This window comes from Semicossyphus pulcher, unplaced genomic scaffold (genome assembly GCF_022749685.1).
Source record: "Semicossyphus pulcher isolate SPU_LCO1_2020_fin unplaced genomic scaffold, fSemPul1.0.p SCAF_1, whole genome shotgun sequence".
In the NCBI taxonomy this organism is placed as follows: Eukaryota; Metazoa; Chordata; class Actinopteri; order Labriformes; family Labridae; genus Semicossyphus; species Semicossyphus pulcher.
In genome coordinates this window covers 2,356,502-2,428,163 of record NW_027211603.1, presented here as the reverse complement: position 1 = coordinate 2,428,163, position 71,662 = coordinate 2,356,502, and the positions used below count along the sequence as shown (strand labels likewise).

Here is a 71,662-nt window from a genome sequence, read left to right as displayed (position 1 = left end):
GTTCGCATGAGCCGGCGTCAGCGAGAAACTTTCATGAAACTGTGCCTGAAAGCGTCAACATTCCTCTGATGCATGGACGATACATCTGAAAGGGTTGATCCAAAACAAACATTTTTAGTTTGTTGTTTGCTTGACTTCAAGAAGCGGTAATTCCAGAACCAAAAGGCTGGTCATTGGTGTCCATCAGAGAAATCCTGGTAGTGATCCGAGCTAACAGCTCATCACACTGGGCAGTGGTCAGCCTCAAGTAGCTGCAAGCAGCAGGAGAGTTCAGCCAGACACAGTCCTTTAGATGTTGTAAGATCCCAGGCAAGATGTTTGCTTTTCAGACGTATCTGAAGGGCGAATATTTGCGGGTTGTGTTTAACAAACAACAACACATAAAAATGATCCTGCAGTCACACTAAACAATCCCTCCAGGATTTCACAGCTTTTTCTGCGATTGTTGGGGCCTAAAATGCCTGATTTCTCAGCAGCTTTTATAACAAGTTGCTGTGTTTGAAAGTTTTTTCTCCATGTAACATATCACACATCCACTGATCCACGTGACCGTGACAAACACTACAATAAAACCATCTATTGGCTGAGCAAGCTGTTTGTCTTCTGACATCACTTCTAGTCGATATCTGTACAAAGACACCAAATAAATTCTGTAAAAATTGAATGATTTTGTTTTTGGCTGTGCGGGTATAAAAGCTTTGATAAAAGAAACTCTTTGAGATCAGCACCGACTCTTTTGTAACATGGAAGCCTCTGGTTGGTGGACAGTTAGGAACACAGCCTCTGATTGGTCAATAGACTCAACACAAATGGGAAATAGACTGTACTTATATAGTATTATATATAGTTTTATATAGTATTATATAGTACTTTCCTAGTGACCACTCAAAGCTGCTTTTACACTACATGTCACATTCACCCATTCACACACTTCTTAAAGACTGTGTAGTTCATGGACGGGTTAGGAAGCTCGTGAGAGAGACGCTCAGACCAAAATGGCACCAAATACAGAGAGACATGAGGATAATCCCAACCCCAGATAAAAGCAACACATCCTCTCTCAGAAATGTTGTTTCTTCTTTTCCAAAGTTTCACAAACACAAACTCATGACTCATCAGAGCACAACATAAAACTTCAGCTTTGCTAACAGTGAACGTCTAAAAGTTTGATCTGTAGTTTCACTTTACATCTAGAACTGAACCACAGAGTCACAGCGGCACAACACTGTGTACCACACACACACACACACACACACACACACACACACACACACACACACACACACACACACACACACACAGTGAAGAAGACAGTTCCCACTTCCTGTTTCCACCAGGAAGACACTCTGCGCAGCGCGCTCTGACGAACAGGAAACACAGAGAGAGAAAGACAGACCATGTATGTGTGTCTTTGTGTGTCTAGCTGGCGGATCTCCAGGTTAAAAGCTTGTGTGTGTGTGTGTGTGTGTGTGTGTGTGTGTATGTGTGTAATTGTGTGTGTGTTTAATCTGAGGCCTGTGGTATTTCAGTATAGACAGCAGAAGCTTGTATACGTACAACAATTGAGGATTAATAGTTTCCATGTTCACAAACACTCGTTCCACACATGCTCACTAGCAAACAAGATGGCGACCTCCTGACAGCCAGAACAAGAGGAGCTCTTTTGTTTGTGTCATTGTTTGGAACAAAATAAAAAAGTCAATGAACAGGAATGTCAGACAGACAGCACATGTTCACTTGCTGTCTTCGGCCTGCAGCCTTGTGCCTATGACCGAATCACAGCCGTGCTGATATTCAGTATAACAGCCCTCCCACTTTTATTACTTAATTAAAGTTACTTCTGACCAAGTTATAAATCTCAGCTGTTCTTAATACTCATAACTAACATTACAGCAAACTTTCAGCATAGATTGATAAATGAGAAATAACACCAATAATCAGACATCATTTCACTGGTTGGGTAACAAACGGAAACATACAGATACATGTACATTATACAGAGGCGGTCTGTGGGAGTTTAAAGCCATGTGGAAACAATCGAGTGTTATGTGTTATTTGTTATGCACTGCTTGGCAACAGTTCAGCTCCAATCAATTTGTGGAACTAGTTGTCTTGGTGGAGCCAAATGATGAAACAAAACTATGACTATATAAGCCTCTCGTAGAGCTGTTGCGTAAAGCAAATATCACAGTCGAGGTTGTGCTGTTGTACTGAATATCAGTATGACTGATCTTCAGCCCAAAGCTGCAGCTGTGCTGTTATTCAGTACAACAGCACAACCTTTAATGTAATTCTGCTTAAATATCATTGTCTAAAGAATTTATATTATATTGTTTCATGATGAAACGTCTGCTGTACATAACAACTAGTAGAATAATATATATTTGAGTTGTTATTTTGTATTACTCTTATTTTGAACTGTTTGGTGCAGTATGGCACCAGAGTTTCTTTGGGATTAATAAAGTTCTGTCTTATCTTATTGTTTTGTACTTTTACTGCAGAACTTACATTTTAAATTCTGGAGTACTGCTTCTCTTTTACGAGAGTAACAGAGGTGAGTACTTCTTCTACCTCTGTTGAGTCTCCATGATCAGTAAACGGAACTTAACTACTAATCCACAGGGCCACTGATGAGATAATCAATATAACTGATCACTGGTTTGCCTCATCATCCTGATCAATGGGGTCAAAGGTCAGCTGGCTCTGCGCTGAAGCTAACATCTGGACTGTCACACCCCCCCTCCTCCTCCCCCCTGACAGCTTTCACTTTCTGCAGCCGTTAGCTCCGTAACGTTAGCTAACATCAGGACCGTCAACAGCTAACAGGCTCGAGACGGTCGTGAAGCGGGTCATCCCGCCGGTAGACCGGGCGGAGCGGACTTACCGATGGTGGAGATGAAGGTGGTGTTGAAGGCGTCTTCGCTGAACCGGAACAGCAGGCAGGTTTTACCGACGCCGCTGTCACCGATCAGCAGCAGTTTGAACAGATAGTCGTACGTCTTCGCCATTTTCCCGCCGTTTGTCCCGGTGCTCCCGGTACTGTAACGGTACCTCCGACCTCCTCTCACTGTCTAAGCCCCACTGACACTCTGCTGGGAACACTGGGTTCACTGGGAACACTGGTTCTGTACAGAGTTCTACTGAAACAGGACGGAGAGGGAGCAGGAAACGCTCCAGCTCAAAGCTACCCAGGATACACTGTACCTAACATCCGGTGTAAGCTTTTCACAATAAGACCAAAACAATATGACTGTTTTGACTCTCCTTTCTAAACCTCTGCAATGATGAACTCGAGCTGAAATTTTACTGAAGTTGGATATTATTTTCAGCCCTAATAACAACTAATAATCAAAGTAACATGTAATTAATTTTTGTAAATGTTACTTGTACTTTCTCCCTTTTTTGTATTTATCAATTGTAGTCATTATTTGAGCAGTTTTTAAAATGTTTGGCTTTTTTTATTATTATGTGAGATTGTTCATTGAGAATTTTAGACGTGTATTAATTATCTGACAGTTGTTTTTTGTTTGCCTTAAGTTTTCATCATCTGATGATTCTAGCCCTGGAAATCATTGAAGTTTTTTCCTGTCTTTACACATACTATAATTTCTTACTATAATACTACTATAAAGTCTTCTTTTATTACTTCACTTGTATCCTTAGATGTAATTATAAATAGCTGTGACTTGTAAAGAGTAGATTTATATACTTAACAGAAATGTAATATTTTATTCATGCGTGTTTTATGTCTGTAAGCGTATATAAGTCAACTTCTAAAAAATAAAATAAAATGCCTATATTTTAAGTTTGATAATAATGCATGTTTGACACTCAACTAGAGGGAGATATAAAAGTAACATAACTTTTTAAAGTAGAGGATAACTTGGTTCATGTTGGCCACAATTAACAACTACTGTTTCTACAACAATTCATTGATGTAATAGTCGTTAATGTAAATTTATGTTAAAAAAAAAAAATGGCTTGCATAAGAAGAAATGTCCTGCTAAAATAGCACAAAGCAAAAAGGTCTTTAAAAAGCTCTGGTTAGATGGTTAAGTGGTTCCTTTTTACCTTATTTCATAACGATGTAATCTTAATTATCTTTTATTTATTTTCATAGTTTTCACTTTGACACCGTGTCACGCCGGACGGAAAACGTATAAACTCTTATTTTAAAGACGAAGCCGCTGTTACTTCCGGTATGTATCTGGGAAATTGTCGCAGCCAGGAAGCAGGGGGCGTGTGCACGTGACATCATGTTCAGGGAGGGGAGGCCGGGCGCGCCCTCTGTAGTGGGCTGCCAGTTTGAGAGGAACTTAACTGAAACTTTAGTTTTAAAAATATTTAATATTTAATATTAATACTTTTAACAGACTCAACAAGTGTTAAATTATGAAAGAAAACTACTTTATTTTTAAATTAAATTAAAAAAAAAAAAAAAAGTTTCAAACAAGAGATAGAAATGCTGTGTACGGCCCCAAAGCTTTGTACCTTTTATTTTAAATAATGTCTTTACATTAAATAATATCCTCACTGCTGCACAGTCAGAGGTCTGAGTTTACAGAGACATTAGGAAGGACATCAAGCTGACCCTGGAGCAGTGAGGAGGACACTTCCCTACATCCTCTGTTGAAGTTACACCCTGCTCAGTGCTCATAAACACAGAGGCCAATGGAAGGGGAGTCCCCTAGCTGTGTCACTTCCTTTATTGGGCTTCTCTATTCTTAAAATGTGTCAAGATTTTTTTTTACACTCAACTTTCTGTCACTTATGTTCATTTATGTGCAAATAAGATATATAGACATATATTAACACAGCTTAAAAACAGCTGTCTTAAATTTGACCGTATTGTAGCGTCTTTCTTGGACAAAATTATCTGTAGATAGTATTCGGTAGTAGTTTTTCAGCTCTGAGTATTGTCTAAGGCATTTCTTTCTGGCTGCATACACCTCATCCCGTCATGTGATAGGGTATACTTTTCTTTTTACTACAGTACGTACAGCAGCTCTCCTTATCAAGTACTTCACATGCAGGTTTCTTACAATGAGCTGTGACATACCATTCCCTGCAGAGGACTGTGTGTCAGGGTTGCCAAGAAAGCATGGTGGCTTGCAAACTAAAAAAGAAAGTGAAAGAAGTCTCATATTTTTTGTGGCATACTGCATTTTAAATATCATGTATTAGGACGTTTTATATCTTTAAATGGCACACAGTAAAGAGCAAAGAAGTTAAAGTTTTGACACTCAACCCATCAGTAAGGTAGCAGTCAGCATGTAGTCCTGAGAGACAAAAACCTTGGCAAATAAACCCTTACACAAAGAAGGCTAACAACAGGTGACAGCTTGATTTTAAAATGATGTAAAACCTCCAATTGGATGGCTTGTATGCGGTTAAGTTATTATTGTCATGATTGATTTAAGGAAACAACATGTATCAGACAACGAGCCTTCGAACTCTTTCAAAAAGCTGTTATTTTATTGTTTTTACGAGTTATTAATGTATAAAAGCACTTGCAAAGAAGCTGCATGTGTATGTTTTTGAACGTGTAGAGAAAAAAAGATAGACAGGAGCAGTGTTCTCTTTCTTTATATACGTTTACATAATCTGGATCTGTGGTAACGAAGAGAGCAGCATGAGAGTAACAGGAAATAATAAATAAGAGGACATTTCAGGTACGGCTACACTGCATTACCGTTACAAAATAGCAAATATCCGAAGCGGAGTGCTGATATCATATTAAGATGATTCTTTGATAAGACACTCCTGAACTTATTTCATTCAAACTTGGTCATGTGAAATTTGTGCGTATGTTTGCTGTGAATGTTTCATCATGTTAATTAGCTGCTGCAGAAACCCCGCCCCCTCAACATCCACCATGTTATTACAGAAAGAACAGATTTTTTTTTCTTTGTGTAAATACAGAAGACTTAAAAACAGACGCTGAAGCTCGGAGCCTCCCAGCTGACCGCGTCCCTGCAGCTCCAGAGATGTTAAAATCAGTCAGCAGGAGGAGGCGTGGCTCTGTTGGAGGGGCAGAGTCTCCCACAGCAGGTCGGTCACTGCAGCTTCACTCCATGTCCTGGATGCGACGGCAGATATCGGCTGTAAACTCGGAACACTTGGAGTTTCCACCCAGGTCCTTCGTCAGCACCTGAGACACAAAAACGCACCTCATCAAACATCAGAGGTCTGCAACATTTCAGTCACAGTACAACAAAAGAAACATGATGCTCAGAGTGAAAACAGAGAGCAGATAAATAATGGATACCAGAGCTGTGAGAGAGCAAGAACAGCATCATCAGAATCCATCAGTAATAATGTGTACAGTAGACAAGACAGATTGTATTACATATAATCTTTATTCACAGATTCTGCATAAAAGTACGGTATATGATCTTAGGTGTTGGAAGTGTTTTGGGTTTGTTTCATCGGGCTTTGGTTGTATGCAGGAAAAGCAGTCAGTGTGGAGACAAAGAAGCGAACACATCGACCAATAATGAAAATCATCTGAGGACTTTTTTATCAAACAATTTAAAAATATATCTGCATGCAAGTGCAGCTAAACATCTGCTCTAAGACATCTTCTCTCAACTCCAACTCCCTTTTCACTCCTGAAGTTGCGAGTCAGACTGTAAATCAGTCTCTCCAGGATTCTGTGTCCAAAAACATGCCTGATTTTTAAAACGTTGCAATGAAAGCTGTAATGTTCTGAGGCTTTTTTTCCTGTTTAACACATCACACATCCACTGAGAGGGACTGTTGACTGTCCACTATTTACGTGTCAAGACAGTCCTTTACTGGCTGCACCAGGAGCCACAAAAATTGGCCGTCGCTCCCACAGCCTATATCATTATCAATAGCTGATGTGTTAGATTGTGTTGCATACAGCGTACAAGAAGCTGTCCCATCAGTGTTGATGGTAAATGTAGTTAATTGATCGATAAGTTCCTCAGTGTGTGCTGCACCTACAGAAAAAGCTGATGTCTCTTTCTGGCAGAGCCGTGCAGGCAGTGCACACGAACAGCCACAGCACAGACCTGTCAGCAGCATTTCTTCAGGCTGTACACTGTGTCTGCAATGAATACAGCTAAGTATCCAGTCAGCCAAAGTACTGTGGATGCATCCTCAACCATAACATCGTTTGCACTCATGTTTTAGGATGCTATTTTCTCTGTTGTTAAAACAAATTAAGAAGATTAGAAATGAAGCTGCAGTTCTTCAGGGACACTAACTATATCAAATAACTGCGCTGGTGCAGAAAATACATATTTATATATATTTGTCTGATTAAATGATAACTGGGCTGTTGGTACGTATGCCAACTGTTGGAGAGGCTGCTGACTGAGGTCTAAGCGCCCCCGTGTGGTGCTCTTGCAGAACTGCATGGAGCCGTGTCGTCAGTGAGAGAGCAGCAGGAGTCTGCAGAACACGGTACCGCGGACTACACTGTGGCCAAGCAGTACGAGTTGTGTGTGTGTCACTGAGTAACTGTGAGGAGAGTTGGGACATTATTGTGACATATTGAACTGCATCCTTGTTGTAGTAGTTAAATTGTTAACTAATTAACTGAGCATCTGGCTGCTCCTGCTTAATATGTTTTGAATGTTTGTCTTGCAACTGAAGTGGACAGTGTTTTATTCCCATCTGGTGGATGTTTAACTAGTTTATTATTTACTGGAAACACAACATGTCTTTTTCATCACCTGAAAAAGAACCATCAGTGTTTCAATATTCTTTTAAAGTTTCAGCCTGTAATTAAAACATTTCCAGCAGAAAATGATCGGTGTCATTTTTCACTTTAACAGGATCAAACATTGAAGTCATCAGACGTCTGGAAGCTAAAGTTAGAAGCAGCTCGGCTGCAGCCCCTCCTGATGTCACGAGCGTCTGAGAGATTTATATTTATCACAGTTTATTTCCTGTTTTAATTATACTTGTAAAATAAAGAATTTAGCCATAGAAAAGCGTGATAGACAACTTGAGCCCCTGTTTAGAAACTATACAGAAGAACTTAAGACAACTATGGTGATCATCTCTTTTTGCCGTCTATCTCAGCCCTCATTTCACCTGCACAAGCTCTTAGTTTGTGACTGAGAGGCCTGATTCCTCAGAGCATCAGAGTCTCACCTTCTTTTCTCTGATGGTGTCGAAACACGCCGTCTGGATCTTGTTGCCGTAATCATGGAGACCCATGTGACGCAGCATCATGACAGCACTGAGCAGCAGGGCGGTGGGGTTTGCCATGTCCAAGCCGGCGATGTCGGGGGCCGTGCCGTGAACCTACGAGAGGAAAAACCACTCGGTCAGGAGGAGTCTGTTGTTCAGTCACAGCTTCAACTCTTTCAGGGTGTTACTAAACAAATGAGGAAACACGTCAGCTGTAAAATAAAAGAGAAACAAACCGATTCAAAGATGGCGACTCCGTTTGCTCCGATGTTTCCGCTGGGAGTGACTCCAAGTCCTCCGATCAGACCGGCACACAGATCGCTGAAATACAAAACACAACACATCAATACTTCCCCTCTCTTCTCCCTACAGACACATTTGAATCTGATATTTTGTTTCCAAACTGACCTGAGAATATCTCCGTACAGGTTGGGCATGACCAGGACATCAAACTGGGTGGGATCCTGAACCATCTGAAAGTCCAGAGCATCAGGACACGTCAGAAAACAGCTGCAGTGAGAACATGGTCCACCAATGGTGTGTTCAGACAGAAAGAGAAGCGATTCTTTTGTTTGACGGCCGGATCATCTGTGATTATTTCCCAAAACGTGGGAAAACCAACAGCTGTCTTGTCTGGGATCCCATTCCCATCATTATAAAGCGCACACTGCTCCTTTAATGTCTCCTCCTCCTCCAGGTCTCTGGATGAACTCTCCTGCTGCTTCCAGCTACTTGAGACTGACCAGCGCCCAGTTTGACGAGCTGTTAGCTCAGATCAGTACCAGGATTTCTCTGATGGACACCAACTACTGTTGTTCTGTTTCAGCCTGTCCATCTGTCTCCGCTGAGTGGCAGTTTCACAATATCGAGCAAGTCACACGTGGGCTGAAATCTGCCCTACTACAGCGCCAAAAATAAACCCATTTAATTGCAATAAACTGAGCACAAAGATGCCGAATTACCAACATCGTGATGCAGATCTGTAAAAGTTTGATTTCATGCTTCGTCAGGTTTGTCTGCAAGACGCAAGCGACATAAAATTAAAATGATTGTTTTTTGAATGGAGTTTGGATCGACCCTTTTTTATGCAATCTCAGGATGTCAGGAGAATCTCAACACTGATGAGCTTTCATGACTCGGATTACTTTGTGTTTAATCTCATCATACAAAAAATGTGCTTTGCTTTTGTTGAGAACAAACTTTGAAGATGATTTTAACACATCATCTAGTTCTGAGAGTTGGTTGGATCGGGTGTCTCTGTACAGCGTCTCTGTTATGGATGTCTGACTGGGCGCTGGAGGACGGGGAGCAGCTCGTTCTTCCTCTCGGCCTTCACACACTCATCATGCTGCTTTTTTTCAGCTGCTTGAACAAGTTAGTCGTGTTGCTTTGCGGCACAGATGCAGGTTTCATGACCTCTTGGCTGACAATTTTTTCTTGATAAACATCACTCTAAACCTGAAACACCTCCGAACAAGCGATGAGGAGTCATTAGGGGACCGGTGTTTCAGAGAGACTTTCTCTCTTCATGTTTTAGCGTAACAACAAGCAGCGTTCAAAACACGACTGAGCATTAGTCTCATTGCACACAGACGTAACAGATAAGTCTATTTGAGATGAAAAACAACAAAGACGCATTCAGGAGGACAGCTGCGTATTATCTTCCTGTTTCCAACAGCTGCTGTAACCATGACAACCACAGACACATTTGGCTGAAAGTCTCCTGTGAACATGGTCACTCCTTAAACCAAAACACCGGTCTCTGTCGTTCACTCTTCCACTCTAAACTGACGCTGAGAGGTAGGCGCTCATCACATGACATGCAAGCTCCCCCCAAAAGTGAAGCCCAAAGCTCTCCATCGCCCCCTGGGGGAACGGCTGTTGGTTTAGGAGGCGCTTGATTTGATATGAGTTGTCTATGGCCGGAGCATTTTAAACGTCAATAACGCCATCAATCATGTTTCTTAATTGTGGGAAGACAAAATCGTGATCGGGATTAATGATTCAAACACTGATTTGAACTCACATTGAGGCACACGGTGTCGAGGTACATCTCAGTAAACTTGATATCTTTGTAGTTCTCGGCCACCTCACGACACTTCCTCAGAAACAGACCGTCTGACATCCTCCTGGACGGACAGACACACAGACATCATGACTGTAAATAATTCGCCCTGTACAGGACATGAAGTTTGCTGGAACATTTTAAGTTTCACTCTGCTGTTGAACTCACATGATGTTGGCTTTGTGGACGGCCGTCACGCTGCTTCTTTTGTTGTTTCTGGCGTACTCGAAGGCGTACTCAGCGATGCGTCTGCTAGCGTTCTCAGTGATCAGTTTGATGCTCTGAACGACGCCGTCAACAATCTGCAAGGAGAAGAAAGCAGCTTCAGAGCACAAGAACACTTACAGGAGGACTTCAGTCATGGACACTGTGGACATCTCTGTGCAGTCTGTGATGAGATCAGACTCAAAGATTAACTGAAAGTCTTTGAGCCAGATTGTTCTTTGTTCCTGGTTCCAAACAGCTGATTAAAGCCCACAAAATCTTGGGCTTTTTTTGTTGTTTGTGTCCTTTGACTTAAAGTAGGTCTGAATGTTTGCACACATTTCCTCAATCAGCTGTCGAGTCTTTGAAGTTTTCTCTTTTGCTACTTTTACCACCAAATTAAGGAGAAAAAAACTGAAAACATTTGTGAATAATGCTCCCTGTTTTCTCTGAGGACTTTTCCAGGACTGTGAAGCTGCATTTAAGAATTCTTCCTGGTGAAATGCAATAAGTGACAGGTGGGAAAAAAATGACACAAGAAACCACAGACAGAAAAAGTTCATCAGGGACCATGTGAATGGAAAGTCACAAACAGGAAGTGACATCACACTTACAAAGGGACGTCTACTGCCAGCTGACAGATCCGCACTGATGATTTGGTCATTAGTTTACCTTAACATGTCAATCAGAGAGAGTTGGAGTCAATGGAAAGTCATGTTTTTGTTTTTTGACGAAGCTAGGCTAACAATTTTCGTCTGCTTCCAGGCCTTATGCTAAGCTAGGCTAACACAGGACCCGTGGTATGATCTGCCTCCTGTGATCTGACGCAGGAGAAGCCGATAACAGCAGCTTGAGATCTGAGCTGACAGCATGAACACAGACTGATCCACATCAGGACTGTGCAGGTGAACAGGTGACGGGTTCGGGAAGCTTCAGTGCTTTTATTTTGGAAAACTGAACCGCTTCCTCCTTCTTACCCTGAAGACGAACAGGAGCAGAGAGTGCAGCAGCTAGCTGACCTACAGGAAGACAGGTGAGGAGGGCAGGTACACCGTCATCATTGTCTCAGCTTTTTTATTGCCGCTTCTTTAGTCCATCAACTGGTTACAGTTTGACATCCAAGAACTTGAGCTAACATTACTGTGAGAGCCATAACGTTACTGAACTGTAAGACCGTACAAATAAGAGAAACAGTAATGAGGTTTTTTTTTTAATATCCTTCTATTTAATCTAATATTTTGGCATTTTAATATTAAACCTGGCTCCTATTTTCACTTATTTTATGTCTAAATGACTTAAAGGTACAAAACTTCAGAATTGCTCCAGTAGTTTGCTTCAGCCGGTCGCTAAGGCCAGAGATGGACCTTTTCATTAAAGGTTAAAGCTCTTCAAAGCAACCAGACTCCGCTGACAAAAACAAAACCGTATCCTCACAGAACATGGGAGTTGCTGGTGAACTGCTGCCTTGACTGGTTAGTTTGTTTGTGTTATTGTTTGTTATATACATTTTGTGTTGAATTAATTTTTTTTTTATTATTTTTTGGGGCCTTTTATTCCTTTAATTATAGAGAGGACAGTGGATAGTGTTTGAAACAGGAAGAGAGAATGTGGGATAGCTCGCTGCAAAGGGCCGAGGTTGAACCCGGGGCTGTCGCATCGAGCAGCAGCCTCTGTACATGGGCCGCACCATTAACCGTTAAGCTAAATCAGTGCCCAGGATTCAAACATTTTAAGACACCAAAGTCACACATAACACAAACAACATGCTGTAGACCGGAAACTCTGCAAGTAGGGAGGGGTACCGTAAGCCGGTACTAAACGGGCACCGGGGCTAAAATAAGAAATATCGCAGTATTGATAAACTTATGACGTCATCGGTTCTGCTTTTGGTTTATTGTTGCTAAAAAAACATTACCTTGTACATTTAACCTCACCAACCATTTCTAATTTGCAATAAGATTAAGACATTCGTCTGTGATGCATATTCCAATCCAGAATAGAGATCTCTCTCGCAGAGTCTGTACGAGGGGCGGGGGGCAGCTCTCTGGCACACAAGCTACAGCGCGCGCACACACACAAGAGATCCCGCTCCCGATGGCGGAGAGAACTAAACTTTAAAAAGTGTGGTTACACATCACCAGAGTCGAGAATGCTCGTTGCCACTAGTGCAGCAACACTTAAGGGGCGGAAACATGAGCGATCTGTCCAAACAGCTGTTTAAAGTGCGTCAAATACAGGCAGAGACATGCGCCACACTTCTCACTGGACGCCGTTACCCAGCAAACTTCGTACACGTGAGGAACCAGGTTAATTGATAAGCCCCGCCCACTACCAGCCAGCCAAATTTGTTTTATATTTCCATCATCACAACTATATAGTGTTTATTTTACATTTCAGAAAATAAAGCAATCTTAATTCTGTTCTTAGTTTCTTTCATTTTTTCTTTTGAAAAATAACAAAAAGAACCGATAAGAATACCGTTAAAGTATGAGATCGTTAAGCAGTATCATTTAGAGTAGTAATACCGTTAAAATCTTAACGATACCCATCCCTCTCTGCAAGTTCCAAGTTTGTCAATGGAGTCTGGTGGCTTTGAAGAGAGTGACGGAACGGCTGTTCCTGGTTTTGAAAAATCATCTTCCTCTTTAACATAAAGGTCTATCTCTGGCTGCAGGCTGAAGCAATCTAGGAGCATTTCCAAAACTTTGTACCTGTTAGACACTTAGACTCAAAGGTGTGTAAAAATAAAGCTCAGGTTTAAAAAATGTCAGAATTAACCTTTAAATTTGTTTCATTGTAAATCTGTGGACACTCAGCCACAGGGGGGACAGAAGCAGCTCTGCAGCGTCTGACACATGCTGAGTAAAATAATGATCCTCTGCATCTCGCTCACTCACCACATGTTCGATGCCGCTGTACTCGCCCTCCGTGTTCTCTCTGATGGTGACCAAGTTGACGTCGGTGTACGGGGTCTTGTAGCCCTCGATGGAGACGCAGGGTCGCACGTTGGCGTAAAGGTCAAAGGTCTTCCTCAGCAGCAGGTTCATGGAGGGGTGACCTGCAGCGATGGGCGTCTTCAGGGGTCCTAGAGGAAGAAACATGCGGTCGGACGGTCAAATTAAATAATTAAGAAGTGAAACGGCGCTCAGGTTAGAAAGTTTTAGAACCTTTCAGTCCGATCTTGCTCTTGTCCATGGAGTCTTTAGCATCAGGAGGGATCATCCATCTGCCACCAGGTCCCTTTATCGCCGTCACGTTCCTCTCCTCCCATCTGATCGGAGCCTGAATGTAACAATAAACACTTTAAAACACAGCTACTATACGTGTGCTTTATCCATAAAGACAAACTGTAATCACACACACCTTTGCAGCTTCAAAGATCTTCATGACAGCAGTGGAGATCTCAGGTCCAATCCCATCACCAGGGATCAGTGTGACTGTCTGCATCTGTAGAGACAACGCAGACTCTCTTACTTACAGCACACACACTGCTGCAAGGAATTTGAAGATGATATTTTGGGGTCTCTGAAACTGCGATGAGCTGTATTTACAATTCTATAAACTCAATGATTGATCAAAGAAATAAACAGGATGAGAGACTGAAAATAATTGTTAGTTGCAGCCCTATGTTGAAGTATAACTGTCTCTATACTGGGAGCTCATTGTGTGTGTGTGAGTGTTTGTGTGAGTGAGTAAGTGTCGGTGTCAGGTTGGCCAACCCTGAACTACTCACCCCCCTGGAAAAGGAAGCTGAAGAGAGAGCGGGTCTCTTCACCGCCCCCACCACCACCTGGGTCAGCTGGAGGAGACAACATGAAGGTCACAAACAGTCTGACTGGAAACTCTTTAAATACAACAACTTTTTATCAGTAGATATTATTGTGTCTCAGTGTTCTTTATTATCAGTGGTAACAGCTCTTAATACAGACTGTGTACTGTGGATATTCAACACCACTGTCTCTGAAAAGGCCCGCTGATATATTTAATTAGAATAAGTTTGTGTGTTAATTATGTTCCTGTATATATCATTAAAATGTCTACATCCATGTCCCATGAAGTGAACATATGTTTACTTTTTCCAGGCTTAGCCTCTATTTGGATGAGTGTGGTGTGTTGCTTTAATAGCAGAATCACTGCAAATCAATTACAATTTTAAGGTAACTAATTATTATACAGTTGCTTCCATTAAACCGAACTTAACAGCCTGTGCTCAAATTGTTTCTTAGCCTTTGAGTATTTTTCTCTGAGGTATGGTTTTTGCTCAAAACGTAGGCAAACCCCACATTGGTAGATTTTTAAGCACAGTTTGGTGAGGGTGTGTACAAGTTAGAGCCAGAGCCGATAACATCTAGCAGCACTGTTTAACGACAGTGACTGAATTAACGTTTAGGGTCGAACCGTTAAAAAGTAAAAACCATCACAGGCATGAAGATTAAGTCGTGACCGTCCCGGTGAGCAACTCGCCCAGCACCTATGTTAGCTCTGCTAGCTACAGCAACTGTCATCACGCTGAAGGACACTCACAAGTAGCTAACATGCTAACCTGCTATTGACAGCGTGTAAAGTCACGTTTCAGAGATAGTACAGAACAGAAGGGTGATACCAACACCTCCGCTCAGACATGAAACACATCTCCCTACTTTGCCAAACATCCTCGGTAACTTTATTGGCTTTATAAATGAGCATTTTCTTACCATTGACCTCCACGCGCTGCCTGCCATTCTGCAGAGGAAGAGGATTCACTCTGATCCGCTGCCGGGAACGAGAGAAGCCGGGACAAAGATCCTCCTACAGCGAGAGGGCTCACTCTGACAGCGCGCCTTCAACGCATGCGCATCGATAAATAGACAAGTCAATGACTGTACATAAAGAACTTTTTATCTTTTTTTTTTATCTTGATAGATAGATAGAATTCCCTATTTGTATCCTTTTAAATAACATCATATTTTATGTGTTTGTTTGTTTGTTTTTTTTGTTTTTTTTTACAGTTTATACTTAATTGTTTATTTATAAGGGACAGCTAACACATGCCGTATATTTCAAGTTAAATTTCTTTTCAATGTGCGTCTTAATCTTTACCGACAGCTCTGTGGAGAGGGTTTCATCGTGAAAGCATAGACGATCTTTGGTCCCGCATTGAAATCAGAGCTGGCTTGCGTAGTCTGAGGCGGAGTGACGTCAGTGCAGCTTCGGTGAACATGGTTGCCAGATTTGTTTCTTTTCATTTTTCTGTATTTTACACTCCATATTAAAATCATTCAGCTTTCTTCTTCTTTGTATCGATACTTCTATTACAACTACAGCTTCTACCACTACTATACTACTCTGACTTATAATAACACTAGTGTAAAATAAAAAATGATGAAAAATATACTTTCATTTTACTACCGTATTTGCCCATCATTATTGATCAGAGTAATGGAAAAAGCCGATTCTGTAACAGCAGTAGAAATACAAAGTAGCCTATTATGTTCAATTACTGTGTATTAGAGGTGCTTTTATTCACTTCAGCTTTTACTTTTTCATAAGTCATAGAATTATCACTGAATTTAAAAGCTCAAAAAGTATCCCAATTTAATGCAACAAAAATATAATTACTATTACATATTATTCTGCACAATGAGTACTATCGGTGCTCCAAGTTAAATTGGGCGGAAATATGAATTTAACACCTCACTATGCCAGGAACAAATCCTAACGTGCTTGGCCTCAAATTATTTGCTGCCTTCAGGTTTTGTCAGAAATATCAGATTCTTTGGTTATATACACCATTAAAAAAAAAGATATTGTTTTAATTTGTGAATATTGTATGATTATGTATTTGTTACGACTTAAATTAACTATTGAAGGGGCAACAATAATCAAAGTTTACGATGTTTTACAGTTTATATCACAGTGTTGCTGTTAATGACTTCCTGGCACTTGCAAACTCTGACCACCCTTTCTACAAGACTATGGATCAAGACCACTAACTCATGAGGGAAAGGCTTATTGAGGTACTAAATCAAGTAAGAAGTAGGCTCATTTCTCCCCCTGTGAGGCATTAGAAAAAATGCAGGTTAAAGACACTTCAGCCTTTACCTCACTTTTCACACCTTTAGGCTATGTGCACTTACATACAGTCAATAGTTACATGTCGTAAAAAATAGCCTAATTATTGAAGTTACTACTTTATATTGTGTCCTTTTGTACAATTTGTTTACTAGTTATTGTTCCAAATGAACTTCCAGAGAGACTTGACTGCATATCTCCCATGAAAGCCAGGGGTACGAGCAACGAGTGAACGCACCACGCTGGTACCCGCACCGCCTCCTCCCAGCAGCGCTGAGGCGTCAAAATCACCTTTTTCTCTGTACTGAAACGGCAGCTGAGAGCTCCGCTGCGAGCTCGAAACGAAGCGGAATTAAACCGGCATCACGACCGTGAATGTTGGACCACCTGCTGCACCGGAACATGTCGTTCTAAATGGATTTAAACAGATCTGAGAGCAACAGGAACTTCCAGTGTGATGCAGCTGTGTGATGGGAAAGTCAGCCGAGCAGGATGGGCAACAAGCAGACAACCTTCACCGACGAGCAGCTGGAAGCGTATCAGGTGATGTGTTCACACCGCGCTGACACGGGTTAACACCGCGAATACAAAGACAAATCAGAGCCGTTCTGCTTTACATGATGCAACATTTTTATTATGATGAACATAATGTCTTTTATAAAAGAATAGAGTATAACAGAGCGGGCAGGGAAGGGTGTCTCTCCTGTTGCTGATTGGCTGAGCTCCAGCCTCCCTCTGCATCCTGCTGCATGTGATGCTGCTGCTGCTGCTGCTGCTGTGGGGCTGACTGATGGTGTGAAAGCAGATCCTCCCAGAGGAGCAGCAGCTCTGTGACTCACTGTGACTCTGTCTGTTTACAGGACTGCACCTTCTTCACCAGGAAAGAGGTCCTGCGGTGAGTTTCTGTCAAAGGTCTGCACGCTAAATAACCTTCATCATCTCAGGTGAGGTGCAGGTCAGCTGAGTGTAAAGACAACGGTTTACATAACGACCACGCCTGTCTGTTTATGAAACCCACTGATTTACAGGGATCAGTGAGGAGTTTTTACCTTGTTATGAAACAGACTCAATTTAATCCTGATGCCTTTAAGATAGCACGCAGACCCAAACAGCTCTTGTTTACATTTTCTACAGAAAAGTTTCACAGTAAGTAGCAAGTTAGAATTTTCTTCACTGAATACTTCTTATGACAGAATCATCAAACACGTAACACTCACCGCTTTGTCCAAAGGCTGCCAAAATCAACACAAAAGGGTGTTGCTTCTAGCTGCTTTAAGTCGGGTCTTCAAGTTTGAGAGCGTGACTTACTTATCTCACGTACTCAAGAAAGCGGGCAGCACAGTGGTTCAGTGGTTAGTGCTGTTGCCTCACAGCTAGAAGGTTCCCAGTTTGAGTCCCAGCTCGGATGTAGTGGGCCTTCCTGTGTGAAGTTTGCATGTTCTCCCTGTGCATGTGTGGGTTCTCTCCGGGTACTCCGGCTTCCTCCCACAGTCCAAAAACATGCTTGTTAGGTTCATTGGTGACTCTAAATTGCCCGTAGGTGTGAATGTGAGTGTGAAAGGTTGTCTGACAGCTGGGATAGGCTTGAACACTCTGCTTCAGCTTGAACTGTATGCAACTGAAGCTCACAAAATCTGTGAAAGCAAAGTTATATTTTAGTGCAAGCATACAGTTTAAGCACAAGCGATCGAAGCCAGCTTCATATTGAATGTCTGACGATATTCGTAAACAGGATTTGTGTATGAAACGAAGCAGCGATAAAACTAAAAACAATGCTGAAAGCAGGGAAAGACAAAGCGAACACAGAGCCCACAAAACACTGTCAGTATCAGAAAGATTCAGTTTAGTGCTTGGTTCAAACCTTGCTCAGGATGTGTGCTTGTTCTGCAGGGATCAGTCAACACTTGCATGAAACCAGCTCCCCTCACTGTTTGTTTTAGTTTTAAAGTTGTTTCAGAGATACTAGGATCTAATGCTCTAACACATGACGTCAAACACGATGTTTTCTGTGCTGCAGGTTACACGGCAGATATCGTGAGCTGGCTCCACATTTAGTGCCGCTGGATTACACCAACAACCCCGACATCAGAGTTCCAATGACGCTCATCGTCACCATGCCTGAGCTGAAGGTAGAGAGCTGATAATTACACACGTGAAATGAAAAGCCTTTTTTTGTCTGCTGCACATGTTAGGTCACAGGGAAGTTAATAGTCCAGTAAAGAGAGAGAATATTCCTAGACGGCTAGCCTGTTATTTTAGCTCTTAGCAGCTAACCCTTAGAGACATCATCAACAGTTTAGATTCTCTGATTGTTGAGTATTTTAAATTAGCTGAGGCCATGTCTACATGTGCACGGGTGTTATTGAAAACAGAGTTTTTTCCTCCTTCGTTTCCAGAAAAAAAAAACCTCCACACAAGCACGGTTATAAAAAAATCCCTGTCCAAACGGAAACACAAAAACACAACAGAAATGCTGTCATGAGAATGCCACACCAACAAGCGGCAATATAACCCGTCATGCTAAGAAGAAGAATAATCGCGGCCAATCAAAAGTCTGAAAAAAGTCTATCCTGACGCCTCTGTTCCTCAATATAGTAGACGAGTAACTGTACACACATATGTGTAAACATGTGCAAAGTCCTGTTAAGCTTCACTGTTTTTGTCACGTCCGTCATTTTGCCAGGAATGTCACCTCATTAGTGACGCTTCACAGAGGAGATAACGGCGCACAGCCTGATGTCAGGAGCCAAAAACGTTTACCCCGTCTACAGGTCTAAAAGTCTTTACCCTGGGAGGAGTTTTACAAAAGATCTGTTTTCAGTTTCACTAAAACAGCGTTTGTGTGGACGACAGGCCAAAACTCAAAGAAACTACTTGTTGAAAAATACCCGTGCACATGTAGACATGGCCTGAGTGGGTAACAGGCTCCTTTGCTCCTTGTTAAACTGATGTGTGTTTGCTCTGACAGGAGAACCCGTTCAGAGACAGAATCGTGGAGACGTTCTCAGAGGACGGACAGGGGAACCTCACCTTCAACGACTTTGTCGACCTGTTTTCTGCTCTCTGTGAAACTTCACCCCGAGAGCTTAAAACCATCTACGCCTTCAAGATCTACGGTGAGCAAAAAACAAAAACAGTGTTTGCTGTAGATCATTCAAAGAAAGGAGTTTAGGACTGTTTAGTTCCTCTGTGTGTACTCTGCTGTTTGTGCTCCAGACTTTAACAGGGACAACTTCATCTGTAAGGAGGACCTCACAAAGACTCTGAACAAGCTGACCAAAGGAGAGCTGACGCCAGAGGAGGTCACTCTGGTTTGTGATAAAGCCATTGAGGAGGCCGACCTCGACGGAGACAGGAAGCTCTCCTTTTCAGACTTTGAGAACATGGTCTCAAAGGCTCCCGACTTCCTGAGGTACGCCGTTGATTTCTAAACATCTCCATTTGTAATATTGGACAGCAGTAATTATCTGTAACCACAGGGGTCGCCACATCACCCAGGAGCGATATCAGAAGGATTAAAACATTCACACACAAACATTCTTACTGCAGGATTAGACACAGCCATGGTACGTGTCCTTCCATTAAGTCCTTTAGTCCCATCTTTAATCAAGAGACTGGTATTTAAATTTCAGAAAATGAAGTCCACAGTGATACGCTAGCTGTCTCAATTCAGAGGCTTCATCCTTCGAAGGATACGTGCTACACAGGATGTCAGTCTGTCAGATATCATTCGTAGCCTGCGTACAATGCTAAGGCTGCACTGAAATGAGACGGTCTGGTCTATTGAGGATTTCCCGTTTGCGTCACCATCTGTTCCCGCCCTTACCCTTACGTCACCTCCTGTCACCTAGCAATAGCTGGCTAACATGCTATCATAACTAACGTCTTGTAACTTTACAAAAGGATGGATCCTTCGTGGTCCGCGAAAGAAGGACACATTTGTCCGTCACATCTGAAGGAGCTGTCGAAATGGGACAGCCTTTGATGCACCACTGTGATGCAATTGACCTTCAAATACATCCTCTGAAGGATGCAGCCCCTGAATTGGGACACAGCCACTGATTTCTGGACCAAGCCTTGAATTCCACATCTTGGCCGTCGACGTCTGGATTTTGGCCGCTGGAATAAATTTGGATGGGGTGACTAACTCTCCTGGTTGACAGTTCACCATGGTCGAGACTTGTCAATTGCAGGTACCTCACCCTATAGCAGACCCTGCTTCATGGGACCAGTATTTACAAAATAAACATCATGCTGTGTTGAAGACGACTTGAAACTAAAGATTGAGACCATAAACTCTTGCTTACTGAGGTACTACCTTGAGTTTTTACCTTGTTTTACCAATGACCACTTTACCAATGGCTTTACTTTGAAACCAAGATGCTACGTCCACTTTTCATACATAGTCTACGGCTTTCCCTCACATTTCCTGCCCTTGCACTCATATAGTCCCTGCTTCCGCTTAGATTGCTCTGCTTGTGCTCAGTTTGCTTTCACACAATGTATTTTGCTTGCAGCGTTTGGAAAACAGAGAGCCGAAGAGAAATCAGAGAGCACATTTCATGAGGGCACCCAAGCACAGGTGGAGCAAATCTAAGCGCAAGCTTGGTCTATTTTAGTGCACGGGCAGTTTAACTTCATCATGTATGTCATTGAGGTTAATTAGAAGTGGTTGAAGAAAGAAAATCAAGAGTGTCTCTTAGTTGCTTCTCAGACTGGTAGCTGAATATTCTTCGACATAAAACCTACAATACACGTATGCAGGTTTATTAAATTCTTATCTACTGCTGAGAAATTCATACCTTTGCTAGGCCCAAACCCAGCAGAAAGAACATGACTGGACAGAAGAATAACAAGACGAGGGCCAGAATTATCCGTTAACTGATTCCAGTCATAAATCTGTCTGTCACACCGGACCGCTGGACGGAGATTAGCGGGAAGCAAGGCCCTGGGGATCTTATTACAAAGGCAACAAGGTCAGATAAACCGTAATGACGGTGTGTCATAGTGCGAGGGCTGATAGAGAGAAGCCGTTAAATCAGACTGAGAGCTGTGTACTGAATGAAAGGAAATAACAGCTCATTCCCACGGAGGCAGTCACACCTCTCAAAGGTGGGGACATGAGAATGAAGCACACAGACGTCTGTCTGGAGGCTCACAGTAGATAAGGAAACAAAGTAAACATGGCTGGATTCTTGTGCTCCCGTTCCTTCGTGCAGCCTGGAGAACTGTTGATGAGGGTTAAATTCCAGCCTGTACTTTCAGTTTGAGGGAAAGAATTACAAAATCTAAACATTAAATCAATGAATCATATTATTATACTGAAAGACCGGGCTCCTGATTAAAGGTAGGAAAAAGGACAGAGTAAAGTTCAATGCATTTCATTGGCCACTTGACCTGCTGCAAGAACCATGGCGGTTTGCAGTGTGAAGAGGTCGAGATAGGAGTCCGCACCTCCAAGTTTGAGGCAGTGGTTCTCTGCCACTTAACGGTGGATTGCTGGTTTTGAACTGGGATTAAGTCCCTGCATCAAGCTAAGGAGGTCAAGTATCTCGGGGTCTTGTTCATGAGTAAGGGGTAAAGTGGATCCTGAGGGGGTGCTGGTTTAGCTGAACTGGTGGAGCAGGCACCCTACAGTCCTCGTCGCACTGATCGCAGGCTCGACTCCCGTCTGCCAGTCATTTGCTGCATGTCATACCCCACCCTCTCCTCCCCGTATTTCCTGTCTATCTTTTGTATGGAACCCTTGTAGGGAAGAGGGAGCCAACCCGTAAGGCAAAGCTTTCGATTAACCAGTCACTGTCCATTCCAACTCTTAACTGATGTCATGAGCTTTTGGTAGTCAACCAAAGAATGAGATTGTGGATACAAGCTGCTTAAAATAGTTTCCTCTGAAGGGTGCCTTGGCTCAGCCTTAGAGACAGAGATAGGGTAAGGAGCTTAGACATCCGGACGTACCGTGAAGTCGAGCTGATTCTCTTTCACATTGAATAGGAGCCAGTTGAGGATGCCTCCTGGGCCCTTTGGAGGTCTCTTGGGCACGTCCAACTGGGAGGAGATCCCGAGGTAGACCCAGAGCTGACTGGAGGGATTATATATCCAATCTGGCCTGGGAACGCCTCGGGATCTCCCAGGTAAGATGTTGTTGGACAGAGGAAAGTGCTCCCGATTAGAAGGCGAAAACGGACGGAGGGACGGATGGCCGATGCAACACCTTCATGATGAACATTTTTATGGAGGCAGGAATTCGAATGGCTCATCAACTGTTTTTGTGTTTTATTCTGCAGCAACTTCCACATACGAATATGAGGCAATGCTGAGATCCTGCTGATGACAGACGTCTCACTTTGACCCCCTTTCCTGATTCCATCGGTCTTCTAGACTCCACCTCCACCTGGACCTCAGACACCCCCTCGACTCAGTGCCTGTCCTTTCTACCGCCGGCGGAGAGACGTCTTCTTCTTCTCCAGCAGAACCCGAGACCTGACACAGAGTCTGGTCTGGACTCAGAGAAGCACAGGCATTTTCTTGCCAACTAGCATCTTACAGACAGCTTGGACTTTTCAGAGAGGACGTTGTTACTGCATGAAACCTTTCTTTAATTAGTTTATATATAAACTGACCAGAAGGATTGATAACCAAGATGGGGCTAATTTTATACCAAGAGGGCTTCTCTGCAGCTCTGATGTCTCCTATGGACGGGTTTGCTCCCCTAAGACACATCTGGAGACGCTGCAGAGTAAAGGGAACAGGGCTTTTCTGACTTCAGTGCTGTGCAGAGAGGCCAGATCCAATGACTGGATTCTTCTAAACAAGCACAGTTTTAAAGGGCAAAACAGTGAAGAGCTATGCAATCTTTCTTCTTGAAGTGCATGTCGTAAATTGCTTCTAGCTGTGGTTAATTTGTACACCTGGTGTAGTTAGACGTTTGGTGCAAATGACAATCATAGTAAACTGTAGTTCAGTTGATGGAAGGGCTCTCTGTCGTCTCACCTGTAAACTTTGGCTTTGATAAATCTTTTCCTGCCGCCAACAGACTTGTTAGAAAAGCTTTCAGTCGTTCAAGAGAAAAAGGTTTTGTGGCTAGAATCGAATAAAAGACTTTTATGTTGCTCAATGCTCCGTGAAGCTTCTTATCAAAGATCCAGGTGCAGGTCATTAGACTGGAGAGACAAGTCGCTTATTAATCTGGAGGTCATCTAACTTAAACTCACATAAAAAAACAGGATGCTTTTCTTTAAATCTCTGATCACGGGAAACTTTGTGCAGACATAAAAAACTGACGTTCAGACAGTGTTTGTTATTTCACAGGTAATAATAAGATGTAGTGTTCTCGAGTACTCGAGGTATCTCTCTCAGACTCCGACAATTAGGACTCAGGATTCAATCCCAAACCCAGCTGCCGGGAAATCACTACACTGCCTGTGCATTGTCTGATTTATAGATCCATTACTGTGATTGATTGCATACCATATTGCTTCAACGCAACCATTAGCTTGCTTGTGAGGCAGGAAACAAAAAGCTATGTAGCACATTGTTTATATAAAGTTACATTACATTTGAGCTAATGTCAGCTATGGCATAAACACTGTGCTTCCTCACTTAGGTAAGAGATATGGCAGCAGGTAGTGAAGAAAGACAATTTATACATCAAATAGGCAACTAAGTCTGGCCATAAGCACACAGCACACTACTTAGCTATCATGAGCCCTACATCTCTTCTCCTAAGATGCGCTGCAAACAGAAGAGCCAGCTTCATATCTTTATGAAACACTTACAGGTAAATGTTTACAGGGATGCAAACACTTTTTTTGGGAGTGGGGGTGCAGCCGTGTTGATCAGATTAGATGCATTATTGGTTAGGAGCACAGAATTGCCGGGACCATTTGAGTTGATCCACAAAATTCTCACTATGTGGTTTGGAGCCTTCTACTAATGTAAACCCCGAGAACCGTCTTCTAGGGCGTCTTGTGCCTGACTCCAGGGACACACAGGAACACACATGGACTGCTGCGCGCTCCCTTTTGGCGGCCATGTTAACCAACTCTAGCGTTCACTCCCTGGAAAACGTAGTAAAAAGATTACTTATTTAATAGACACCAGTTTATTCGATGCTAAATAACAAGCTAAATTGAGCTAGCGGGCTAGCAGAGAGGCTAACAACATCTTATATTCAGTCTTATTAAAGTCGAGGTGAAACAGCATTTCGAGAGTATCTAGCTTCCGTATCGTGACGTGTTTCCGAGTGAAACAGGACGTGCAGGCGGGACATATCATTAGAGGGATTTGATTTGATCGTTGAGAAGTGGGCGTAGACAGACGTTCTCCACAGCGCAGTAGCTAGCTAACTGACCGAGCGTTCTTGGTGCTCTGCGGCTAAATGTTGCAGATTGATTGGTTGAAATTGTTTGGTGCTAACTTACGTAAGCACGCGTGAAATTTAGTTTTACTGGAAGAAAAAATTATCAGATTTTGATATAAGAATACGAAGAAATGGATTTTCAAATAGATGCACAATATTACCGGGGATGTGATCTAAAAGGATTAAAATGACATTTTTCATTTCACCTCGACTTTAAGAATAAAAATGGGTGGATCATTACTTTTCTTCTCCTAAGAAGTCGCTGTCCAGGGAAAGCACGCGGGTAATATGATTTCAAAAAGAAGAGCAACAACGGCAAACATGCCATGTAGTTCGCCATTGGTGTTATTGTGAGGGAAAGTTGCTGCTGGGAAAAACGGTCATGTATAGAGTGACGTTATGACGTGGCTCTCCCACGGGCTCCAGCGGGTGAAAAAACAAACTGGTTCCGAGTTGGTTCGCATGTTGAACCAGTTTCGAACCAGCACAAGCACCGGCCCTGAATTAGAACCAGGTTCGCGTTGGTGGAAAAGGGGTACAACAGAGTCTGTTCGCAGTGCCCAGGCGCACCCCGGAGCTTGGCTCGCGATCTGCAGCGACTGTTTCAGCCTGTGTTCTATTTTCTATTTTCTACGCTCGCCGCGAGCGAATCTGGTGAGAAAACACTCTGATAACTGGATAAAATTGATTAAAAAAAACACGTTTTCATGGCCACAGACCTAACTACACAACACTGGTAACAAACACTGTCTATAGTGTGGCCATTTATTCAGTGTGTACTCTGATAGGTGCTCTAGAAGTGGACATGCATGTGCAGTGTTTTCCAGGAACACATAAAAAGCTTTTAGTGATAAATTCATGAGGTCATTTTCATCAGCTCTACCTGAAATTACAAAAGAGCAGTGTGCCCCTGGTCCCCGACAGTTGTGGCAGGTATCTCTATCCATGCAATGTTCTCACCTTTTTTACCCCTTACCTGCATCCCTGAAAACATTGTTTACAGTGGTCACCCCTCCTGTTCACACTGGATGATCCTCAGAAGCATCCCTATCTTCCTCTTAGAAACATCAGCGTATCCTACAACAATATAATAAAGGTTTAGCTGCAAGTATCAGGTGGGCCTTCAGCTTAAGAAGGCTACTGTTCACACTGAAACTGAACCAGATAAGAAATGTGCAGTAAAATCATCATCATTATTGTCATCTGATTCAGTGTACACACAAGGAATAAGATGGATGAAGGTTTACACACAGAGGAAGTGGCTGTGACTGAGCTCCTGCAGCAGCAGCTGGTGGTTTCAGGTTTCAGGCTGCTGTTCAGAGGTTGTTCAGCTCAGGTGGAGGCTCGTCGCTGCAGCACTGAAACACCATCAGGACATCTATTCTGATTATTGTGACCAGCCAACTGTGGTTATATCACCGTGTTCCTGCTGCCGCAGCACATCGGCCTTTTCTGCTGGATCACAGAGCCTGCTGTCTGCTGGAGCTGCTATGCTCACCTGAGGAAGGTGTCAGCTATTACTGATCACCACCATTAATTAATCAACACTTAAATATCGGACTGGCAAGAACTAACAGAAAACGAAAGCTAAACACAGAGCTAACAGTGAGCTGTGGACCACAACAGAAATCCAAATTAGTTTGCTTAGAGATGATTGAATGCAAATGTATTTAAGAACATGCAACATGCATATTATTTTGTATTATTCTTATTCTTTCAGGATGCCTGACAACATCACAGGGACTACCAATGAAAACTAGCCTATCCACTACCTCAGGTGGACTTGAGTCTGTTTGATTTATAAACCTCATCACTTGTCATAAAGAAATCAAAATACATATATAACATCTATTTGAAAATTAAATGTAATTAATTTGTATTTTAGTACAGGGTTCCTCTACAACAGATATTTTTAAGTATCAGGTGGGCTAAAGTTTGTCCTTATCAGCACATACAGAACATGGAGGATAACATGGCGACTTCCACTTAAAAGAATCATTATCTCTGATGCCCTTTCAGAATCAAAGTCAGAAATCTGAGAAGGACATGCTTCAGAACTTGCCTGAGAATCATTATTTTGTTAAGCTTTCTTGGATTTAAAATGATCCTATTATAGTCCATCCATGACTGCAAACAAGAGCTGCTAACAGCTGATTTAGCAGACTTTTAATGGACACAGTTCGACTGAAGGGTCTTGCTGCAGTCGCTTTACTTATGCTGTACTACGGCATGAACCCACTTCACTACACGCCACTCCAGAAGCTTGTAGTTTTGGTGCATAAACCTAGTTGCTGTTCAACCACAGATAGACCTACTTGGACTACATAGTGACACTCAAAGCATCATGGGGACTGTAGTTCCAAAAGTGAGATCATGGCTCTCCTCTAAACAAAAGTTAGACAAAGATTTATTTGTTGCATAATACCATACAGGACCTTATAAAATGCATTCTCTCAGGTAAAATAAAAGGTACCCGCAGTACAGCACTGGAATAAATCTACCTTCCACGACAGAGGTGCAGGTGTACTGCTATTTTGCGTGTTTAACTGTCAGGTTTGATGTCAGAACTGCACACTGATGGTTTGATGTCTGCAGCATAGTCGACGCCTGTAAAAGTGCTTCTGTTTCCCCAAAACAAAGTGTCATGTTCCTGTCTGTTCGGGCAGATCGATATCATTTCTTTCTGCTGGATTGTCACCCTGCTTTTCCTTCCTGTGAACACATTGACCGATCCCCAGCTTCAGTTACACATTAATCTAATATCAGCCACTTTACTCTGCGCTCTGTGTTTATATAAAGACATACAGGAAGTCTGAGTGGTTTCTACATCTGCAGGTTTGCGCTCTAACTGTTCTAAATATACAGAACAGAATGCACCTGTATGTGTGAACGCCATAAAAAATGAAAGTAATAAATCGACTAAAAAATACTTTTATTTCTTATAATATTATCATTATCTTATCTTATTATCTATAAGCATTTTGGTTGAACTGCCATGTGTCACCTGATCGTTTTAGGAACAGAATCAGCCACTTCTTAGGCGATCTGTTGTGTTACACTGACACCTGGTGGCCGGAGGCGGAACTGCAGACTTACAGACAACAATTACAATGACCACTAAAATTATGATTGGACTATATTTTCAAATATTATGGACTTTTTCTTGAGTATCTATGCAGAGAATATAGTTATAGGCTTGAATAAACTAGAAAGACACCTTTTCTCTGTTTCACCGTACCTTTGTTAAACTGCACGCCTCTAAAATCAACTTTTACTACACCACAAGTAAATCAGTGCACGGCATATATTTAAACCACAGCAACATCAATATTGGATCACCAGGGTTTGATCTCAAACCGCTTCTTACCGTAGAGCTTGCTGTAGCTGGTTGTTTCCCCGATAGCTCGCTTGCCGGTAGTTGTACCTGAACTGAAACTTTACAAGGTTTTTAGTTTGAACTTTATCCCGGAGGAAGTGACGTTAGACAGAACCAACCAGCACGAGGCGTCAAAAGATGTTTGTGTAAATGAATTAAGTCAGTATTCATTTCAGACCAATGACACTAATTTGGTAACTTTGACTACTAGGTAACTTTAATTAGTACAAATCGACTCAAAGGTGCTCACATGGTTCCATGGTGTAATGGTTAGCACTCTGGACTCTGAATCCAGCGATCCGAGTTCAAATCTCGGTGGAACCTGACTTTTTCTTCTTCACTGCTGAATTGAAGGAACTATAGCAGTGTCAGATAAATGCAGTTTTAGTTAAGGAAACGGATTAAATTGTTACATCTACAAAACAACTTGAACTTTAGCACCAGGTAACATTTAGACCTTTTGCTTAGAATGTAAAAGTACTAATAAATATTGTATTGTAAAAATGATCTGTTATGACGAAAAGTCCAGCATTAAAAATGACATTAAAGTAAAAGCACAGAAAGTATTAGAATCAAAATATACTTTAATTTCCAAAGAGCACAAACTATGTAGAATAATACTTTATATGATATTATTGTATTATAACATTTTTGGAAATTAAATAAGTAATCTAATTAGTTACATGCATTGTGTTAACGAATCTACATTTATTGCTTTATAGCTTATTTTCATGAGAAGCTTTGCATCTCAGGTATATTTACTCAGTCTGTATCGCCCTAGTTAAACTGCAGTTCCTAAAGTGGCCACTAGAGGCTGGCTCTAAAATTGAGTCATTCCTCATTTGGCCCTATGTTAAAATGTCCAAATTTAAAGCAGAATTTAACATGTTTACAGCCCGATACATAAAGGGTTTTAAACCACCGTAGCAGTTTCCCCGTTCAACACAATGTTTATAACTTAACCGTTTAAATTACATTAACGAGTAATGAAATGCCTAATTAGGGGCGTGGCTGTTTTGAGTAGCAGGTGGGTGATGCTAGCTATCTACTAGGTGCAATGTTTTTATGGTTATAAGTACATGCCTAAACATAAAGTTGTTCTAGCGCAACCATCCAGCTACGTTGCACCAAATTTGACACTGCACTACTTTTGATCCCCAGCAATATACCAATCGAGAGTGAAGTGAAGTGAATGGTTGTGGAGAAAGCTGAATGACAAACAGACAGACAGAGATTCCTTCCTTTGTAGGATCTCTGTAGCAGCAACTGTAGATCTCAACAGTAATATACACTGGTAGCTTCCAGAGAGTGAACATTTGCTGTGGAGCCACTTCTGTGTCCCCTGAATGATCCCTTGTTCCTTTTTTAAGAGGAGAGCAGCAGGTGATGTAATAAAGTTCAGAAATGAGCTAAGACTATGCTGCCCTACATTCATTCAGAGCCAAGTGTTCAGGACATCTGCAGCTCAACTTTCTCTGCCAACAAACGAAGAAATGAGGTGACTTCGACCCGTATAATTTCATCTGAACTGAGTGAACCACAGAAACACTCTGCTGAGATCATTAAGCTGTAACATGTCTTTAAAGTTGAAGTATATCACTACTCTTTGTGCCTCATTTCCAGAGAGAAGATTATAGTTTATACTGAAGATTCTAACGTTACCATAACAGCTGGAAGCAGGGGGAAGCCATACAACAGCTAGCATGACTAATGTTTATAGCTAACTGATGTTATGGTAACCACAAGTGTTATGCTAGCTGTGTGAAGCTAGGTATAAAACTAACAAAACCACAGATGAAACATTGAAATCCAGGAGAATGAAAATAAATTGTGGTTATTTTTAGTGCAGCAGCGTTGTACCAGGACATTTTTATCAGGGGAACAGTTAGCATGATATGTTAGCATGATATAATATAGCACTGATATGTAAACTAACTTGTGATATGGTAACAGACATCTAGCATATTGGATATTGAGGTCAAGTTGAAGCTATGTGGCATTAAACTTCTAAATTCTTAAACCCATTTCACATATTTTGGGTCCAAATGACTTTGAGGACCAAAACGTTGAGCAATCACACAAGATGATTTAGCCGGCAGCCGTTACATTTGGGAGCAAATGCACCTAACGCACATAATAAGTGCTTGTTTTTACCACTGACTTGGATTGGTTTAATGACAACAGTAAAAAAAATACCTCTACAGAGATAGACAATTTTTCTACACAGTAAGATGCTTATTTTTGAAATCAGAGAAGTGTTTCCTTGCCAATGTGCAGAATGTTGCTAAGTGCTACTCATGGTGATTCATGTTGGGCCTCTCTTTAAATAATATAACAAAGAGTCGGTCTGGACCTGCTCTTTTTGTAAAGTGTCTCGAGATAACTTTGGTTATGATTTAGTGCTATACAAATAAAATTTGATAGATTGAATTTGATTGAGAGACAGCCCTTACATCGCTCCCTTCAAAGCCACCAGACTCCATTGAAAAAAACAGTAATTTTACCACTACAAACACAGGAGCTCCTGGTCTACCGCTGGCTTTATCGCTTAGTTTGTATGTTATTGTGCAGATTTGCTCTCATAAATGATAAGTTCAGATCCAAGACAATAATGTAAATATCTAACTGAGCGAGGCAGCTGCCAACCAGCAAGTCCCATATTCTGCAAGGTAAAATCTGTGTTTTTTAAATGGAGTCTGGTGACTTTGAAGAGAGCGAAGGAGCAGCCATTTCTGGTTTTAAAAGCATCCTACTTTTTAATAAAAAGGGTTGTCTCTGTCAGGATCTTTTCCTTGTGTTGTTAAAAATGTATAATAACAATCTAAGCGTGTCAGCGGCAAAAGAAAGAACTTTTAGTGGACGTACTTTGATTAGACGCATTTGCCCCAAAAGATTATGTTGCAGACATTACAGCCGGTTGCATGGCTGACAGCTGAAGCAATCTACTGCAGCGATTACAAAACTTATTGTACCTTTTAGTGTTTAGAACAGAAAATATGTACTAAAACACAGAATTCCCCTATTAACACAGCTGAAATTAAATAAAGTTTTTATGACAATAAATTATATACAACATAAAGAACCTAAATTCTCAGTACATCAGATCAGAATCTCAGAAAGAGGCTCAGGGTTGCCTGGGGTTTGTCCTCAGCTGGCGCAGAAACAGGTCAAACGAGGAGAGAGCAGAGAAAAGTGTGTGTTTTAAGAATAATAAATCAAAGTGCTCTGCAGGGATTTGTGTGCTCCTTGTTAACTGAGAGTTAAACTCAGTGACTCGCCGATGCAGCCAGCTGGTATCCCACAGAGCTTTGAACAATGTGAGTTATTTCCATCACTTGGCTCAGAGCTGCTGCTGGGGGGGTCCATGGCTCCTACACAGACCACATATGTTAACCAAAGGGGAACGTTTGGACTCTTCTCCCCCTTATTCCCGATGGAAACCAGACGGATTTCCTCAGCTGCCTCTTTTCCAGAGCAAACGATCAGCACTGGGTTTGTCCAGTAAGCCGCTCGGTGCATGACAGTGCAAACATGGACCCTTGAGAGCTCACAGGAGGCTGCCAACAGCTCCACTGACCCAACTGCTGCTGGATCAGATCCATGAGAGACCATCTGAGGACAAGCACCTGGTTTTATCGAGAAAAGGATTTCGTAGAAACCAGGAAGACAGACGCGATTAAATCTGAAAGACCCCGTGTACAAAGTGGGAGTTGAATTCAAGGAAAAGACTGAGGAGGGTTTTCTTCACGTTCAGACTAAAACCAACAGAGACTTTATCTCCTTACAAGTATTGTGTGTGTGTATCACAGCCTCATATTTCTTCGTCCTCCGCAGAGCAGCTCCATTGTTGTCCAAAAACGATTAAAAACACATTAACGATTCCACACTGACGCACTGGGAGACATATTTCTTTATTACTACGAACACACGTTGTAATTTATTCACACACTCACTAGAGAATGAAACCTCACTCATCCAGCACTGAAAATAGTCCCTAAAGAATGCACTACTACTGTTGTTTTAGGGGATTACTGGCCCTTTTTTAAACATAAAACGTTATATTTTTGAACATGTCACAAAACAGCAGAGATATTAGTTTGACTGTATCTGTAGTCTCCATCTGTTAGATATTTCAGTGTCTCCTCATCCAACACCTCAGATATGAACAAATATTGCTCTGCTTGTTCTCTGATGAGGTGTGGAGAGGCGTCAGGAGGCCTGCTGCTGGAAATGCATCGCACAAAGGGTCAAAGGTCACCATCATGTGGTCTGTCTCTCAATAGCAGTCTCCGGCACATGTTTTTTTTTTGTGTTAAATGATGTTAGTGATGATTGGCCCTCATCAGAAAATGAAAATGCTGCCTGGAAATCGTTTCTCAGGAGAGAAATATGAAAAACTCTCGACCCTCTAACAGAGAGAGACGATAACTGCAGATCTGTGAAGAATAAATGACGACCTCTTCCTTTAATAAACCACCCGCTGCTGTTACTGCAACACGAGTTTCTGTTCAACAATAAAAGGGGACATGTGTTGTGGTTCCTGCACTGCTGCTTAGTTTTTATTGTCTTTATTAGACAGATGACAGTAGAGGGAAGACGGGAAATTAGTTTAGATACATTAGACAAAATAATCCAAGATTTTATTTCCCGTGAGGAAGATGTTACGGCGCGCTCTGACAATTAGCAATAAAGGAGATCTGGAGTTATTCAAGGAAGAATTTGAAACCTGCCATAACTCAAAAAGAGTTCCAGGAAGGAGCCTCATAAAAGGGATGATCTTTCTGAATTATATTAATTAGGCTGTGGAAAGATGTCCTCCTGTGAAAACAAAGCACAACATTTCCATTTATGAATTGATGTTTCTCTTAATGTTTCTGCAAAGATCAGTTCTACAATCTCTAATGAAAGACAGGAACAAATGTTGGTGATGGTGTAAAGTTATTTTGACCTTTAGCCTTTCGGGGGTTAAAAACATTAATTATTCCTAATAAATACTTTTAATTAAACCATAACATACGTTAACGTTAGCTTACCTTGCTTAATACAGTCACCATATATGACATAGCTGATGCCTAATTGTAATCTAATATGGCCCATAGTCTTTATACTTGATGTAGGCTAGCCAACGTTGGCTTAATAATGAACATTGGCCAACTTCCTGTTAATGTAGGTTGACACTAACCTTAATAACCTAAGCAACCTACCAACCATAATGTTAGCTAGATTTGCTTAATAGCATCACCTAATGAAATATAGCTAGCTACCATTAATCTGTTAAATTTTAACATTAACTTAATGGAGTTTAACAGTTTTCTGACACTTCGTTACAAGCTAGCATTGACAGTTAGCCCGCTAACGTTACCTTTTGCCATCAAACATAACAAAGTATCCATATTTCACAATCCATAGTATTTTTGGGGGGTCTGTAATAGATATGTACATTTATCATTTTAAAATATGTTTTATTTTGTGTTTGTTGCTAGGCTATTTGTCCTTTTTGTGAAAGACTGCAGGTGAAAGCAGACTTCCTGTTTAGAACCTGCAAACAAAACCAGAAGAAGAACGCGTCATTGAGAACAGATTAACCACAACAGTTTTTATTTCATACCTTTAACAGGCGGTGCAAGGGCAGCCTGTCGCAGCAGCTCTCTCACTACGACTCTTTTTGAGACTCTCTTCTTTCCATCTTATTATTATTTATTTTCATAACTTTTCTGTTAATCTCAATTTCTGTCCGTGTGGTGCTGAAACACCTTCATTTCCCAATAAAGGCCTGTCATATACAGTATAACTGTTGTTGTTGAAGGATTCTACCGAATATTAACCATAATTAAAATATCCCCACAAACAGCAGATGAGACAAAGTCTTAAAAAGTCAACTTTATTTCTATCAAAGAATGATCCAAGAGAACATTTTACATCATTTTTTTTTTTTTTACGTTTTCTTTAAATACAAAATTCACAGTTTAAGTGTTGATAAAAGATACAAGACGCCATAAATAGTTTGATTCAAAAACAAAACATGGGCTGAAAAGCAAAATAATAATGTTGGAGGATCTGATGAGAGACGGACAGTTTGCACAGAGCACAACACACTCACTGAACATACAAGTGCAAATATATATATCAAAAATATTCCCTCTCAAACACTTTTATCTGCACCACGATAAAAAGACCTGCTCCATTTGGAATAACGATGAGGTTTGTTGGATTCATCACAGCTAAATAAAATAACTGCTACATGCTTTTTTATTTTCATATATTGAATCATAAAAATAAAACAAGATGACGTAACGTTCAAAGATCCTCAATATGAAGATAAACTCAGTGTTTATAAGAAGGAAACTGGTCTGTGCATCTTTTTTCATCACGACACCAAAACACAGAAACAATCTGAAAAATATTTCTGTTGTTTAAAATGTTCAAACCAAAATCTGAATTATCGAGTTATCTGCTGAAAAACAAGAGATAGTTACGAGCAGAGAAAATTGTTAAATGATGTCACACTCGGTCTAATCTTTAAAATAAAAGCACATTTTAAACATTAGTTATTAAAATATATTTTTTTGTGTATTTACAAAAACCTGAATTTAGTTTCAATCTCTGATAAAAATGAAGAAATATCTGTTTTATTATAAAATTGTAAAATATAATCATATATAATCAAATCTTGATTCATCAACAGGGTCACTGGTTTACGTCCTGTTTAATATTTAGAACTATTCAATACTTTGTGCTTTTATTCTAAAGGTTAGATTCCCAAACAGGATTGCATTCATGTGGGCGTGAAAATCAAATGTTAAAGTTTCTATATTTTGGTTTTGTGAGAATAAAACAAACATTGTGTTCTTTTGTTTTGAAAGGATTCGTTGTCAGTGTTCCTGTGGCTTTGATGCAGAAAACAAACGGTGCAGATGCACAGACTCAGAGATTACAGGTGCAGGTATATTCACTTCAGTATATGTTGTTTTTTAAATGTGTTCAGAAAGGTCAGAAATGTATAAATAAAAAAGTGAGATGATGGTCGGAGGTTCCACTACAGCAGTTTGTTTTACTGAGCGTGCTCGTTTCAGTGCTCCCATATACTCGATGCTAACAGCTAATGCTAAACATCTACATCATGCTTTTAGTTAGTTTTTTAAGTATTTTTGTTGTAGTGCAAGATCCAATCCAACTTACGTTCAAATAATATAATAAATCTGCTTTTTTTATTTTCAACCTGGGTTTTATTTTAATCGTTATTTCACTTTAAGAGCCAAGGACGTAGTGACATCATCAGACACGCCTTCGAGGACACAAAGCCACAGTTTTTGTGACTTGTCTCAAACTTACTAAAGACAATATGTCGTTTCACATTCCAAGAAGGAGTTCTTCAGGATCTGGTTTGTGTGATAGCTCTAATGTTGAGATGTAAACTGAAGATTGCGCTTCGAGCTGTTTGCCGTCTCTGGCCCAGACCCGACGGCTAGTTTGGCTTAAGTTAGCAGCAGCAGTTGATCAGCCTCGGGCCAGAGTGGGCGACAAGGGTTGGACCGTTGCTGATGATGTCACTGCATCTTGACCATAGACTGTTAAAAGTGAACATAGCCTGTTACTTTTAAAAATAAATCCAATGTTAAAGTGCCTTAAACCTGCATCGTTTCTAATGACCAGCAGGGGGCGACTCCTCTGGTCAGATTGAAGCTTAAACTATAAAATAAGACCCAGTTTTTTAAGAAGGATGTAATCAAATGTGCAATAAGTTGATGGATGTTTGTCTGCAGCTACTTTTTGGCTTTTTTTATTTTTGTGTAAAGTATTAAAAACAAACTGCTGTAGTGTTCGATTCTTCCTGCCGATACACCATCTTTCATCTTGCTGTGATGAAGGCACATGAAGTCAGAGTGACTCTCGGTGTGTGTACAGTGCAGCTCATCCCTCAGATCGACCTGTGGCTGCACCGCTACCTCTAACAGACCCCGCCCCCTGACCACCAGGTGTGTCCTCGCCGTCCAAACGGGTGGTGGTGATGGGGGGCGTCCCGAGGCCGGACCAGAAACAAACAGAAACCATTTTGGTGCATCACTATGATCCCTTCAACAGTTTAAAATACAAAAGGAAACAGCTCTATGAGTGCATTACAGAAGTGGTCCTCTATGGCTGCAGGAAGTGTCTACAGTCTCACAGCTATTTTAGCTTCTCCTCATTGTTATTGTTATTGTTGTTGTTGTTGTTGTTGTGGAGACTGAGGTTCAGGTCGAAGCCGGACTGCTTCCTCAGAGCACGCGGCATCACCTTCTTCTTCACAAACAGGTTCTGGAGGAAGCGGTTGCTGATGCTAAAGGGGCAGTAGCTGTAGATGAAGTACATGAGGCCGACGCCCGTCCCCGCGTAGTACCGGGTCAGCGGCTGCGGCGACAGCAGCGCCTGGACGATGGTGTCGATGACGGGGCTGAGGTCAGGGTTGGCCTGGCTGGCGTGGCTCTGGAACAGATCCTTGGTCTCAGTCACGTACTCCTCGCCGTACTCCTCGAGCAGCGCCGGAGACAGATTCTGCAGCAGCTGTTTGTGCTGGTGCTCCCAGTAGGCATGGTTACTGGACTGACCTGCAGAGAGCACAGAAAAAAACACTGTAAAACATCATGCAGGATTTAAGTCCAATACATTAATCTTTTACTTTTAATGCAATTAGCTTTATAAAAACATTTTTTAATAGACTTCCTAGCATGCATTGTTTAAGAGTTTAAGAGACACTGTAATGCACAAGGTGGTTGCACAAAGTCTAGATTTAGTCTGGAATTAAAAGCAGAAACAGTGTCAGCACATCGAATTTAACTGGACAGCTGTTTGAAAGTTGTGCAAACACGCGATCGCCTTGACTTTAACCTGCAAGCTGAACCGAGCAGCTCTAAGAGGTCTTTCTGGACAGTAAGGAGTTAACAGTTAGCGCTAAGTTTACTCATGTACTCTGGCGCCCGGCCATGCAAAGCCTTGTAATTCATTACTAGATTTTAAAATGGGTTGGTTTGAATCTGGACACAGAGTCCTGCTGAAGTTTGGCTGCTGAGGCAGGTAAACAAGGCGAAACAATCATTAGAACAACAGCATGAATAATCCCCTCTGTATTGATAAAAGATGACTTTCTTCTTATCTTGGTTACATTCCTGAGTTGTCTGAAAGTATGATTTCATTGTGTTTTGGCAAAAGCTGAGCTCGTTACCGAAGCTAACGCAGGTTCTTGGCAGGTTCTAGATATCAGGGACAAGTTGGCCAAGCAGTGGCTGGACTTGATTACGTCCAGGTGGTTTCTTTTTCGTACTAATGAGAACAAAGTGAACCATGATGAAGGTCAGTGTCGAGCTGAGCCATCTGTAATGGAACCAATTAAAGGCCTTAACGACAGTGAAACTAAACACTGTTGATGTTGAGTTTATTTAACATGTTTTACATCAGGTCAGTTAATTCACGCTTTCCCAGGCAGGAGGGGGAGAAGTCACAGCTTTTTTAGATGACTCAAATTCTGTTGTATTTACATGTTAGCACCACTTAGCTGGTATCGATTTCAGCACTCAACATGCCTCACCTGTTAGCTCATTCAGTGTTTCTCAAGCATGAATTTATTTGTGGCAGCCTGTGCATGTGAGTCAAGATTGTTGTTGGCTTTTCCCAGAAGAAAAGACAGCTTGCCGTCGTAACAGTTGTTGTTTTAAGTAACCCAATTTAGGCGATTGGCGAGTCTGCTACGTTCCACATGCTCTGAAGCGTCTTTAGTCTAATAAATAAACATCTCTGGTCAGTTACCAAAAAAACAAGATGGCGACGATGACCACAATGCCAAACTCGAGGCGTCAAAAAAGTAGTCCACAAAAGTAGTCCACATCATGGTGGCTACGTCCACTTCTATATATCGTCTATGTTTGAGACTGTATGCTGGTCGTAGTCCACTGTTTCATGTAAAGAGATGTATTAAAATTCACACTTCAGCAGTTTCCCAGTTTTAGAAGTTGGAGCAGAGACTCTTGCTGCATGTTGAAACATATTTATTACTCTTGCCTGTGTGAGTCAGCAGAACTGAGCTGCTGACAGTGTTATGTGTGAAGCACCAGAGTCGGTGCAGCGAGCAGGACGTCAACACAATCTCTGAATAAAGTTCATTGACTCAGTCGGCCGTCGGCCAAACGGAGCTGCTCCAAAACCCCGAAGAGAAACGGCAGGATTAAGAGTTTGAACACAAACCTGTTCCTTCAGGATTAAACAGAGAACAGGAGGATAAAGTGTGCCGAGCTGCGTCCAGTGAGTCATCACACGATTATCTAAATACTACTTCGCCCACTGGCCTTTGTGGCTGCTCTATATTTTTACATGATTCACTGGTTAAGTCTCTCAAACACAACAACTGCAAAACAGAAAACACCAAGAATTAAAACTCTCAGAAAAAGACGAAGGAGAAGAAGAGTATTGGCCAACAGTCTGGCTCTGTGTGTCTCCAGCCCTCTAATCACATCCCTGCATCCTGCAGGAGTTTCAAAATCTAAATGTCAGCAATTTATTTTGTACTTTGTGTGAGTGTGTGAAAACAGATGGTCCGTCCCACATGTGGTCTCATTAAAAGACCGTTCTCCTCAGCAGGAGACCTGTCATCGTGTTTAGCATGGGGCCAAACCGCGATATACACCACCCAGAGGACATAACAGCGACAGGAAGAGGAGTGCGGTTTGGTCCTGACCGATCAGGATCAATAACCATCTCATTGGCTGTCTCTCACCTCGGCACTTCCCTTCATCACCAACTGTAACCTCCTTTGTGTCATGTGGAAATGGAGTCCAATGTTTGGATTTTCAATCAACCCCTAACAAAATGTTTGTCCTGTGAACTATTAAAGTTTTATACACAGCCTCCCATAACCTCCTCCTGAGGGTTCAATCTCTGCACTGATGGGAAGCTTCTACTGTTCATGTGCTTTTGAGCGCACTGAAGGGTAATTTCAGTATTTTTAGACCCAAGTTCAAATAAGCGGGTCTAAATGACCTATGGGTTAAAAAAGTTTTGGAATTGCACCAGACGATTGCTTCATCTAGCTGCCATGAAACTTGCAGCAATGTCTGCAATGTAATCCTTTGGGATAAATGCACTGGATAGAAGAACTAAAAGTTCTAAAGTGCTTTTGCAATCAACGGCTTCAGATTGTTACTCAGATGTCTGACAACCTTTTAGAAAGGATCCCTACAGAGAATGACCTTTTGTTAAAGTGAAGATGCTTTTTTCAAACCAGAAACAGACGTAACATCCCGTTCTTCAAAGACTCCAGACTCCATTTACAAAAACGGTAATTTTACCCAGCAGAACACAGAAGTTGCTGGTCTTGCTTTGCCACAACCAGTTGTTTTTTTTGTTTTATTGTGTGCTTTAGAAATATTGTTGTAGATCCAAACTAACCATTGAAACCAAGAAAGTCACACAATAACATAAATAATCTACGACTACCAGCAACAACCCTGCAAGGTAGAATTAGTGCTTTTGTCAATGAAGTCTGGTGGCTTTAAAGAGAGCGATGCAACGGCTGTTTCTGGTTTAAATAAACCTCTCTGTCTCTGTAGGGATCCGCTCATTTATGTTTTCAGCCACTGAGAATAACAATCTGAGCCTGTCAGTGCTAAAAAAACACTTTTGGTGATGTACTTTAATTGAGCGCCTTTCCTCCCAAGGATAACATTGCAGCCGTTACAGCCTGTTCCATGGCTGCCAGTGAAACAATTTGCTTTAGCAACTCATTTAGATTTTACAGGAAACCTTTCGACACATTCAGATACCTTTTCTGTGAATTTCCACTGAGTTGTATTTTATGCGCAGCATGAAAATATGCATAAAAACAGGTGGATGGATGCAAAGTGCAACCAGCTGGAGCGCTGCAGTGCTGTGAGCTCAGGGTGGACGTGTGGAGGTGTGCTGTTACCTGTCTTGTATGAGGAGGGCAGGATGGTGGACACGTGGACACCCCAGGGCTCCAGCTCGTGTCGCAGAGTGTTGATGAAGAGGTTGAGAGCTGCTTTAGACGCTCCGTATGCAGCCAGGCAGGGAAACGGCTGGTCACCTGAAAACAGAGGCACAACGTCATCATCACACACAGACTGACCAGTGAGCTCTGTCTTAAATCTGTTTCAGCCTCCACAAAATTACTTGTATGTTCCTCTGAATGGATTCATCAGGTTGGAGGTAGCTGACGTAGTCCTAGGGGGATTATGTGCACCTCAGATAGTTATTGTAAGTGTCCGACAACATTACAGAAAGGATCCCTACAGAGAGAGACCTTCTTGTTAAAGAGGAAGATGATTTTTTCACCAGAAACAGCCATTACTTTGCTCTCTTCAAAGCCACCGGACTCCACTGATAAAAGCTGCAATTTTACGTCCTCAAACATGAGAGCTGCTGGTCTGCTGCTGCAGTTAGATAGTGTGCTTGTGTCTTTGTGTGTTTTGAATGGTCACTCTGTCTTACACAATACTTATTTTTGTAACTCACAGTAACACAAACAAACAAACCAATCAAGCAACACCACCAGCAACTCCTGTGGTCTTCCAGGTAAAATAACTATTTTTGTCAATGGAGTCTGGTGGCTTTAAAGAGAGTGATGTAACAGCCGTTTCTGGTTTTGAAATCCTTTTTAACAAACACTTGGAATAACAATCTGAGCTTTTTTAAATCATTACATATTGTTAAACGATTTAGAAGAACTTATAAAGTAAGTAGAGTTTAATGGACCTGATCAATCTCATAATTTCATTGTCAAAATGTCGATGAATGACAGCAATGGTTTACAAGGTTAGATGCTCGTTTAGCCAGGAGAGGTTCCAGAATCAGCTCAAAGCTCGAGGAGGAAGAGGAGGAGGAGAGGAGGAGAGGAGGAGGAGATTCATGCCTCTAATTATAGTATGTATAAATCTGTAGCTTCCCCCTCCGGCACTGAGATAAAGGAGTCTTTGTGAGGAGAACATGTTCCAGGAAAAGACTCACCTGAACTGTCTTATTGCCAGAAACACATATCAGACATGTCAGGTTTATAAGGGAACTAACCAAACCTGATATTAGCGATTGTTCATGTCATGGTTCAAAGCCCTAACTGAAATAAATGCTCAAAATATGATACTATTGTAGGTCGTGTTACGGACAATATTCGCAACTTTACACAATAGGTCTTTGAGGGATTCTATTTTGAGGTTTCTCCATAAACTGACAAAATTAGATCCAAAGATCCCGAAAAATGTTGTCATGAATAAAGTGCCTTTTTGTCGTGCATCTGTGATGGTGTTTGGAGGAAGTTTTGCAGCTCACTAAGGAGCCTATACCCAACCCTGCATTCTTGCAACTGCAACAGATTAGACAAAGAAACCATGCAACGTATGCATGCTTTCTCTTTGCATACATATCTGTCATAGCTTAGATGTTTTCAGATACGTTCCAGCGAAGGTGCAGATCAGTGAAAACGATATAATCACGTTTCTTTGTGTCTTTCTTTTCATGCAGTTGCTTGAAATTCTGGGGATGCCATTTGCACAATCTGCAGTCTTTTTGACACATGAATCAGGTCCTACCAGGGATATGATACGATCAAATAATTCAACTTACAGGTTATGTGCTGGCTTTATTTAGCACCAGTAGGGACTGATTTATATCTCAACTGAGATTATTCAGCTTTGAAACTTTTTTAGACAATACAGTAAGCCAGTGAGATAATTCAGCCATGAATGGACCAGTTAGCTGCAGCAGTTTTTTTAAACCGAGGCCTGTTTTGACATATTTTAGGATCTAAATAACGAATAGATACAAAAAGTTTTGGAATAGCTTCAGTAGATTGTTTCAGCCAGCAGCAATGATACGACTTTGATGACTATAATGACCGACCAGTGTCAGAGGATGAAAGCAAAAATATGGCACTAAATATTAGTGAAACCTAAGAACCTGCCGAGCACATAAATCTGTCGTGGGGGAGACGAACGTTGGTGATTGATTTGGTTGCACTCAGTTGGATAAACAGACGGCAGAGACGAGCAGCAGCTCTGTTTGTTTGGTTTGGCTGTTTGAAGGCAGCAGTCAGTTCACCTTAGTTCAGTTGTTCTGGAACATTCAATTAAGATTTATTGCAGCATCTGTGTGTGTGTGTGTGTGTGTGTGTGTGTGTGTGTGTGTTTGCATGTGTGAGTGTTAGACACACACCGGCGGGGCTGGAGATGGTGACGATGCGACCTTTGGCCTGTCGAAGCAGGGGCAGGAAGCTCTTGGTGACGCTCAGGGTCCCGAAGAAGTTGACCTCCATGCAGCCGCGGAAGTTTGACATCAGCGACAGCTCGGCGTCTCCGAAGTTCACACACACGCCGGCGTTGTTCACCAGACCCCACAGACCTGCAGCACACAAACACACACACACACACAACAACAGATTAGAGGTGCGTTTATACAGCGGGGGCGGGGCGGGACCAGAGCAGACTCCAGTTACAGGGGATGTGTCGACGCTGCTCTGAACCCACAATGAGCATATTTAATGTTGCACGCTTTTAAAGGTGTTAAACTGTATTTATCTGTATTCATAAACACATACATCCTCATTTACAGGGCGTAAATATGAAATGACAAGACTGTGGAATAGTTAACTTAATATATCAGAATATCATGTAAATAAGAAGGGGGGTTTTTTTGGAGGAAAATTGCACAATTCTCAGAGGGCCGACAGAGTCAACAATTAGTCACATTTCTTGTGTATTTTCCTTAAAGTCGAGGTGAAATGAAAAATGTTTTTAGATCACATCCCCAGTAATATTGTGCATCTATTTGACAATATAGGCAAAAAAAATACAGAAAAACAATTTCTTCGTATTCTTATATCAAAATCAGATCATTTTTTCTTCCTGTAAAACTAAATTTCACGCGTGCTTACGTAAATTAGCACCAAACAATTTCAACCAATCAATCCGCAACATTTAGCCGCAGAGCACCAAGAACGCTCGGTCAGTTAGCTAGCGAGCGAAATGCCGTTTCACCTCGACTTTAAATCTACAAACATGTGATCCTGATAATGTTTTGTCTTTATGTAACGTCTGCATGTCTTTGCCCTGCAGTCAGCTCGGACTCTGTGCACAGATACAACTGTAATCTCAAAGTCAACACATTCAGCCGTAGTACACCATGAGATCAACCTCTCTCTCTCTCTCTCTTCTTCTGCGAGTGTAAACAAGCCTCGCTCGCCCTCATGCAATGACCCAGAATCCCACGCTTTGTTTAACGAGCCGCCGTGGGAGCTTTGTTCAGGCTGAACTGTTCCCGAGCTGATGAATGATAACGAGGAAAAGAACATCCAGGCTGGCAGGCGGTCAAACACCTGAACGGCCCGCCCAGGTGACTTCCTGTCTGTACAGAGTAAACTTTGTTCATTCATAGCAAAGAGGCAGTTAATCACATGCATGACTGCAGTACAGTCTTTTATTTTGAAAAGAACCAGGAGTTGTTTTAGCTTAAAACAAATATTACATCATAATTTTATGGTTATATAACTTCTGCTATAACACCTGATATTTAAAATATGATTATGTAAGCATTGTCACAGAAGAGGGAACGATGTGTTCCTGGATAACATCATGGCTTTATCTAAGGAGAAAAAGTATTGATCAACAACAGATAACTTTTATCTCCACCAACTCAACTAGTTCCACAACTTACAACTTACTTTTGTTGCCAAGCAACCCAAACATTCTCCTGCAGTCTGTGTCTCCAGGTTACCACAGATCAGCTGTTTTTTATCATGTACATTCATCTGTATGTTCTAATTTATCATCAACCAGTGAGATAAGAGTCTGCTGTGTGATTCAGAGGTACCAGCTTGAAAGGTGTCGACTCACACAGTCTGCTGTAACGTTGAGTATTCAGAACACCTGGCTGAGGCGGAGTGATACACAGAGTGAAAAGTCCCAGTGATGTTGTTCTCTATCAGCACTCATGAAAACCTTTGACTTGGTCAGAACTAACTGTTGTATAATCTAAAATATCTTAAACATAAATTTAAGATGAATCCACATAATAGTAGAGTATACTCTGCACATGTTATACCTTTTTATTCTCTATTTGCTATTTTAGTTTCTCTATTTAAATTTGTATTTATGTGAAGTAGCAGGAAGAAATATACCAAAATCAAAAATTTACACATAAATGATTAACAAGGCTTGATTATTTTTAGTAAAATAATGTCATTAATTAAATAATTAACTTTAAAAAATAAAAAATAAATATTTTTACAACTCCTTTTGCAATATTTTCTTAATAATTTACTTTTTTTTTATTTAAAATGTATGTTTTTATGTATAATTTAATTATTTATATCTGTTTTATTTTTATTTTCCACAGAATTAGCCAAACTTATTTTTATTATCTCTTATATATTTTTTAGACACAATTGTTTTTATTTTTATATTAATGTAATCAAATAATAATATTTTTAATACTACTACTACTAATAATAATAATAAACAGCACTTTTTATCTCCTGATTTATTGATCTAATTATCTAGAAACTGTGATGTTACCTTCGATAGTGAAAAGCCTGTTATAACAACAAATCTGCTGTCACACCTTTCTGCACAAGGTCAAGTTGCCACCCAATCATAGCCTTCACACACACGCACACGCATGCACACACACACACACACACACACACACAAATAAACACACGCAAACACCCAAGCACTGTTCCAGATAGAGTGCATGGGAGTGTGTGTTAGTGACCTTTCCTACTTGTTCTTTTATTACAACCACCCGCCCACTCACTCAAACACACGCACGCACGCACGCACGCACGCACACACACACACACACACACACACACACACACACACACAGTTTGTCCTTAAATGACTCTGAGGTAAAGCCAGCGGTCTGAGCTGTCTAATTACAAAGCCAGTGGGAGCTGCAGGTCTGAGCCAATCAGAGACCCAGGAGAGTATGTGTGTGTGTGCTCTGATATCTGTGTGTGGAACATCAGAGACCACCAACAACGAACACTCCTCAAATACTCCTGGGATAGTATTGAGATACTGCCCAGTTTATCCTACGATACTCCCTTTTACTCCAAACATACTCCTCAGATATTACTCTGATACTTCTAAGATACTTCTCATAAACTCCTCAGATACTCCAAATATACTCCCAAGATACTCCTAAAATACTGCTCTAATACTCTTCTTCAGATAATCCTCAGTTACTCCTTGGATACTCCCCCCGAGATACTCCTCCCCCGCTGATACTGCTTAGACGCTCCCCAGATTCTGCTCTGATACAGCTCGGGTAGTCCCTAAATACCCCCTTAGATACCCTTCAGATACTCCTTAGATGCCCCATTAGATGGTCCTCAGATGGTCCTAAACTATTGCTCATACACTCCTCAGATATTCCATCAATACTGCTCAAATACTTCTGAGATACTCCTCAGATAGCCCTCATAAATTCTTTAGATACTCCTCAAATACTGCTCGGATACTCCCCAGATACTCTTCAGGTTGCGCTCTGATACGGCTGCTGATATACTCCAAGATGCTCAACAGATACTGCTCCGTTACTCCTTTTATGCTCCCCAGATACTCTCCTGAAGATATGTGCTTTGACACGGCTCAGATACTCCTTAGATAATCTAAAGTTGCTGCAAAGATATTGCTCAAATACTGGGGCTAAATGAGGTGTAATCAGTGTTTATTAATGAGTCACATGTCAGATTTTTCTCAGAATAACTGAAACTAAATGTAAATGTAGATGAGAAATATCATAATCTAATAATGCCTGATGTATGCACCCCACAGCTTGTTTTCAGCAGCCGGTCTTTACCTTTGAGACCCAGTTTGGCCTTGGTGTCCAGCAGCGCCTGTTGGACCTGCTGTGGCTGAGTGATGTCCACCTGGAGGAGGGTGAGGCGGTGCGAGCAGGTCCTCTGCAGCTCTCTGGCTCCGTCTCCCGAAAGGTCCAACACCGTGGCGAACACCTCGAAGCCCAGACCGTCCAGATGCTTCGCTGTCGCCTTCCCGAAACCAGTGTCACAACCTGCAGAGATACAGAGGAACTCCAGTGAATCACATCATCACACAATTAAAGATGAGAACTTCTCTGGTGTTGAAATAGTTTCATAATATCCCTGCACCTCCTGCAGCTACACACAACATGAAGCAACAGTACTGTTTGTGCAGGCAGCCTCGACTTTGCTTTACGGGAAGATATGGGGGATTTTTGGAAGCTAAAAAAATGATCAGATGTTGCTCCAGAACAAATTTAACATGGCAGGAAGGGAGGCAATATGTTTTTACAGAGGGGCAGATGTTTGACCACAGCACACAATATTCTTTGTGAACACACAAAAGCACTTAGCACATCTACTGTGAACACCACAGAAGAACAAACAGGACGTTCGCCAACAGCAGAAAGCGTGACTATTATCTGCTGTCGGAGAATCGCCAGTGACAGCAAACTTTCCCAACCGCCACTTCAGCCGAGGACGGAAATTACCAACCAGATTCAAATTAAATTACATAACAAAGGTGTTATGTAAAATAAGGTCAATACGACTTAAAATAAAGTGGCCTGAAGTTTTGTTGCGTTGTCATTATTACATAATTGTATTGCAAAATTAAACTGAAACATGATTTATCTTGTTCTCGCTCTCAAACCCAGTTATTCCGGTAAAACGATCTAAATAGTATAAACACACTATGACTAATTTTTGTACAAAAGCTGCACACGTCTGACTTGAAAGATCTTACACCTGGTTTTGCAAGTTTGATTGATTACACTGGAAGCGCAGAGGTGCAGCTCAGCCAGCGTTTAACACTGAGTCATAATTACATAACTTTGGCTGCTAACGACAGCAGACGATTGTCTTGTTTTACAGTGTACATTAGTCAGGTTGTACCTTTTTGCAACTTTAGATAACTGTCTAGATTTATAGTGTAACAACAGCAGGACATGGTCCAGTTTTACCCCGGCTGTTTTTCTAGTATGACAATGTTACATTATTGTTTTGTTTACAACTGATTTTACAGTCGATAATTGTTCCATTTAAGAATATTGTCTTATTTACAGTGTAACAACAGAAGGATATAATCTGGTTTTACAGTGTAACATCAGTATGAAATGTTTTGTTCTATGTAACACCCGTAGATTATAATCTTGTTTTACAGTGTAAGAGCAGTAGACTGTAGTCTGATTTTATAGTCTTTTGATCAGATTTTACAGTGTCACAACTGTAGATTATTGCCTTGTTTAACAGTGTCACAACAGTAGGATATTGTCTGATTTTACAGCGTAATAAAAGCGTTTAATGTGCTGCAGCAGTCACAATCTGCTGAGAAGTTTGTGACAAACAAACAGAAGAACTGATCCATAAACACTCAGCAGTGAAGGATCAAATCTCATCGGAGCGAGTTACGAGCAGCTTCCTGCAGGGCTGGCAGGGACTGAGAAACAGATTGGATCAATGTGTTGGAGCTTAATCTGATGCTGAAATCACACAGATCAACTTTCACCTGTATCCCATCCAACAGGGCAGACCTGATTGTGACATAATCCTGAACTTCCTGCTGCAGATCTGATGGGCTCTTTGCCCCGTGAATGTTTATGACGGATTGTTTGACAGCTGCAGGTTTGGACAAAGAGCTCCGACAACTGCTGCTGCATAACCTGCTCAAACATAGACAACGGTAAATATGTGGGTTTTAATCCAACGTTTGATCAAACTGCCAGTACTTGTCTGCAGGGGAGTAAATTTAAGTTTAACAGGGATACAGGCCAGGTTTGGGTCTCGTGTCCTTGCTGAACTCTTCTTGCTTGTCAGAATTTATGATGTCGTCACATTTTAACTCCTTATAAACTTGAGTCACTCTCAGAAAAGTGGAGTTTCTTTCCTGTGAAGTAGCAAAAAGAAGAAGCTTGAGTCTGCACGTGCAAATTTGTTTTCCCAGAAGGGAGTTCCTCATGAACAACTCCCCCCCCTGGGATCTATCACGTACCCCTCCGTTCCCCAGTTTCCCAGAAGTCCCAGCACCTACAACCTGATCTGCTGCGGAACTCGCTGTTCTGTTTGTTCTTTTGTGCGGCGGGTGTCTGAAAGAGCTCTGCTGGCGAGGCGTTGGCACGCTGCTTGACTCCGTGTCCTTGGAGGACTTCCAGAGTCACGTCCCGAGGAGAGAAATAGAGAACTCTGGCTCCAGAGATAAATACCAGCACTGTGATCCACGTTACAGAAACACAGTGTACACCTGATTCACACACACGCACACACATACACACACACTCTGACTTTACCTACCAACTCCTCAGATCCATCTCTGCTAAGCTGTGGTTTGTATTTGACAGTTGTGACAGTTTGATAGGCAATAATAACAGTGTTTGTGTCTATTAGGATTAAATAAATGTCCTAATAAAAAGAACAAGACTATTTTTGTTCTTAAAGAGCAACTGCTCTGTTTTTAAACCTGGGCTGGATTTCTTACATATTTTGGGCTCTTAATGACTCATTGTTTTTGTTCCAGTAAATCACTTGAGTCATGAAACAGGCAAACTTAATCCTTGGGGGCAAATGTGCCCAATCAAAGTACGTCGACTAAACGTTCTAGTTTTCAGATTGTTAATGTAATTGTCATTACAGAAAGGATCCCTGCAGAGATAGACCGTTTCGTTAAAGTGTAAGATGCTTTTTTAAACCAGAAACAGCCGTTACATCGCTCTCTTCAAAGCCACCAAACTCCATTGACAAAAACAGTAATTTAACTTAAACAGAAAGCAAGAGTTGCTGGTCTACTGCTTCCTTGATCAGTTAGTTTCTTTGTGTTATTGTGTGTAAGACAAACCATTTGGAAAACCAAAATCACACAATAACACCAACAAACTAATAAATCAAGGCAGCAGTAGAGCAGCAACTCCTGTGTTATGCAAGGTAAAATTACTGTTTTTGTCAATGGAGTCTGGTGGCATCGAAGAGATCAATGTGACGGCTGTTTCTGGTTAAAAAAAGGACCTTCCTCTGTAACAAAAAGGTCTATCTCTGCAGGGATCCTTTCTGTAATGTTGTCAGACAATCTGAGCCTGTCAGAGGCAGAAACAAGTTCTTTAGTGGACGTACTTTGATCGGGCAAATTGGCCCCTAAGGATTACAAGCAGTTTCACATCTGCTGCAGCACTTGTACCAGAACTTGTTGTACCTTTTAGTCATTTAGACCCTGAATTCTGAAGCTAATTTTGGTTTAAGGAACAGAGATATTTTGGTCATGAATTGAATGAGACTGTTACCATGCACCTCAGCACAATTGAGGTTCTCAGGTTTCTGTAAAGACCACACACTGTCCTACATTCTTCATCACGACCACTTCTGACCTCTCACAGCAAGCCTCCATATTTGCTTTGAGGGCGGCGGGAGGTGTGGACTCAGTTTTCAGAGAGACTGACAGAGGCTAAGTCGGTCTTGCTCCCTCTCTAACTCCACCCGGCTGTCGGGCCCCTGTAAGGACAGCCGGGGGTTCCTCTCTGAAACACGAGCTCACAGGAGCATCCCTATGTGGAAATGAACCATATCAAAACAATAGATTTATCTCCGTGAAGCAGACGATTTGGGGTTGCAGCTGAACCATGGGTCGTGTCATCTCTGCTCTGAGGATGAGCAGCGTTACGCAACGAGGCCAGGGCTCCGAGGGGCCCCTCACATGGAGAAATAAACGTGATTCTGTGCAGAGACAGACATGCATGGAGCAAGATAAGAGGTCAAAACACACATCTGTCTCTGGGAGGAGGCCGCAACATCTGCACACAACAGCTCCACCCTCCAGACAGAGATTCAACTATTCACAGGTTTACAGGCAGAAGGGCTCGCTCTGACTCTGATCAGGCCACGGGATTTCATTTTCAACAGTGATGAAAAGAGAAGTAAAGAGAGTAATTGTGGATCAAAGCATGTCATATTAAAAAACAAACTAAAAAAGGAGAAAAGGTTTTAATTATGAGAGAACGTTTCAAGATTTTGAGACAAACTTTGATGATGTGGAGTTCCACAGATGATGAAAGACATAATCTGATCCTAAAATAATTTCATCTACAGAAAGTGAAATCACAAATGAGAACCAGCAGGCAATTGTTGATGTTTAAAGTCAATAACAACAGCCAGGAGAACGTTTCAGCCTCCCTTTGTTCTGCTGTGCTTTGTGCTCGAGGACGAGCATGTGAGACGTCACTCACTGTTCTATAAAAGAACTTCAGAGAGGAGGGAGGAGCCACGTGTCTGTATACATCTGTCCGCTCTGGATGTCTTTATTATCCAGCAGTGAGATACACCTGGAAGTCATCACAGAACCATGATTACTGAGAATCAGAACGTCGCCACTACCATCAAAACACAGAGAGGAATGTATACGTGACACTGAGTGATGAGGGGTCACACAGAGTTCACGCAGAACCTTTAAAGTTTAATGTGTCCTTTGAACTCAGTGTTCCATTTCTCACTGTGTGCAAACACTCAGCCTCACATTGTTTTCCCTCAGAGTGTTCTGCCTCTGCTAAAGTGTTCGACCACATATAGTTCTACCCCGCAGAGTTCTACCTCTTAGTCTGTGCAAATGTTCCACCTCATAGTGCTCTGCTTTACATAGTTTGACTTCCCAGGGTGTGCACATTTTCGACTTCACAATGTTCCTACTTTCAGTTTTCAGTTCCACTTCACATTGCAAGTGTTCCACCTTTGTGTGAGTAAACATTCTACCTCGTGTTGTTCCTCAGCGTTCTACCTCAGGGTGGTCTACCTCACAGTTCTACCTCAAAATGTTCCACCTCAACCGTTCCCCTTCAAGTTCCATCTCAAATATTCTACTTCAGTGTTTAACCTGGCAATGTTCTACCTTAAAGGTTACAAATTTTCCACCTCTGTATGTGTGCTGTCATTCCCCTCAGAGTTCCACCCCAAAGTGTTCTGCCTCACAATGTTGTACCTCAGAGTGTTTTATCTCACAGTGTTCCACCTTTGTCTGTGCAAATGTTCCACATCACACAATCCGCCTCCAAGTGTTCAAAGCAAATGTTCCAACCCAAAGAGTTCCATCTCATTATATTCTACCTCAGTATTCTAGCTCACAATGTTCCACCTCTGAGTGATTCCTAATGGTCAACCATGGTTCACCTCACTATTTCCCCCTCACAGTGTTCCACCCTTGTTTGTGCAACTGTTCCAACTCGCGTAGTTTCATCTCATTGGTTCTACTTCAGTTTTCAGCCTAACAATGTTCTGTCTCAAAAAGGTTGAGGTCCACCTGTCTGTGCAAGTGTTCCTAGCATTCCACCTCCAAGTGTCCATCCCATTATGGTGTACCACAGTGTTCCACCTCACAGTGTTCTTCCAATTCTTGGTGCTCTACCCCTGTTTGTTCTACCTTCTGCGTTCCGTACCTCAAAGAGTTCTCTCTCAGCACGTTCTACCCAACAACATTCTAAATCAGAGTGTTTTACCTCACACTGTTTGCAGGGTTCTTGTATGAAGTTCCCTCTGTCATTGATGAGGATTTACCGTCCTTAAGTTCTGTCCTTTGTCCGGTACCGGTGGCACTTACTGGGGTACTAGGCATCCTCGATGAAAAAATGTGGGCACTCAAGGTTCTCAAAAAAGTTTTAGGGATCATGAATGATGGCACTAGAATATTTGGAAAGGTTCCAAAGTTGTTGAATTGGTTCTAACAATCCTTGAGAAGATCTAGGGGGCGATAATGCGTGCTAAATCATAGATCCTTGAGCACAGATTAACTGACTGTTGGGAACATCACGGGCTGTGAGGTCCACTGTTCTGAAATCAGCACAGATTGAGTCCACATGGTTGTGTTCTCATGTTGGACTGAATATTGGGCAACATTTCCTAAAATGTTCCTGCATGGTGTTTGTTCTGTTGCAGCCATCCTCTCCGTGTGAAAACAACACAGACTCGCGGTGGAGGTCGTCGTTGCTTCATCATTTGGAAACTCTGTCGTAACAAACTGTCGTCCAACTGTGAGCAGAGGTCATGTGACAGGACGAGGAACAAAGAGTCAAACCTTTAAATAACTGGCGACGATCATCTCCAGTAAACATTTTCTGTTCTGTTACATAACTCCGCACTGAGGCCTGATGGTTCCGATCACAGACGAGTGTTTCAGTTACTTTCTCAGGACTCACGACTATGATTGGTTTGTTTATTTAAGTTGAAGTCTTTATAAACTTTGAGCTGAGGTGACAGAAAAGAGAGGAGGAGAGGAACAACGATGAAATGTACAAAGGAAAGAAGAGAAAGGAAGTTGAATGGGTTAAAGGAACAAAAAAGGTGAAATACATGAAGGGTTAAAGAAGATATTAAGTTAAAAAAGGAATACAAGGAAAGAAGAAAGAAATGTAGGTAAAAGAAGGGAACCTTAAAAGGAAGAGACATTAGAAAGAAGACAAAAGGTAGTAGAGAATTAAAGTGGGAAGAAAAAATACGAAAGATTGAAAGAAACAAGAAAGAAAAAAGGGAAAGTAAAGAAACAATCAAAGGAAGGGAGCGTCAGAAAAGACAGATCCAGTTGAATAGAAAAGAAAAAACTGATCGGTAGTATTAGGAGAGTTGACCAGCTATATTTCTGTTCTTGTTTCTGTTGGACTGGTTTGACTGCAGCTGTGTAACTGGAACCTTTGGACCTGGAGTCAGTGTCTCCTGAGAACACCAGCCGGAGATCCTCGTTGAGGGGAAAACCACCGACGGATACAAGAGGAGCAGCAGCCGGGAAAGATCTGAACTCTTCATCTTTATTTCTAAGCTTCCCTCTGCCAGCCTGTCCCACCGTTTTGATTTATTCATCCCGGTCTTCCAATATTTCCACAAGTGTTGGATGGATTGTGATGATATTCATGTTCCCCCAAAGAGGAATTTTACAACTTTGCTGAACTTCTGACTTTTCAACATGTTCGTTGCTTTTCAGTTCAGCAGTAACTGATGACGCCTCCAGGTTTATAAAGTTAACCTGCGTTCTTTCTCATGGCCAGCAGGGGGCAACTAAACGTCTGATTGTATAGAAGCCTATGAGAAAATTTGCCTACTTCTTAGAAGATTAATTACCTAAGTAGACATTTTCCTAATGAGTTCATGGTCTCAATCTCTAGTCCCAAGTCTTCTTAAACACAGCATGATGTTAATTAGTCCAAAACAGAGTAAAATAGACGATAAAGCATGCTTAAGGGCGGGGCTGCCATTTTAATTGACAAGTCGCTATCACTGCGACCTGAAAAATGTCTTGATCAGCATTCGGTTGAACTAAAACACGGAGCTGCCAGCTCTTCATTATTCCATGAGGTACATTTTGTTTAAGCCTTTTTTATGCGAGCTAAAATTACCATGCAATTAGCAAATTAGCATCTTGCTAGTTCTAGCTGAGAACATTCAATCCTTCCCAGCTCCACCCTCTCATCAAAATGTGGTCACTTTGGCTCTAAAAACCAAGATGTCGAAGCCCACAATGCAAAACTTGGAGCTGTGCAGCAGCACCTCCCAGAGGCTCACAGCTGGAGAGGCAGGTGAGCTAGTGTTGGTATGGGGATTTATTGGGGTTGCTGACAAGCTGAACTGTTGTACCCAATTCAACAGAGGACATGAGGATACTTTCAGCTGAGTTGGAGCTGATTTTGTTGAAATTATGTGTCCTAATAACTTGGCACTTTTGAAAAGATTCGTGAAAATATGACACTAACAAAAGAGCATGAAGAACAAACTCTCGTCTCTCACTCTGAATATAGTAAACAAAGAAACTAGCCCACAGATTAGCATCTGTAGCTAACTGCACAGGTAACTACCTGCCCTTGACAGTTGACTTTTATGTGAGATAGCAGGTCACCCTGATTAAACGTAGGATGTTCCTGTCACAGAATCACATACATGTTGATTTAAAAGTCTGAGTGGAAACTGTGCAGCGACAACATCCTGGGTTCTTACACCCGCCTCAAAGCTCTGTTGCATCAGATCAACACTAGACCTCTTTGAGTCTCTGGAAACTTTGAGGATATGGGCACCGATTCAGAGGTCTGGAACAGATCGATCTTCAGGGCTTTGGACCATTTCTCTCCACAGAGCTCCTCCCCTCCCTGATGAAGAGTCTAAAGCGGCTCTGAGAGGTGTCCTCCTCATGCCGGCAGGACGCCAGCCCGCAGCGCTGCCCGGTCAGCGAGCCCTGTGACTTCAACCCTCATCCTTCGAAGAATGTGGCTCTTTGTAGATCAGTTCATTAGCTTTCTAAGAGGTTTACTGGATCCTTTTTTTCACCCTCTGCTCTTATTTCCAGTGTAACCCCGGGCTGACCTTTACAAGCTTTCAGCAGAGCCAATTAAGAACGAGCTGTTGATTAAGATCTCGGCTCTGCACCAGATTTAAATCTGTTCTTGGATATCACCTGTTTCACTTCATTGAAGCCAAATCTCACATGGCCATGAGTGCAGGGCTGCTTCCAAAGTGTCATCAGCTCTAAAGAAAAGAGATTATGCATCTAAAAGACCTTAAATATAAATTCATAAGAGCCTGTCTATCATAGGAGGAAGTGAACCTGTCGAATCTCCTTAACCCTGCTGTCTGTCGTGTTTGCATGCATTATAAGATTTCAGGCTGTAGCTTGTTACGGCCTCGTGCAGCCTGGTGACGTTCTGACACGGTCATGTGCGAACACTTTAACTGTGTTACTATGGCACCAGACGACCTCCTGAAGCTCTCCGGCTCGGCCAATAGACAGCTTAGTCTGCAGTACATGCTGATCTGGTTTGGGATTACCAAGGCAGGGCACGAGACCCACGTTCACGGTCAGAAATCAACACCAGTTGGATTGAGTCAACCAGTCTTGGTTTCAGGCGCATGTCCACATTTTGTTGACCTGGGGTGGCCAAACGGGGTCACTGACTTGTGCAGGGGTGTCATGAAGTATGTTCGTGCACACTAATTTCTCTGAAGTATCACACAGACGTCATATTCCTGTGTATAGGCTTTTGGCAACATAAATAAATCTTCAAAAGGATGGCTTGTTTTGTGGTCACTGCAGCAGCCTCATTTCCAGTTGCATTGTGCCGTTATTAGAGCCGATCACAAGCTGGCAGTGGCTCACTACATAATGCAAAATGATGCGTTTAATGTCAGTTTAGTAAACATCCCACTGCAAACACGGTTAAGTATGGTTTCATGTTAAAATATAACTGAACAAGGTTGATATTAGAGTTAAAAAACAGTGTCCACTCTTCTATTTATCTGGTTTGTTTTTCCACCATGGCCCGTGGGTGCTCACAGTTGCCTACGAGGACCAAAGCTCCCGGCCACCTACATAATCAGCAGCTATGATTTATGGAGGTAAGTGTAAGTTCTCTCCATACGTGACTGCACACAGTGAAGGTAGGAGGTAAAACTCAGTTTGAGGCCCCATAAAGGCGTAAAGTTTGTGGTGCCCAGAAGTCGTTTCTCGGGGTTTGTTGTGTGAGTGTGAACTGACGTCCGGCTGATATTTGTGTAACCTAGATTTCTTTCCTCCTGATCAAACGAGCTCTCCTTCCTGCGTGGGAGGACACTGGTGGAGACGTGGACCACACCTGTGTTCAAAGTCTGAAATGTCTGACGTGTGAACACTGGTAGAGGGTTTATGAAAGACACAAAACAAGAAAAGACAGCAGCAACACAAGCTTATTTGTTGCTAAGACTCATGGGGATTGTAGTTATTAAATGCTAACCAACGAAGCAGTAGACATATAACATGATCTAAATTATTCGTAATATATATTAAAAAAACAATTGCCTGGTTGGCTAATATCTGTAAAGATTGATTGTGACTGCCTAATCCTAGCATGTTATTGGCTAGTTAGCATGTTAGCTTGCAATAAGCAGCAGTCCACTAGCTAACCCTTCTCATCAATACACATTTTTTGCATGTGCTGGACTATCCAATCAAATTAGCAACAATAAATAAGCCACGTTCAATCAGAGTTTCAAAATAAAGCAGTCGAATTAGCAATCATAAATAAGCAAAGTCCTGTTAGACTTTCAAAATAAAGGTGTCCAAACTCTGGTTAGACTTTCAAAATAAAGTTGTCTAGTCGCTAATGAGAAGTAAGCGTTATCTGGTTAGACTTTTAACATAAAACTGTCAAGTTAGAACTAATAAATAGACTTTCAAAATAAAAGCAGCAAAGTAAGTATTTTAAATAAGCAAAGTTTGATTAGACTTTCAAAATAAAGCAGCAAATTATGCCTTATAAATGGCCAAAGTTCTGGTAGACTTTCAAAATAAAGCAGTCAAGTTAACAAGTATAAATAAGCAATAGCTTGTTAGACTTTCAAAATCAAGCAGCGACGCGAGCATTTTAAATGAGCCTAGTTTGGTAAGACTTTCAAAATAAAAGTATTATTACTGAGAAACATTTTATATTTTGTGAGTTTTGGACTTCAAACAATAAAAGACACTTAAAGTTGGGCAACGGTTGCAGTTTGATTATGTTCAGGAACCAACACAACCTGGTTAGGTCGAGAAAAGGTCGTGAAAATATGTATGTAAGTTATGTAAACTAGGTACTTTACTTTAAATAATTCAACATGCTTTTTTTTCTACAAGGAAATTGAACCCCAGATTCCTGATTGACAACTTAAGTTTGACTGCATCATCGTTCCTGACGGATTCTCCAAGCAGACTTTTGTGCTCCTTAAACTAGACTAGATTTCATTTGGGGATATTCGAGCAAACTCTCTGATTCCTGAGCTAAAGTTCTGGTTCTCAGATATAAAGATGAGACGGTTAACTTTATATGCCAAACCTCTCAAGTCATGAAGGATGTGGGAAGTCCAGTCTTCTGATATTTTATAGACCAATTAATTGATAAAACATTACAATCACCTGATTTTCCCATGAGACCGTTATCTAGAGCTCTTAAATTAAAAACAGATTACAGCATCCATCATGTGGATTAAGTAACCGCGGGTGGCACAGCAGCAGAGTGAGCAAAGCGTCGGCCGGCCTCCATGGTGACGCCTGCTTCTGACCTGGAGGTTACCTGAGGACCTGTTTGGGAAAGTTTCCACTTACAGTCTCCTTCTGTGCAGATTACATGAGCGTACAGTAACACAAAGGCCGAGCGTGGTGTTATTAAACAGTCGCATTAATCTGCAGATCTGATTACCTCGTTAACCACCACACCGCGAGCCCCGAGCCAGCTGGCAACAAGGGATGTGATTAAGTCTGCATGGAGGGACGATCCACACACAGAGCACTGCTGAAGGCTTCACATGTCAGAGCGAACAAGCACACACACACACACACACACACACACACACACACACACACACACACACACACACTGATCCATAGACTAATCAGTCCTCTTATCAGTCTCACTTCCTCAACACTCTGATAGCAGAAAATGGGACAAAAACTGTCCTGTAAACACACCGACCTCGTCCTTCTGATGTCACACTCTTTGACTTTTATTGTGGAGGGGAATCCCCCCTCCCCCCCTTTTCAGACGGCTATTGTTCACAAAGTTTATCCCCCTCAACACACACTCACACAGAGTCTCAGGGGGATCGGATCACCTCCCTGATCTGAGCGGGGATACGATGTTTTTTTTTAAGTGGGTTCAGTACATCGTGACCTCGACTGATCATTTACACTCACACAAAAGATTACCAAACTCCCTTTAACCTCTCGCTGCCTGGTTCATCTACAGAGTTAAAGACACATTTCACATCTACAGATTGTGCATGCAGTGAATATTCAGTTTGACGGCTGCAGCTTTATTTCTACAACATTTCCACAGATTTTAAAATCCTGAACTGATTTGGGATGTTTGAAAACCTTTGGATCTTAGCTGGAATCTCAACAAAATGTTAGGAATTTTACAGATGAAGTTTTGAATGATCAACAAGAGGTTTTTATAGATGCAAAAGGCTGAAGATACATTTGTTCAATGAGCAGATTCGGACATGTTTCTCATGATTGCTACAGATAAAGATGATGCTTTTTGATGCTTTTGCTTTTTCATTTTTGGAGAAAATTACAGTTTTTTGGAACAAAAGAGAAACTAAACTTTGATTTCAGGTGTCACGCTTAGATTTCATGCTTCTGCAGAAGCTGAAACTATTTTCCACAACTTATAAACTAAAGCAGCACATTCAAACAAATGCATGAAACACACAGCTCAAACCTGCAGATTCTGAAGCCAGTAACAACTCAAGAGCACTATTTTACTTCCACAAAGCAAGCTGTAAAAGATGACTTTATATTCTGCAATAAAGTGGGAACACATGCACCTGAGCGAGTGGGAGGAGCCTCCTCTTACCTGTGATGAATACAGCCTTGCCGTGGGCAGGCAGGATTGTGGGTGGAGGGCCGGTCCTGGTGGCCAAGTAGATGCAGCAGGCGAGGACGAGCAGCGCCAGAAGCAGCACGGCCGGCAGGCAGAACGCCCACAGCCGCTCCACCAGCACCGTGGCCCCCAGCCAGGCCACCAGGGTGGGGGCCGCGCTCAGGTGGGACGCCAAAATCTTCTTCATGGCCCCACCGACAAACACGGTCAGAACCCCCAGGTAGATCCAGAAGGGAAGAGTGTAGTCGTCCATCATCAGAGGAAAGTCAGAGGAGGGTCACCTGATTTTACCTGTCTGATTCACCTTCCTGTGATTAGTCTGTCAAACAGTCTCTTCTTTACTTTTGCTTCAAATGAAAACTCTTCAAAAAGAAGTAATTTCTGTCTGCTCTCTCAACTAAGTCAGTGTGTGTGTCTCTCTGCCGTGCTCCCTCTCTGCTGAACACACACACTCTCTCTCACACACTGAGTGTGTCGGTGGAGCCGGTGCAGAGCTCGTCCCCTGCCTTCTCTCTCTCCGACTCTGTCAGTGTATATATAGAGGAGAGCTGCAGGGGGAGGAGGGACTACAGGCTGCAGCCCTGCATCTAATCTGCAGCCCACACACACACACACACACACACACACACACACACACGCAGGATAATCATGGGTATCAACTATTGATTACTGCATAATAAATCAATCAAGATAAATTAATCAAACTCTTTGAATAAAAACAGAACTTTGGATTTTAGTGTTTAAAGGTTAAATGAGGACGAGAGGTCAGAAACCTCAGAGACATTAGAACCATTAGAAACATTAACATGAAGAACAGAACCATCAGGAACATAAGACGTGCAAAATTAAAAAAAACCTTCAGGAACATCAGAGCCCTCAGAACCATTAGACATTTTAACGAGAACAGAATCATGAAATACATAAAACATAGAAATATCAGTAACATCCAAACTATTAAAAACAGACATTAGAACCATGAAGAACATCTGGAACATTAAAACCATGAAGAACATCTGGAACATTAGAAACATGAAGAACATCTGGAACATTAAAACCATGAAGAACATCTGGAACATTAGAAACATGAAGAACATCTGGAACATTAGAACCATAAGGAACATCTGGAACATTAGAAACATGTAGAACATCTGGAACATTAGAAACATGAAGAACATTTGGAACATTAAAAACATGACAAAAAATTTAAGACATCAGGGAAAATAAGAACATTGAGTATCATCAAGAACATTAGAACCATTAAAACTATTAGAAACATCCACATTATAGAAACAATGAAAGCATTAGATAAATCTGAAACATCAGGAACATCAAAGCTATTAGAACCATCAGAAAGATCTGAAACATGAAGAACATCAGGAACATTAGGAACAAAGAACATCAAAAAACAAAAATATGAGATTTAAAAAAAACTTCTGAAGTGAGGAAAGATCAGAATCATCAGAACATTAGAACCATTACAAACATGTAGAACTTGAGAACCATAAGAACATGAACATCACAAACAACAATTTATCAAACTTATATCTGAAATATCTGGAACATCAGAACCATGAGAAACTATGAGTACATTAGAACCATAATATACTTCAGGAACACCAGAAACATGACAAACTATTAAAACCATCAGAAACACTAGAACCAATAAAATAATCAGAAACAATAGAACCATGACAAACATGGCAAAACTTTAAAACCATTTGAAACATGAGGCACCTCAGACACATTAGAACCATTGCAAACATCAGAAACATTAGGAATATCAGGAACAGTAGGAATGCTGGAACCATAAGAACCTTTATAAAACATCAGAAACCTCAGGTGCACCAGGAACATAACGAACATTAGAAACATCTGGGATAATAGAACCATTAGAATCATTGGGATACCAGGAACATTAGAAACATTAGAAGCATACAGAACAGAAGAAACCTCAGAGGTGTTAGAACCATTACAGACATTAGAAACATCATTAGAACCATTGGCATATCAAAAGTATTACAACCACTGATATTTTAACATTTAAAACATTATAACCACTGAGATTTGAGGAGCATTTGAACCATTAGAACCAGGGATATATCAGGAATATTAGAACCAGTGACATATCAGGAACATAAGGAACCTTAAAACCATTAGAACATTGAGATTTTAGAAACATTTGAATTATTAGATCCTCTGAAATATCAGGAACAGTTGAACCATTCGAACCATTGAGATTTTAGGAACAGTTGAACCATTCGAACCATTGAGATTTCCGGAACATTGGAACCATTGGAACCATTGAGATTTGTGGAACATTGGAACCACTGAGATATCAGGAACAATCAGAACCATTAGAACCAGAGAGATTTAAGAAACATTACAACCATTAAAACCATTAAAATGTAAGGAACATTGGAGCCATTGAGATATCAGGATCATTAGAACCATTAGAACTATTTAGCTTTTTTAGGAACATTAGAACCATTTCGATTTTAGGAACATCTGAACCAATAGATCCACTAAAATTTGAGGAACATTAGAACCATTATGCATCCAGATTTAAAGAACACTAGAACCATTACAATCTTTGAGATTTTATGAACATAAGAACCAACAGAGAAAAAAAGAACCATTTGAAACGTTGAGATATTGGTACATTATAACCATTAGAACCACTGAGATTTTATGAACTTGAGAACCATCAGGAACTTAGGGACCTTGGAACCATTTGAACCGTTGAGCTTGTGGGAACCACTGAGTGACCGGAGCAGGTGAACCTCACAGAACATGTTGCATAAAGCTGACCTGGCTTCATGAAAGTGAAACCAGCTAACTCATCTCTGACTGAACGCTCCCTCTGAATCAGTCTCAGGTCTCCTGCAGCCGGATGAAAAACAAGCGAGTGAGTGGACTTTGGCTTCAGATTGTTTTGTCACATTTCCAAGTTCAAAGATGAACTTTGTTACGTATGTAAATTATTGATCTTTCTCGGAAACTAAAAGGAGAAAAGCTTCTATCACACAAACATGCAGTGAGTCCAGGAATCCTGATATCAATGTAACAGCGTGTCGCACAGGATCCACATGTTTGAACTGTCCTCTGTCTGACTGAAAGATGCTTCTAAAGCTGAATGTATGTAAGCGTGACCCAAAGTTATTGTGCGCTTCCAGTCTTCTGTTTTGTCCAGTTTAAACAAACCTACATTGGTGCATTTATCTGACTAAATGAAACATCCAGAAATCCATGAGTAGTCTTGTTTAATGCTGTTAAATATAATTATAACAAAATCAATGTCAATTTTGTAGGTTTGTGTCTGTAAGAAAAGATAGAATGCAATCTTTAGGTCAAAGGACAAATTGGTCTTAATGGTTTTGGGTACAGAAAATTACCTCAATAATTCCGGTACCATTAGTACAACATCATTTACTTTGAAACAGTTTTTTTAAGTCGGAAACATGACTTATAAACTTGGGAACTGGGGCCATCTGAGGACAGACAGGAAGTAGCTGCCAGAAAAAGATTTAAAATTCCATTTGGGGTCGTAGGTCAAAGGTCAGGGGCCCAGCTGGAGCAAAGCAGGGAGTGTGAAAAACAAAGAAAACTTGATTTAAATGTACCACACAGAAACATGAGGACAGTAGACAGTAGAAGTTTTGTGTTCCCATAAAATGGAGGTTTTTTCTGCTCATTTCTGAACCGACACACTGATTATGAACGTGCTACATGTTGTGTTCAGATGTGTCCAAGTGTTTTCCAGTAAACAGGACGCCACAGGTTCAGGTTTCTGTTTCTCGGCAGCCTCGGTTTCCAGAGAATGACTACAAAAGAAATCGGAAGACAATATGAAGGCCGACAGCACAAGGTGTTTGTGGATTTAACAAATTCTTTGTTGACATAAATGAAAGTTCTTGGAAACAGCAGGGAAACACCTCGATTTAAGAACACACTCAGGACCTTCAGTGTACGTCATCTTCACAAGAACATTGTAGTGTTTTTGTTTTTATCTTACTGGTCTTGTATTGAGAAAGTGGATTCAGAACACTATGGTTGGTTTTGATGTAGCGGCTTCACCAGGGGTGTCAACTTCTTCATTCCTCAGGTGGCACACTGACCCAAAAGGCATTTTTCCTCCACACAATAACTGAACAAGCTGCTGTAAAACTTTTACTAACCCATTGAAAGCCACGAACACTTGTAACATTTTCATCATCAGAATTTCCCAACAGTGATCAACCATACTCAGCATGCTCGAAGCTGCAGAAGGACACCACTGAGCATGCTCCTTGAAATATGGAAGCGTAAGGAAGTCGAATAGAGGCTTTTTGAGACCGAATTCCACTGTACCATTTACTTCTGAATCAATCCTTTCAACCAGACCTTCGGATCAAAGAAAAAACAAGATGGCGACGGCCAACATGCTGAGCTTAAGGCATCACAATTGGGGTTCACAAACCAATGGGTGACACCACAGCACCCGGGGCAGCACAATTGTCATTGCAAGCACCATCGCGACCACCCGAGTTAGGGTTCGGGTTCCTTCAGGCTCTCTTCCTCATTGATGATGATGTTCTCAAGGCCCTCCATGGTCTGGTGGTCGAAACAGGTTGTGGAAGTAAAAATATGTGTTAGCGCCTTTTCTGCCCTTTGGCAGATTGGTCTTAAAATGAGGTGTGGTCAGGCGCATTGTTGGCGCATTGTCATCCTGAGACAATTGAAAGTGATAGCAGCCATTGACCAACAAAAACCATGGCTTAAGTCAGTGGTGCAACATTTACTTATGTGGGGTACACACTACAAGATAATTAAGCCGATTTTGGGCCTGATTCTCCCCGTCAGAAAAAGTCAGCAGTCCAGATGTTTTGATGGTTCTAAAGACGATCTCTCCAGATGTTTCTGTGAGGGATGTTAGAGTGATTTTTACCTCCCCCGAAGGGAACACTGAGGGCAGCTGAGCACGCACTCTGAGGATCCTCACGTGGAACCAAACGAGAGCCTATCAGGAAGCAAGCTGACTGAAGGAGGAAGCACAACAACCGCAGACATGGTGACAAAAGCAAACGTGCAGCATAAAGTAACACGTACAGCGCGAGTTTACGCCGTCTCCATCACTTCATCCACAGTTTGTTCTTTTTTCTTCTTGAATTTCCAGTAAGAATTCCAAAAACTATCGTCACCAATTCTTCCTGCCCGTCGGCCATGTTTGTTTACTCTCTCTGATGCGATCACACATCCTACAAAGATAATGCAACATAGCTACCAGTGCGACCAACAACCATGCCCACACATATTAATACAGACTGTCTAGTGACAGAAAAAGAGGTTTAGAGGTAGAATTAAAAAATGTTAATAAAATGATGTAGTTACTAGTTTAGGGCCAATGTGTAGTTCAATGAGGTGTCCATTATTTTCCCATCAGCTTTATAATTCTGGCCATGCACAGACCTTTATGTTGTTCAGAGACAGTCAAAAAGACGACTACTGACCATCATTTAGTCCTGTCGTAGCATTGAGCTTCTCCTCAGTGACTTTGAGCTGTGCAGCGATCAGGATCAGGTCAGCGGCACACACTGAGCGTCCGCACCTGTCTGACACGATTACCTGCCGCGGGGAACACACCTGCTGAGCTGCTCTAACCCCTTTCCCTTAATCTGAGCGCCGTTTGACACGCATCACGTCCCGCACAGAGAGAGGAGTCGCTCCTCACGTGTCACAGATCAGCTTTACTGATGACCCCAGCCTTGACGGGATGTCCCACAACCTGCAGATTAGAGAGAAGGAACAGAGGGCAGCCGGCACGCAGAGGGCCGGAGGACACGGACACAAGGCTGCGCTTTCACCTTGGACGAGCTGCAGTTTGACTCTGAGGACAAATCCCTGATGATCTCTGATAAAAGCAGCAGGATGTTTAGAAAGTCTAAAAGCACGACTTGAGAGACAAACGTCCACATCCAGAACAACAAACACAACGAGTGGACACGTGTCATGCTGCACAGAGTACCTGGTGACTTCAGAGAACAGAGCCAAAATATAACAGAGATATATCCTGTCCCTTTTCTCACATACCATGTGTGTGAATAGAAAGTGAAATACGTTTACTTTCTCTTCGACTTGTGAAGTGTCAAAGGACAAAAACGTCATTATTGCGCTTGAGTAGAGATTTCAGATATCTGTGCTTTTTACTTTTTTAAGTCTCCTTACTTTTGCTTTAATGCATTTATTATATATATATTACGTCTCCTTCCCAGCATCAAGTCGGATTTCAACCTAAGTGGATTGGTGTATCCGTCCGCCCATATCACACACAGCAGATGTAACATGACAAAAAAGATGTATGAAGATAAAACAGACAAGAGTAAGAAACTCGACTGCTGAGAAGAGGCATGGAAAGAATGTGATGTCCGTGAGCGACAGGAAGAACTTGGATGAAAGTGAAGCAGCCAACATGGCCGACAACAAGTAACAAGACATTCAGTCATTACTTGAAGATGATTGAGGTTTAATAGTTTACCAAATATGAGATTTCTCCAGCGGACTGCAGGTTTCCATCCTTGGGAAAGTCCTTAACAAAACTGAAATGATGGAGGTGATTTAAAAAGTATCAGTGTGTTCTCTGAGCTGTCAAATGTACCATAAAATAAGTTTATCTGTCTCCTCTGACGTCCTCTCAGCAGCTGCGCTCAGGGACGAGGTGAAGGTCAAATCATATCTCAGGTTTTCGGGACTTTCCGACGTCACTTTTCGAGGAGGAACAAACAGAACTCCTCATGAGAAGGACATGAGGTGATCCTGAACTCTGTCAGGTGTGTTATGGATGTGTCATATCTCTCCTGGTGCAATCTCGGTTCCCATCGGCTATAGTCTGACGACGATATAGCCACCTGTGAATGTAGTCAGCGGTTAGTGATCAATAACTTCTGCATGCTGCATCGTATACAGAAAAAGAACCCGTTTTTCTTGTGATGTACTTGTTATTAACGGGTCTCACCTTTGCTGAAATAACAACATCATGATTCAGATGATTCAAAAGTAAAAATAAAGCTTTGTCAGGTCCTCAAGAGGAGAAGAAAACGACTTTGAGATGCTCGTTTGTTGAATGGAGGTTGGATCGATCTGATGCATTCGAGGAAGTCAGAATATCTGAACGCTGAACGGCTTTCGTGACACAGCGTCAAGGGAATCCTCCATCCTGGAAATCAACGTCCCTGCCTACAGATTCTACATTCCTATGAATGTCATTGTTAGTGTTTGAAGTAATTCTTATGTTTAATCGAAACAATTTATTAATCAGAAACTCACCATCACCGCCAGAAACAAGCTGGACCTTGTACGTCAAAGGACACAGTGAACACTACAGAACAAACACATTTTTATTATATTATGGGATGTTTCCACCTTTTCACCTTCCCAGCAGCCCTTTATTTGTCCTTATATTTCTGTCACGGTCACGTGACATCAGTGTGCTTGTAAGAGTGATTTCTTTGCAGATTTTCAGACTGTAGGAGTGCAAGTGACGAGTGCTCTTGGTTCCCCCTTCCCCCTTGCCCTCTGTCTCCATCACTCTCTGCACACCTGCCCTGAATCTCCAAGCAGCACACCTGCCTGCCATCAAGCAATCACCTCCTCCTACAAGAACCCTGCTGCATGTCCGACGCATACTGGAGATTTTCTCCGAATCAGTACGACACCCGGGTATTTTTGGCATACTGTACATTTTGCTTTTGTCTGCATGCTACATACTACATGTTGGCACAATCAGTGCGTACTGCTAGGATAGCATCCCATTTCGAACACGTACACAGGTATTTTTTAAACCGTAGTTTTGTCCTTTTGTCCAGACAAACGCCGTTTTAGGTCACTGAAAACGGATCTTTTGTAAAACTCGGGCCAAAGACTGTTTTTGGCTCGTGACGTCAGGCTGTGCGCCGTTATCTCCTCTGTGAGGCGTCACTAATGAGGCGACATACCTTGCAAAATGACGGACGTGACATAAACAGTGATGCTTAACAGGACTTTGTTCATGTTTACACATATATATACAGTTACGTGTCCACTATATTGAGGAGCAGAGGCGTCAGGATGACCTACTTCCGGCAATAGATTTTGTCAGACTTTTGATTGGCTGCAATTTTCTTTTTCTATTTTGCATGACCGGGTTACATCGCCGCCTGGTGTGGCGTTCTCATGACACTGTTTCTGTCAGTTTTAAAAATACCCGTGTACGTGTAGACATGACCTAGTTTCCTGCTGGATCGTTGTGCCATACACGGTTTGTTTATGTGCAAGTCCAGCGGTAGTTTAGCCTTTTAGCCTGCCTGTGTAACTTACCTGTTTGTTTGCCTGCCTGCCTCCTCAAATTCCCACCAGCCAGCCAACTTCCTTTCGGATCACTCTATCACTGCCCAACCCCTTCACTGCATCTGGGTTCAGCCTTAACTCGTGACGGTTTTTGCAGCCTCAGTATCCCTGAACAAATCAAGTGTTTCTCCTCAAAATGTTTTCTTTATTTCTGCAAATGTTGTCTTTGTGTTTGTCTGCTGCAGCTCAGCGAGGAAACAAACCTCCACATGTGTCTGCATGAAGTGCAGTCAGGACACCTGGACATTGTTTTAATGCAAACATTAAAAACTGGTTGGTAGATATGTGACATCTCCTTTTACACCTGTTGAAAACCAAAAATCCATCTTTCAGTCTTTTCTCTAAACATTTCTAGTCCTCCACTTTGTGATCTACATCCCTCCATCACATGGAAATGTCCCTCACGTCTGCTGCATTGTCTGACCACATGTGGGATTTCTGGAGACGTTGGGATGTGTTTTGGAGTTTAAATTGAAGTTCTGTGTATTTGAACAATGTCTGGACAACATGAGACTGTAAAATGTTTCTCAGATGGTAATTAGTCAGAAATGTGTTATGCAGCGTCTCTGTGTCATCCTCAGGACAAACTCTTCCCACAGCAGACCTCTCATGTCCAGAAAAATTCTTCCTCCCGCTCGCTGCAGCCCGGTCCAGCCGGCTCTGATTGCAGCTCGTTGTGCCAAACATGCCTCCAGCCCGCTCGGAATGAAAGCAGCCCATTACAGCCGCCCTGCATGTGCCAAGAGCAGGCTGGCACACACAGAAAGCATCCCATCTTCTGTCGGCTGGGCCGCTCCAAGAATCCAGTGTGCTGCCTTTCTGAGAACTGCCTAAAACAGACTGTGACACTATTGGCTGTTTGTGTTTGTGCACATGTTTCAGACCTCACAGACTCACTACAGAGGGCAGCTGAGGCAGCAGGCACCGCACGGTCTGCACTGTAGAGGGCGACAACTGAACCGCTGCCTCTGCAGGGGGAGGAGAGGGTGGAGCTGCTGTCAGCGTGTAAACCTTTTTGTTAACGATTAAGATCAAGGACCAAACCGTCAACAGGATGTGGTTCAACATTTTATTGGTAAATGAGACTGATGATGATGATGATGCTTGGACTTGGAGAGGCTACACTTCCTGTCGGCTAAGTTTTGAGGATGCTTCACTGGGGATTCAGCGTAGCAATCAGGCACATCGAACCCCCTCAGGACCCGACGGATAGGAGGACAGAAAGAAACAGAGAGAGAGAGAAAAGGGTGGGAGGGAGGGAGGGAGGGGTGCAGGATGCGAGAGCGAAAGAGGAGGAGAGGGTTAGGTGTAGGTTCGGTCCTGATCCGGAAACTTTGCAGTATATAATCAATTCAATCAGGCAATTGAAGCGATTTGCCGGTCTACCGTTGCCGCAATTTCAAGTCGCAGCCATGACAGCCTGTGTCATCGCTGCGAGGCTGAAGCAATCTACTGCAGCCATTCAAACACTTTAGTGCCTATTAGTCATTTAGACAGCAATATAATGAGTAAATGTTGTTGATCAATGTCATTTAATGTCGCCTCGCAACATATTTCAGGGATTAAGATGTGAAATTAAAAACACAGCTGTCAGAGACGTTCTCCTTATGAGACTGCTCTGGTTTCGCTCAGACTCTTTTAACGCTGTGTTCTTGTTTTTATCCGTAACAGAAATAAATCTGCAGTGAGTCGAGACATGACGAGTTAATTAATGTTTAACTGAAACCATCTTTAACCCACATTATCCGGAGTTTCTGTTCTCTGAACCACAGGCAGGATTCAGGATGTGAGCTCTGGACTCCATGCAAAAGAGTTTCATTAGAGCAAACAGGCTGCAAATCATGAAGCTTTTATATGATACACCTTTCAAAGTCCAAAACAAACGACGGAAACGTGCAGCAAATGAAGAAACACTCTGCAAAAGGCTCAAACAAGCAGGGAAGCTGGTAGAGTTGAGTGATGACAGGAAGTTCAAATTATATTAGCCAGGAGATTTACAGCGAGTCTGACCTGAAGACAGGGTGGGTGGAGTGAGAGTGATGTCAGGCATCAGTTTGTGCACACCTGAGCGGGGCGTCGGTGGGTGCAGCCCAGAGTCAAACCCGGCATGAAAACCACGCTGCTGTCTTCCCCGTCGTCAAACTGACCTCTGTTTGTCTCAAAGCCCGTCTGTGTCCCGGCCTGACTGCGTCTCCCCCTCCGAGGGTCTGAAAGGGTCTTTCCATGCAGCACTTCTGTTGTGTTGACTGGATAAGCAGCGGTGTTCTGTTGTTTTCTGGGTATATTTGTATTTGTTTCTTCCTTTTGAAGCACGTTTTTTCATTTGCTGCCATGTGTTGGATTATTGTATGTTTTTAACTTTAACTGCAGCCTGATTCTTATAGTGGAAATCTCTTGAGCTGCTGCTGCGTGTTTGGACTTGTCGGCCACCGTAACTTGAACCGCCAACCTGTGATGTTAGTGTGGTGCATAGTTGTAGCGCTTCATTTATGATACAGTTGACAATGTTTAAAGATTTGATGAATAGCAGTGCAGTGGTTAGCGCTGTCGCCTCGCAGCTAGAAGGTTCTTAGTTCGAATCCCAGTTTGGACCATAGACTGTATCAAAAGATGGACGACATGACAGCTCCCTAACAGTGAAGCTAAACCCTCTCTATCGCCCCCTGCTGACTGGCTGCAGTATAGCTCATAAAGCCCGCCTCCTCCATGTTAACAGATGGGACATGAGTCAAACTATAAAATCAAAATACAGGCAGCTTTTTCTGATTGCAGCCTAAAATGCCTCATTAAGCTGCATATTTTTGAACAAATTGTAATGCAAGTTGCAATGTTTTTTTTATTTATGTGTGTAACACATCACACATCCACTGTGAGAGACTGGGACAAACACTCACATACAGCTATCTTCTTCTGTGTCAAGATGCAAAATAAAATTGAATGAAAGAGGGATTCACGAGGCAGCTATGTATTCTCTTCCCGTTTTCAACAGCTGCTGTAACCATGACAACCACAGTTGCATTGAAACCCAAACCTCTCCATCGCCCCCTGGGGGAGTGGCTGTTAGTTTAGGGAGCGCTTGATTTGATATGCAGCAGAGGTTTCTACGGGCGGAGCATTTTAAACGTTAATATCACCGTCAATCATGTTTATTTAATTGTGGGAAGAAAAAATCATGATTGGAATTAATATTCAATTAATTGTGCAGCCGTAGTCTCCAGCATGCAGCATTGGAGATATTAAAGACACAGTAAACGATACTCACTGATGTTTATACAACATTGCAGACCAAAGAAGATCAATATTTGGAAACCATAGACTGTATAAAAAGATGGACGACACGACCGCTCCCTAATAGTGAAGCCAAACCCTCTCTATCGCCCCCTGCTGACTGGCTGCAGTATAGGTCATAAAGCCCGCCTCCTCCATGTTAACAGATGGGACGTGAGTCAAACTATAGAATCAAAATACACGTCAAATACATTTTTCTCAAACATGGTTTCTGTCATTATAGTTAGTTCTTATCAAGCTGATTTATGTCCAAGTGTTCATTTTTCTGACAAGTTTACTTTTAATTAGTTATTTGATGCTATAAAAATGATGATTGACAGCTCTGGTGACTGATTCGGCTCCTGCAGCCGATCAGTTCCGGATTAGCAGAGTGGAGGACGAACGTAACTAAAACAATCACTACAGTCATTCAAGTTTCCATACCTGTGAACGTTAACCTCAGACCAACACAAAGAAGCTGTTCTGCTGTTAAACACACCAGCGAGCGAGATCGTTGCTGGTTTTTTTCGGTAAGTGAAGTGTGTGTTTTGGTTAGCGGAAGTGGCTAATGTGGCGCCACCTGCTGATCTCTACCGCGCAGACTCTGGCTCCACATGACATCACCATCGCAAGATGGCAGCGCCTCTCACAGGGCTGTTTTGGCATCACTTTTGTACAATGGGAGCAGATGGAAACGCGTTGTCCAGTCATTGGTCTGGACGTAGGCGGCCTTTCTGTGTGGAGTTTGCATGTTCTCCCCGTGCATGCGTGGGTTCCCCGTTACTCCCGCCTCCTCCCACAGTACAAAGACATGCCCTTTAGGTTCATTGGTGACTCTAAATTGCCCGTAGGTGTGAATGTGAGTGTTAAAGGTTGTCTGTCTCCGTGTGTCAGCCCAGTGATCGACTGGTGTAACCCCGCCTCTCGCCCAATGACAGCTGGAATAGGCTCCAGCTGCCCCGACCCTGAACAGGATAAGCAGTGTAGATAATGGATGGATGGATGGAGGTGTGTCCCAGCTGTCAGAGCCGTATCATTCCGGGTGTGGTTGGTAAGTGCCTTAAAACATCGGGTGCTTCATGTGGTGCACACTTAAATCAATCAAAGTAAAAAATGTTAAACAAGAAGAAATTCAACATGTTTCGTTTAAAGTCAAAATGAGGATTACAGACCTGACGGACAGGACCCTCCTGAGGGGGGGGACGGGGGTCGAAGGGATCACATGACCACCTACACAGTGAGGTCAGGGCTGCTCAGCACGCAGGGCCTCTCCTCCGGTCTACTTAGCACGGCACAGTGAACAATCGAGCTGCAGATGTAGGTCAGTGTGTCACAGATTTCCTCCGCAGAGCTCAGGTCTCTGCAGGTCGCTCTGCACCAGCTGCCCACCAGGCAAACCAGTGGGTTTAATGGGGGGAACCTGCTGGGTTTCTCAGAGGAACACCTGTGGAGT

At 42.0% G+C, this 71,662-nt stretch overlaps 4 protein-coding genes and 1 non-coding gene across 5 annotated transcripts in view; 2 read left to right on the top strand and 3 right to left on the bottom strand.

The window, feature by feature from the left end:
• The window catches only part of LOC138585681 (ras-related protein Rab-8B), a 14,559-nt gene extending 11,377 nt beyond the window's left edge, over positions 1–3,182 (bottom strand). Inside the window, exon 1 of the mRNA XM_069657830.1 lies at positions 2,885–3,182. Coding sequence (XP_069513931.1) covers positions 2,885–3,008 — 124 coding nt within the window. The 5' untranslated portion in view covers positions 3,009–3,182. The remainder of the gene's footprint in view (positions 1–2,884) is intronic.
• Positions 3,183–5,570: 2,388 nt separating this feature from the next.
• Positions 5,571–15,188, bottom strand: LOC138585459 (isocitrate dehydrogenase [NAD] subunit alpha, mitochondrial-like). Its single transcript, XM_069657805.1, has 11 exons — positions 15,130–15,188; positions 14,169–14,234; positions 13,799–13,882; positions 13,603–13,717; positions 13,333–13,520; positions 10,400–10,533; positions 10,193–10,295; positions 8,575–8,639; positions 8,403–8,487; positions 8,128–8,280; positions 5,571–6,151 (listed from the first exon to the last, which is right to left on the bottom strand). Exons 1-11 carry the CDS (start codon positions 15,154–15,156, stop codon positions 6,068–6,070), a joined length of 1,104 nt encoding a protein of 367 aa, XP_069513906.1. The 5' UTR covers positions 15,157–15,188; the 3' UTR covers positions 5,571–6,067.
• Positions 15,189–16,796: 1,608 nt separating this feature from the next.
• LOC138590026 (calcium and integrin-binding family member 2-like) lies at positions 16,797–23,589 on the top strand. The gene is made up of 6 exons (XM_069660556.1): positions 16,797–17,029; positions 17,347–17,381; positions 18,504–18,615; positions 19,455–19,602; positions 19,703–19,898; positions 22,774–23,589. Exons 1-6 carry the CDS (start codon positions 16,979–16,981, stop codon positions 22,793–22,795), a joined length of 564 nt encoding a protein of 187 aa, XP_069516657.1. The 5' UTR covers positions 16,797–16,978; the 3' UTR covers positions 22,796–23,589.
• Positions 23,590–28,476: 4,887 nt separating this feature from the next.
• Positions 28,477–28,548, top strand: trnaq-cug (transfer RNA glutamine (anticodon CUG)). The gene has a single exon. It is a non-coding gene; the product is annotated as a tRNA-Gln (tRNA).
• Positions 28,549–34,106: 5,558 nt separating this feature from the next.
• Positions 34,107–59,079, bottom strand: hsd11b2 (hydroxysteroid (11-beta) dehydrogenase 2). The gene is made up of 5 exons (XM_069657198.1): positions 58,558–59,079; positions 46,063–46,275; positions 42,415–42,600; positions 40,157–40,294; positions 34,107–36,809 (listed from the first exon to the last, which is right to left on the bottom strand). Exons 1-5 carry the CDS (start codon positions 58,838–58,840, stop codon positions 36,391–36,393), a joined length of 1,239 nt encoding a protein of 412 aa, XP_069513299.1. The 5' UTR covers positions 58,841–59,079; the 3' UTR covers positions 34,107–36,390.
• Positions 59,080–71,662: the final 12,583 nt, after the last annotated feature.

What these genes read in the sequence shown, in the direction of transcription:
- LOC138585459 (XM_069657805.1), bottom strand. Translation starts at nt 15,156, where the DNA reads ATGGCAGGCAGCGCGTGGAGGTCAATG. An exon ending in ACAGCGGCATCGAACATGTG is followed by an intron (nt 10,534 to 13,332) that starts GTGAGTGAGCGA and finishes TTCTCCTTGCAG; the next exon opens with ATTGTTGACGGCGTCGTTCA. An exon ending in CTGTACGGAGATATTCTCAG is followed by an intron (nt 8,488 to 8,574) that starts GTCAGTTTGGAA and finishes TTTGTATTTCAG; the next exon opens with CGATCTGTGTGCCGGTCTGA.
- LOC138590026 (XM_069660556.1), top strand. Translation starts at nt 16,979, where the DNA reads ATGGGCAACAAGCAGACAACCTTCACCGACGAGCAGCTGGAAGCGTAT. An exon ending in AGCAGCTGGAAGCGTATCAG is followed by an intron (nt 17,030 to 17,346) that starts GTGATGTGTTCA and finishes GTCTGTTTACAG; the next exon opens with GACTGCACCTTCTTCACCAG. An exon ending in TCACCATGCCTGAGCTGAAG is followed by an intron (nt 18,616 to 19,454) that starts GTAGAGAGCTGA and finishes TTGCTCTGACAG; the next exon opens with GAGAACCCGTTCAGAGACAG.
- hsd11b2 (XM_069657198.1), bottom strand. Translation starts at nt 58,840, where the DNA reads ATGATGGACGACTACACTCTTCCCTTCTGGATCTACCTGGGGGTTCTG. An exon ending in CAAGGCTGTATTCATCACAG is followed by an intron (nt 46,276 to 58,557) that starts GTAAGAGGAGGC and finishes GTATCTCTGCAG; the next exon opens with GTTGTGACACTGGTTTCGGG. An exon ending in CACCATCTCCAGCCCCGCCG is followed by an intron (nt 40,295 to 42,414) that starts GTGTGTGTCTAA and finishes CTCTGTTTTCAG; the next exon opens with GTGACCAGCCGTTTCCCTGC.